This window comes from Rhinatrema bivittatum, chromosome 11, assembly GCF_901001135.1.
Source record: "Rhinatrema bivittatum chromosome 11, aRhiBiv1.1, whole genome shotgun sequence".
NCBI classification, from domain to species: domain Eukaryota; kingdom Metazoa; phylum Chordata; class Amphibia; order Gymnophiona; family Rhinatrematidae; genus Rhinatrema; species Rhinatrema bivittatum.
In genome coordinates, this window is record NC_042625.1 from 80987859 (window position 1) to 81039286 (window position 51428).

The 51428-nt window shown below is 44.3% G+C and overlaps 1 protein-coding gene across 2 annotated transcripts; it reads right to left on the reverse strand.

Annotated features, from left to right (window-relative positions):
* Positions 1-4472: 4472 nt before the first annotated feature.
* On the reverse strand, positions 4473-51104 carry STX12 (syntaxin 12). Of its 2 annotated transcripts, none has more exons than XM_029619381.1 (9): positions 50743-51104; positions 43489-43558; positions 37243-37342; positions 36003-36140; positions 28223-28266; positions 26237-26339; positions 22444-22516; positions 21793-21875; positions 4473-11746 (listed from the first exon to the last, which is right to left on the reverse strand). In XM_029619381.1, exons 1-9 carry the CDS (start codon positions 50840-50842, stop codon positions 11654-11656), a joined length of 804 nt encoding a protein of 267 aa, XP_029475241.1. In that variant the 5' UTR covers positions 50843-51104; the 3' UTR covers positions 4473-11653. The 2 variants fall into 2 exon arrangements, with proteins under 2 accessions (XP_029475241.1, XP_029475242.1); XM_029619382.1 differs by lacking the exon at positions 50743-51104 and adding an exon at positions 49400-49470.
* Between the last annotated feature and the right edge of the window lie 324 nt (positions 51105-51428).

The window sequence follows — 51428 nt, forward strand, 5'->3', positions numbered from 1 at the left end:
ATGTTAGACACGTGTTCAGCCACAGTTCTGGATTGTACACATACAGTATCAATCATTTTTACCCTTCAGTGCACAGCCCCAAAATTGTGTATTATTTTTATCTTTTTGTATATACAACACTGTTAATGGACCACTCGCTTAATGACTGCCAAAAAAAAAAGGCAGTACTTCCTTGAGTCCACAGGAAGAGACTCATATTATTCCATTGTGCTGACAGCTGGAAATCTCTGAGCTTGGTGACTGTGTGAGCAGCAAAGAGCACTCTTTTGTTTATTATTGTTCACTGAACCATCCGTCAGTATTAGGATTTACCCTCTTTTTGCTGGTAATTAAGCCTGTGAACACTTGTGGTGTTCCATATAATAGAAAGATAAAAAGACATTGTATGTTATCCGTTTTACATAATTATATTTGATGTTTATGTTTTATGATTGTTATCCACACTGAATGATTGTAATTATGAGTGGGATATAAGAATTTTAAAATAAATATTATAAAAGTATAATTACAAGATTTCATATATGATCATATTGTACTTGATTTGTTTCAAAATCTTCAGAAGAATAGCAGTATTAGTCTAGTGTAGCAAAAATGACAAGAGGCAGGTAGCACCTTATAGACTAATCAATTTAATGAGGCATGAGCTTTGGAGGACAGAGTCCACTTCATCAGATGCATCTTGTTACTTTCTTTGTTTTACTGTGGTTTTCTACTAGTATTAGTACTACTCATTACTTCTATAGTACTACTTGATGTACTTAGTTCTGTACAAAAACATACAAAAGACAATCCCTTCTCAGTAGAGCTTATAGTATAATCAGCACAAAAGTACAGGGCAAAGGAGACTTTCACGAGGGTCCTAGTAGTAAGACACTGATGCCCCTGAAGCAGAAAAGAGAGTACGGGGTGATTATACCTGATGATTTGAAAGCAGGAAAACAACATAACAAGGCAGTGGCCAGAGCAGAAGAGATGGGCAGTTGCATGAGAGGTCTGGCAGGGGAGTATAAATCCACTGGTCCTGAGTCCACCTGTCTACACGCTAGGAAAGACCCTTTCTGTGAAAAAAAATATTCTAAGTGCAGAATGGCCAACAGGTAGGTGTAAGTGGTGGTGACTAAAAGAGCAACAGTGCATGGGATAAACACAGAAATGGTTCTGGTTGCTTAAAATGGAGAGAGCAGAAAGCACAAACTAGATATGTATGTGCGTTCATCTCCAAAAAGAAAATACAATGCAGGACAAAACAAAATATAATGCTTATGCCCCAAATGTATTCCATTAAAACTTTTCACCATACACTTTTTCACTCATGACACCAAAATGTAGTAAGAACAAACCTTATTTTAGTCTCAATATAATTTTTAAACATTTTTCCTTTTGCAATATAAAACAAACCCTCAAAACCACTTAAAATAAATCATGGTACTTATCCCCAAACTATCATAGAGCTAGTCTCAACAAGGGTCTAACTTTCAGGTTCACTCTGCATCAGGGGGGGCACTTCACAGTTGGTGTCACTCTGAAAGCTTGTTACCTCCCCCGCATTCTCAATAGTCAATCCGAGAAGGGAGTGGCTCTATCCAACCCCATTTGTCAGATACCACAGTGCAGTTACTCATGGGTCAGTAACTCTCCTCTCAAGACACTATACCACTCAGCTTCAACTTTCATTCCCTCTGGATGGGCTAACTTTAAAGTGAGAATCTAATACTGTTCTTGATAGGTCAAAAATCACTAATAACCTCTTCCCCATACTGGTTGAATACTTTCAACAACAGTCCATCATAAATCCTGGAACCTATGGCTCAGCTCCATGCAATGTCGGAGCATAGAAGCCTGCATCTTCTGTGTAACTAAATAGCAGTGATGTTTGATTAGGTTGGTCTTGATGCCACTTCGTATAACCCACTTACACTTTGGGGTAAGGACAGATAATAATATATAGCACAAATGATGACAAACAGTCTATGCCCCCCCCCCCCCCCACCATGTCATACATGACCCCCAATATGGAATGTGTCCACATATTGTCTGTGATAGTTTGGCTACAGAATGAGCATGAACTACATGCTTGATGCCCACATGCTTATCTAGCAATCAGTGTACTGTTCAGGAGCAATGCAGTCTGCATCATCAGATTCTTAACATATGGCTTCTAGTGTACACGATACACAGTTGTTCAGCAAATACCTGTATATTGCAAGCACATATCAATGTGTGCACATGGCCACCACTAATAGCTATTTATTAAAGTAATGCATTACACAAGTCTAACTAGTGTCATTTGCAGGCTGTCTGTATGTTAAAAGCAACTTCTTATTTAAAAGCACCATTCTCCTCTAAGTGGTTTTAATGGCCACAATTGGATGCCCTTACATCAGAAACCTCCATGCTAGCTCCTGAGCTTGAACTTTAAAACCTTCAGCATCGAAAAAAAGGCATTGGATCCTCAAAAAATGACTAATAGGTAATCCCATGCATAACCTCCTCGCATGATGACTCTCAAAACATAGAAAGTTATGCCCAATAGATTTATGAAATACTAAAATATGTAAACCTTTTTTGCAATCATGTCAAGAAACAAGTTCATGACGATGATGAACCACAGAACCTCAAGCTGGAAGCCAACAAATGAAGCCAGATAAGAAAGTCTTAATTTTGACTGTGATGCTTTGCAAATTTAAAAAAAAAAAAATCATCAATGTTCCTGTTCACAAAAGAATATGCTGATACCATTCTGAACCATATAAATGCATATATATATATATATATATATGCACACACACACATGGCAGTACCATGTATCTGCAAATATTACTTATGATCAAAAGTGAAATGGTCTTTATTACATTTTAGAGTAATGAGGGGGGAAAAAAGAGGAGGAACATTTAATGGAATTTTGGAGATAAGCTGTGCTCATAGCATCATGCATGCCTGATTTAATAATTTGTGTTGGGGCTGCCAAATTGCATGGCAGAGAGGTCAATATGAAATATTAATAGCAGTATCACAGGCAACCATGTAGCTAGGTCGGTCTGGCAGGCTATGCCAGGAACCAATGGAGGCTGAATGTTTGGGCAATGGCTGCAGAAGGGTGCTGGTTATTTATTTTATTACAGAGTTTTGTGGTGAGGCATGGAGAAGCTGGGTCCTGGAGGGAGATACGTGGGGATCCTATATGCTCTTTTAACCAAGATGGAAGAGTAAAACAGAGAAAGGAAAAAAGAAGGACTGTACTGGACAAGGACAAACTTGAAAGTGGTCAGATGGCTGGGATGTATCCCTGGCAGTATGAGCAAAACTAACGTCAGTGTAGATGGGCCAGTTGGTCTCTCTTTTCCATCATTTACTGTGTTACTGTATAAATGCCAAGCTACATTGGGCTACATTGTGAATGAAATCTGAAACCTGCATTAGACTAATTTATGGATTATGGCACATCATCCATATCCTCATATTTTGTGTGTGCACTTTGTGTACCGGGCACTTCTTAAAGAAACAGGCCATGAATTGCTTCATTACTGTGGCAGAATGTGATTGATTATACCAATCACAACATTTAATTTAAGAATCAAGACTTAAGTCTGTTATAGCCACCATTGCTGATAAAGTGACAGAAAAGCAACCTCAGTCATCCATGCATTAAATCATGGCTTAGAAAGTAAGACACAAGGACAGTTTAGTACAATACTAGCAAGTTATTCACTAGCATTCATTTATTTACACAGTACATACACTGTCTGTGGGGACAGTAAGGCCAATGGCTCACAGCATTGCCCACTATCATTCCTTCACACCCTTCCCACCACCTCTGCCAGCGAGAAATTATTCATGTATTCGCTCCTTCCCATACTGGCAGTTTTCTGCTACTTAAAACTGAAATGTCTCAATTTAGTTACATCTTCCTTTCAGAAACACAGATCAAGCTGAACACCATCAATTAAATTGAGTAAAAAAAATTAGTGATTCTGGAGTGTAGTGCTCAAGCAATTGTGTTAGTCTTGGTGAAAGCTAGGTGACCTTCTTGCATGTTGTTGATCCTAAGGTTTTTATTTTAACAAAATTCTAAAGCTGGTTTAGTTAACAACTCTATGCATAGACAGACAACCTTGGATCACTCATGGCTTCTTTGTGTGCGAGACCAAAGAATTAAACAGCAGAGGGTTTCCAAAGTGTTACTAAGATCCACCCAGTAACAACCAGAAAGATACAGAGCAAACATTTGAGAAAAAAAAAAAAACAAGTGGAATGTTCTCCTTGATTCTAAGACAGACCCTGTGGGAAGAGACGCAGAGAGAGCACTCATGGTCCAGCAGGGTCATTCCCACATCCAGAGGCTAATCATGCAGATGCACTAGGTTAAATGAATGAAAGTTCAGGATTCATACATTTCAAAGAGCAAAAGCAAGATGGCTCCTGCTAACCTCAATTACAGCACTGTCCATTGTAAGCAGCTTAACCTATTCATCTGGGAAACATACTTGTTTGTGTAGCTCACACTCTTGGTCTACTTTCTATACTACTTTTTTTTTTTGCCCTTGTCCAAAGAGAGGATACTTCATTAATTTGTTATGGTTTCTTGGAACAGAGGAGGTGCATAGTTTATGAGCAACTGGCACCTTTCCTTGTACAGTGTCATACATCCTACATATCAGGTTGGTACTAGCACATACTCAACCAACTTTATCAAGAGCCAAGCAGTACCAAACCCCTCACTGTAGGAAGCCTCAGGATTGTTTCTTACAAGTATTGACTGAAGGGTAATTCCCATTTCTTTCTGGTTATACTGCTGCTTTCAAGGTTACAAGCAGCCAGGGGTCCCCTAGCATGCTTATCACCTTTAAACGACTGACAATACACACACGCAGCACCAGTACCTTATATAAGCATGCTCATTTACAACAGACCATTTTAACAACATTTCTTTCTAGGTTCTGAGGCGGCATCCTATTATGAAGTCTATGGAACTTCCCTGGGGAATTTATGACATCAGAATGTCCCCAGAAAATTGCAAATGAGACTAGTTAAAAGATGCAACTTCAAAAGCAGGGAGAGTAAACACTACAGCATAAACTAGAGTTCCATTTTGTCCTGCTTCACCAGTCCAGTCCACACAGGTGGGTTGTGTCCCCTTGCCAGCAGAGGAAGGCAGAGCACACCGCTTTCTCCAGTGACATCATGCCACTCTGTATAGGTTGTGCACCACCGGAAGAATCCAGTATTCATCCTACATCTGCTGGAGGTAGAGAATTGTTGATGCAGCACAACGTTTGTTAGACTGTTGCAGCCAGGTCACTGGTGCGATAGTCTACACAAGCCCTGTAACAGTGATTCTCAGTCCCAGAGAGGAGTTGGTTATACAAGGCAGGGGGGAAGTCTTTAAAAAAAAAAAAAAAAATTAGAAAGATTGAACAAGGAGAAAACATTCTTCTACCCTTTGCCAACCTATAAAAATCCTCCTCCTCCCCATTTTTACCCACCCCCTCCCTCTGCTTTGGATTGTGTGCACCGGTAAAAAAAAAAAAAAATCCAGAGGGATTGCTGTAGCATCGGACTCTCTCTTTAGGAAGTTTGAGAGGAGAGGACCATTATTTTGCTGGCCAGTTGTGGGTAAGCGGCTTAATTTTGGAGGGGGAACTCTTGTGTCCTTGGGACTGAGCCAGGCAGTCTTTTTTGGCATAGTACTTGGAGAGACAGAGCTTGAGCCAGCCTGCGGGAACTGCGCTGCAGGCAGTCCATGGCAGTTGCAAGGCCGCTATGCTTGGCCTGCGTTGTGGCCATAGAAGCTTCAGGGAATATTTGATGACCCCCTAGGCGAGGTTTTCAAGCTCTCCCCTCACCAGCTTTCCTCTGTGGAGTCTGGTTCAGAATTATCGCATTGTGAGGCTGTGAGTTTGGCGGAGCGTTGGCCATTTTGGGCCATGCTCCCGTGGCAATTTCTGACAGTTCCAGAGGGGGGGCCTCTGTAATGAAAGATGCTGCTTCTCTCGCTTTAGTTCCTGTGCATTATGCTTCCTCTTTTTGTCCACTCCCAGCCAGAATACTGAGTTTTTCAGATTTTTGTACCAGGCTTTTTTGTGCAATCCAAAGGCCTGATGAAAGACCTCTTAGTGCACTGGAATCCGTCACAGCCGATACTCTGGCCCCAGTCCCATGCAAGCATCCTCTAGGGTCTCCAGAGAGGCCCCTCCCCAGGTGCGTATTCCGATGACAGACCGGCCTACCCCGGAGATACCATGTGGTCTGCCGAGCGCGGCTCTGTCACAGCCACACTCGGCAGACCACGTGATTAGAGCTACTGGCCCACCGGGGGATGCCCGATCCCCCCCGATAGGCCAATCCGCCCCTGCCCCTCCCTAATCTAGATGTGGATCACATAGATCTTGAGGATGCGATTGATTCTTCGAAAGGTTTATCTGGAGGAGGGCAAAATGATTTCTAAGGATGATGATTCTGTCATTCACATTTTTTGTAAGGAAATTGCATCTCTGATTGATCAGGTTGTACCCTCTCTCTGGATAGCAGAAGTCTCGGTTCTGGAGGAGATTGTTGTAATCCTATTATTAAGAGAGTGCAGAAGTCCATGAAGGCCTTTCCTTTGCACTCTGAGGTGGAAGAAATGGTGTTGATGGAGGCTTCTGACTTGGGTCTCAAGGGTGATAAGGCCCACCTGAAGTTGTATCCTCTTCCTCCAGAGTCCATTAAGCCATTGTTTCAGGTTCCACATTTGGATGCCTTAGTCGCGGTTGGCACTAGCCGTACCACTATTCTAGTTGAGGGTAGTACTTCTCTGAAGGACCTGCAGGATAGGAGAACTGAGAATCCATTGAAAAATTTGTTTACTTCATCGGATCTGGCTGTTCAGAATTCAATTTGTGGTGGCTTTGTGGTCAGAGCGCTCTTGAGATGGATTCAGCAGCGTCCAGAAAGCGAAGATGTGGCTACAATGGAGTTGGCTGCTGTTTTTTTTGGCAGACGCCATGTATGATTTTCTCCAGGTTCTCTCAGCTGGTGCAGCTAAGCAGCTGCTTTGGTGGCAAAACTGGTCTGCAGATTCTTGGTCAAAGTTGTGCCTTGGGAAGCTCCCCTTTAAAGGGAGAATTTTGTTTGGAGAGGATCTGGAACAACTGGTTAAAAACCTAGGCAATCTTAAGTCTCAGTGCCTCCCTGAGGATACACCGCCTTCTCTTACTGGTAGACGTTGGGGTCAGTTCTGGGACTGCAGGTCTTATAAACCAGATAAGCAGTTGGGTTTTTCATTCCAAGGTTTCAGGCTTCAAGGGACAACGGTCAGCCCTTTCGTGGTTTCTGCAAGTCCAAGTCAGACTCCGGCACCTTCTCTGGGGGCAGTCAGGCTTCTCAATGAAGCTCAGCAGGTTTGTTCTCTGGTCCTGCCTGTGGATGATCACCTTCAGCTATTTTCCCAAGAGCGGACCCATATCACCAAAGATTAATGGGTATTAAACCTGAACAGTTTCAGTTATTCTCTGGAAATTTGTTGTGTTCCTGACACCTTTATGATCTCTTCTTGTGCTTTGCCCATCAAAAGAAAATGCATTGGAGTCTCAACCATGGCCTTTCAGCTTCTAGAAACTGAAGAGCTAGTTCTACCCCAGAAAAGGAATTGGAGTCAGTACTCTATTTCTTTGTCCCAAAGAAGATGGCTCATTCTGGATCTCAAAGGGGTTAATATACCAGCCTCTGGGTCTCTTGTTTTGAATGGAGACGCTTTGCTTAGTATTTCTGGCAGATCATCAGGGCAAGTTTCCATCCTCCCTGGATCTGTCAAAGGCTTACTTTCATATCCTCATGACTCAGGAAGACCAGAGAATTTTGTATATTTTAGTTCATGATGCTCACTTTTGGACTGGCCATGGGCCATATATAATCACCAATGGCATGGTGGTGGCAGCATGTCTGAGGTGAGAGGGTATCATGGTTCAACCCTACCTGGACAACTGGCTGATCAGGGACAAGTCTTATCAAGAAGATGTTCAGGCATCCCACAGAGTGGTCCAAATCACAGAAAGCTTGGAGTGTCTCAGTCAGAGTTTCTGGGAGCTCGCTTCAACACCAAAGTGGGCTAGATCTTTCTAATGCCGAAAAGGATAAACAAGCTGAGGCTTCAAACTCGCAAATTTCTGGCTCTTCCGGCACCCAGAGTTTGGGACTACCTTCAACTCATGGCAGCAGCCCTGGATCTGTTTCCTTGAGGCAGGGCCCATATGAGAACCCCTTTAACAATCTCTTCTGTCTCTTTGGTCACCTTAGTCTCAGGATCACGACTTGTCTTCTCCTTCTGGCTGTGGTAACTCAGGAACTCCGGAGCTGGACTGACCCTCAGAATCTGTCACAGGGAGTTGATCTATCAGTGCCTTCTTGGATTCTGGTCATGACAGACGCATGACTATGTTGGCTCGTTGTCTGGACCAAGTGAAACAGGAGGCGAACTGGTCAAGCAACAGATTGGAAACCAGAGCCATTTGGTTGGCCCTGTTGCATTTTCTGCCTTTGATTCAAAGGGAAAGCAGTCTGGGTCCCTTCCAATAACACAACATCAGTAGTATATGTGAACAGACAAGGTGGCACCTGAAATACTGAGGGTCCAAAGAAACAAATCTTTTTTCCCTGGGCAGAGAAAAATCTGCCCATGTCAGCGGTGCACATTGCTGGTCAAGACAATGTAGGTAGACTTTCTAAGCCAGAAGTGCCTTGATCATGGAGAGTGGGAGCTCAGCTGAAAGGTTTTTCAACTCATCGTATCCAAATAGGGAGCTCCTCACATGGATCTCATGGAAACTTGTAAAAATGCCAAGGTTCCTCTCGTCTTCAGTCATCACAGGGAGTTTGGTTCTTAAGACAGACACCTTAGCCCAATCTTGGCCACAGCAGGTGCTTCTGTATGTATTTCCTCTCTGGCCTTGAGTGGGCAGGATTCTGTGGCAGCTAGAGGTGGGGGATCAGGTGATTCTGATGGCTCCAGACTGGCCTACAGGTACGTGGATCTGATGAGGCTTCAGAACGACCCTCCTCTCCATCTCCCAGTGGCCAGGAGTTTTTTGGTTCAGGGTTCGATTGTCATGGATGACCCTTCTCCATTCATTCTTACTGCTTTGGCTTTTGAAAGGACATAATTGAGGAAGAAAGGGAATTCTTTATTTCCACTATTTTGAAGGCTCAGAAGACTTCTATTTCTTTGGCTTATAGCAAAGTCTGGTGCTTTTTGAAGAGTTCAGTACAGGCCAGTCCTTGTCTTCCTGGCACACTGATACACCTAGCATTTTAGCCTTTCTTCAGTAAGGACTAGATAAGGGTCTGGCCCTAAATTCTATTAAGGTTCAGATTGCAGACTTATCTTGTTACAGGGTAACGATTTGTGGAGGGTCCATTGTGACTCATCTAGACATAGTTTGTTTTTTTGTGAAGAGACAAGAAGCTACATCTTCCATTTCAGCCTTTGGTTCTTCAATGGGATCTCAATCTAGTCTTCAAGGCTTTCATTATACCCCCTTTGAATCAGTGAAACAGATTTCCTTGCAGGATTTTATTCTCAAGGCTGTTTACTTAGTGGCTATCTGCTAGGCTTGTGTCCGAAATACAAGCCCCGTCTTACAGGTTCCTTTTTCGGTTTTCGGATCAGATTTTGTGCCTTTTGGCTAGTGCCTAAGGTTTTATCACTATTTCATTTGAATCAATCGGTCACTCTCTCAGCTTTTTCGAGTGTTAGGGGGAAAACAGATCTTTGTGGTTTCTGGATGTGCATTAGGTCCTACTCCAGCATCAAGAGGTGACTAACTCTTTCCAGAAGACTGATAGATTGTTTGTGCTCTTTTGAGGGGTCATGTAAGGATGAAGCAGCCTTCAAGGACACAATTGCTTGATGGATTAGAAACACCATTACTTCGACTTATTTGCTTAAGTGGCATAGGGCTCCTGATTTAATTTGGGCTCATTCAAGGAGGGCATAGTCTTCATCCTGGACAGAGGCGATAGCGGTGGCACCAGAAGATATTTGCATGGCATTACTTGGTCATCTCTGCACTCTTTTTCTAAGCATTATCACTTAGACATTTTTGCAAAAGGGGATACTGCCTTTGAGGCAGATGTCCTTAAAGTGACCCTGTCTTCTAACTTTCTTGAGTAGTGGGGCTTTGGTACTTCCCATCTAGTTGGACTGGACAGGTATAGCAAGACAAAATGGAAGGAGAAATTATCATCATTAATGTTCTTTCCAAGAGTCCTGCTACATCAGTCCAGGACCATCCCAGGAAGTTGGCCTTTTTGGGTTCGTGCAGAGTGTACGGCTCAGGTTTCTGTATTCTGTATATAGTTCCTAGGCTACTCAATGCAGAGTTGTTATGTTGTAAAGTTCTCCTGTCCTGTTTCTTTCCTTCCATTGAATTTTTATGTTCCTGGACAGGTGGGCGAAATCATATGGATTTCTTGTTCTTTAAATTGAGAATTTATGTTGTTATCTCATGTATATCTGTTTGTTTTTATTGCGTTGATATAGGGATACTGTATTCTTCTGATGCTGTATCGCTATACATAATGCCATGTCTTCACTGGAGAAATCGCTGTGCTCTGCCTCCATCTGCTGGTAGGGGGATTCAACCCACCTGTTTGAAATGGACTGGTAAATAGCAGGACTCCTGGAAAGATAATTAACAGGTAAAAATTTTTGCTTTCTTTCTTAGAGTTCTAAATGTTAACATGTTTCAGGCAGCTACTATAAATCTGTGTGTTTGGAGATACAAGACAACATTCATATTTCTACAGGTATGCCTCCAAACATAGAACTCAGAAAAAAGTTTAAAACTACTTCCATTTTATATCTGACCCTGAAATTGTAAAAACTAACTCAGATTCAACATGTGTTGAAAAGGTTCAAGTTCTAATTTAGATTTATTTTAATATACCATCTATTGATAATATACTGTTGGTTCACATCCTTGACATAAGTCAATAATGGTACCAATACTAAAAATATTCCATTTATATAACATTATGATCAGAAGTTTCACTCCATCAAAAACTTCAACATCTATAATAGATACAGCTACAAAAGTACAGGAGGACACCTTGATCACATGGGCCCTATCAGGCAGGTAGCAATCATACAGTAACAGGATAACACCCTGGTTACACAGGTCCCATCAGGCAGGGAGCAGTCACACAATAGAACACCAATTATATGGGCACTGTTGACCAGCTAGCCGTCACACAGCACAGGGCAACACCCTGATTGCAGGGGCCCTGTTGGGACAGGCAGCAGTCATACAATACAGGGCGATATCCTGATCAGATAGGCCCTGTCAAATAGGTAACAGTCTCACAGTACAGGATTACACCCCAACGAGTGGCAGCCATAGCACATTGCAGGAAGCAGAAAAGCTCACCAAGTTAGTTATAAGTTATTAGTTCTTAATTACATAAAGCAATATAATTTGTACATAAACCGATAAATACAATTTCCATAGTCAACTAAATTCAAATACTACATTTTTCTTCAGATAAGTTTCTAGGTATATTACTATCAGAAGTTCAGAAGCGTGAGTTCAGACAGAGATTGGCTTGTTCCCGAGGAAGTAGATGGAACATCTGTCCTTGAAATACAGATGTGCAGAGCTTAGGCTCCTCGGAAGGCTCTTCACTTCGTTGACAACCAGATGATGAGTCCCAGGATGGCAGCAACTATAACCAAAATGAGGACCAGGATGCAGATCTTCTTCCGGGATTTTTTCTATGGATGGAGGGATAAAACCATTAACTGAGGAAGGAGTCTGGCTTCATTTGGCTTCCAACAGCCCAAAAGCTCAGCTATGATTACATATGTCCTGGCTGTGCATAGTGATGTGATTAGGAGCACATGCTTTGAAATAGATAGGAAGCTGACCCTAAAAAGAACTATAACCTCCAGTTTAACAAAAGCTAATTACCATAGCTCCCATCTTAGGTATCTGAGACTCAAGAGGACTTGTGTTATCAGAGCATTTTTTTTCTCCTTAGAATCTATATCTTGGGCAGCAAGCTTTCGAGGGGAACCACAGATATTAATAATGTCCCTTTGGGGGTTCTTTATTCACTTGTTTGAAAAGGGATGCCAATAGCTTGATAATTCTGCTTTAATACCATCACCATGACAAAATTAAAAAGAAAAAGTATAGTATTTTTTTAACCATAAATTAAAATGTTTGCATCATTCACTGTACACTGAAAGCAGAGTCCTTATCTGTTACAGGTGTTCTCCTAGGACAGCAGGATGTTAGTCCTCACACTTGGGTGACATCATCAGATAGAGCCCTGATGTGGAAAACTTCTGTCAAAATTTCTAGAACTTTGACTAGGCACATTCAGCATGCCCAGCATGCACTATACCATGCAGGGTCCCTCTTAAATCTCTTAACATAAAATTACGATCAAAATAAGAGAATAGGAGAAACCTAACTCTGCTAGGTGATGAGTGGGTTTCGAGAGGACTAACATCCTGCTGTTCTCTGAGAACACCTGTTACAGGTAAGCAACACTGCTTTCTCCAAGGAGAAGCAGGATGGTACTCCTCACACATGGGTGATTCCCTAGCTACAGGCTGCTCCCAAACACAAAAAGGGAACCAACAGACAACTAACAGGTGCCAATGGGTAACAGAGGGGGAGACAGCCTGAACCCAGACAATAGGCCCTAGGTTGGGAGAGCTGGGTTCTACATCTCAAACAGGTTCCGAAGGACAGACTGGCTGAACCTACTGTCTAGTCAGCCATCTCTATCCAGATAGTAATGAGATTGGGAATGTTTGGAGAGAAATCCACATCGCAGCATTGCAGATCTCCTCCATGGGAACTGCTTGCAAGTGGGCCACCAATGCTGCCATGGCTCTGACAGAATGAGCCTTGATATGGCCCCGAAGATGCAGTCCTGCCTGGGCATAACAGAGGAGATGCAATCTGCTAGCCAATTGGATAGAAATAAAAAGTTGTGTGGACTGTCTATGGCTTTTGTCCGCTCTAGATAGAAGGCTAAAGCTTTCTTGCAGTCCAAACAGTGCAGTGCACATTTGCTTTGGGGCATATGGGGCCTGGGAAAGAATATTGGCAGGTTGACTGACTGGTTAAGATGGAAATCTGTCACCACCTTAGGCAGAAACTTAGGGTGCGTATGCAAGACCACCCTGTCATGATAAAATTTAATATAAAGGTGAGAAGTCACTAAGGCCCGGAGGTCGCTGATCCTGCGCACTGAAGTGATCGTCACCAAAAATATGACTTTCCAGGTCAGGCACTTCAGGTCCCAGGTGTGCAGCAGCTCAAAAGGAGCTTTCATCAACTGAACTAACACTTGCTGAGGTCCCAAGACAAAGCAGAAGACCTTAGGGGAGGCTTCAATTGAAGCAGGCCCAGAATGAAGCATACAACCATAGGCTGTACAGAGATGGGTGTACCATCTACACCATGATGGTTTGTGTCAGCTGCATTCAGATGAGCTTCTCCAGCAGCTGTAGGATGATGGGCAGCACTGGTTCCGGTGCCACAGGCCCGATGCCATGCAGTGCCTGATCCACCGCCAGCTGGACTTGACGCTCCAGCTCCTCCTCAAAAGTTGCCAATGCCAACACCAACTGGGAGGAAGAAGGGGTGGCCAGATCTTTTTCAGACCCATGAGGCGGATAGGTGGAGACCATCATGGACCCCTGGCAGAGATAGAGAATGCTCTCCTCTCTGCGGGATCACTTTGGGGGCATTGTGGCAAAAGCTGGTGCATCCCCGCTTCCAACACCATGCATCAACGGGGACCGGTGCTGATGCTTAGGCTTCTCTTGATGCTTGGCCCAGTCTTTCCTCAGTGCTGAAGCCAAAGATGATTAACAACCTTGGCACGGAGGAGATAGCGGTCTATGCTGAACAAGTAGACTGGATAAATGCAGTTATTCACATTCATACCCCCAACGAAATTTACGGTCAGCAGGTAAGGGTCTTCTCACAATCCCCTCGGTTTCCACAGCCAGACTTACATCTGTTAGAGAAAGGGCGGTGTCATTAGCGGGACCAGGTCTTTGGAATTCACTACCTGTTGAACTAAGGCTTCAAGGTAACTTAAAAGAGTTCAAGAAAGCTCTGAAAACCTGGTTATTCGTAGAGATGTGAATCGGAACCGGTATCGGTTCGGATTCCGGTTCCGATTCACATCGTGAAAGTTTTATCTTGCAGTCCGATCGGGTTTTTTTTTTTTTTTTGTTTTATCGGCTGCGCCCGAGCCGATAACAAAAAAATACAGCAAACTCTTTAAAATGAGTTTGTTAGTATCCCCCCATCCTCCAGACCCCCCCAAAAATTTTTAAATACCTGGTGGTCCAGTGGGGGTCCCAGGAGCATTCTCCCGTGCTCGGGCCGTCAGCTGCCAGTAAACAAAATGGCGCCGATGGCCCTTTGCCCTTAGCATGTGACAGGGTATCCGTGCCATTGGCCGGTCCCTGTCACATGGTAGGAGCAATGGACGGCCGGTGCCATCTTTAAAACGATTCACATCCCTAGTTATTCGTACAAGCTTTCCAAGCAGCATCTAGTTAGAAGCATTATTTTATTTTAGTTTTTTTATATTCTAGTCCTAGATTTGAGCATTTCTTGATTTAATTTTACTTATGTATTAGTATTTTTATGATTGCTTTCCTTGTTTTTTATGAAATTTAATGTACTTTTTATTTCTTTTTATGTATTTTATGCTTTTATTATTTTAAGAAACATTGTTAACCTGTGTGAAGGTATGTACCAACACCGGTATAGAAAAACTAAATAAATAAAACAGTCTCCGGTGCCCCTATCTGCTGATGGCATAGACAGAACCGAAAGTCCCACCAATGTCAATGGTGCGGTGTCCATCAATGCCGATGACTCAGACCTCCTCGACCCAAAGAGCTGATCCATCTTGTCTAGTTGAAGTAGATGTCACTTCAGAGTCATCTGGGCACATAAGTGGCATCCCTGGACATCACGCGATTCCCCCAGGCAGAGGAATCATACCACATGATGATCAGTAACAGACAAGGTCCTCGAGGGCTGGGGGCATCGGTGAAAACTGGACATGGCCATGACAGGGTAAAACAAAAGGGCTGCAAAGTCGGAAGCAATGGTGGTGGGTGGTGATGGCCGGTGGGCACCGAGGCACCACTACCACGGGAGGAGTCAACTGTGAAAGGAAACTTACCTGAAATGCCGAAAACCCTGACTAGAGACACTACGGGGAGGCACAGAGAAGAACCTGGAAACGGAATTGAGAAGAAAAAAACCCCACAAAAAAACGCAGACACACACATTTTTTCACAAGGCTAAAAACAGCCAAAGTGAGCTCAATCACACAGCGAGGCTTTCTGCTCCATGGAAAAGAAGAGACTGAAGACAGACCAAGCGTGGATGTGTGGTATAGGGCATGCTGAGTGTACCTAAGTTTTCTGCATCGGGGCTCCATCTGATGATGTCACCCATGCATGAAGACTACCATCCTGCTTGACCTTAGAAAACAGTGTTTCCATGGGGGTTGCGGGAAGGGAGTCTGCCAAGATAGGGCATTAAGGGAGCTCTCTAATCAAGACCAAAGTTTTGTCTGATTTCTATTCATCTTAATTTTGATTCCATAATTTAAAAAAAAGCTTAAACCTGAAAATAAGCCCCAAACTTACTCAGCAACAAATACTGAAAAGTTCAAGACAAACCCAAGATCAACCATAACATACTGTAAGAAACACCTTCTCACGTAAAAAGTGATCGCTGCTGTATTTTTGGGCTCGGAGCTGGTCTGTATGTGACTCCCAGCTCAGATTTGCACAATGGAGACATTACTTACCTGATAATTTCGTTTTCCTTAGTGTAGACAGATGGACTCAGGACCAAAGGGTTATGCTCCCCTGCCAGCAGATGGAGACTGAGTCAGATTTCAAAGCTGACCTCATACTAGATACACCCCTGCAATGACCTCAGCCCTTCAGTATTCTCTTCAAAAGCCACTGTGGACATTCTAATGAAAAAACTTGATTAAAAATATAATTACATACACATAACTAATTGTACCCCCCCAATAAGAATATAGATGCCCTGATCTAGGGACTGGATAAGGGCTTACCCGTAATCTCTTGGAATTGATATAGACTCCACAGGTGAATCCTTGGCACCGTTCTTGGGGAGAGTGGGCGGGATGCTGAGTCTACACTAAGGAAAACAAAATTATCAGGTAAGTAATTTCTCCATTTCCTAGGGTGTAGCCAGATGGACTGATTGGGGCAGGCGGCTGCCTGTGGTCCGGTTAACACCGCCCTTGTAAAGATTGCGCCCTCTCGGGCCTGTACATTCAGCCGATAGAACCTGGAGAAGGTGTGCAAGGGCGACCACGTCGCCGCTTGGCAGATGTCGATGGGAGACAGCAGCCTAGCTTCTGCCCATGAGACCACCTGAGCCCTAGTGGAATGAGCTTTAACCTGAGAAAGTAATGGTTTTCTTGCCTCCACATAGGCTCCCGTGACCACCTCCTTAATCCAGCGAGCTATGGTAGCCCACAAAGTTGGTTCGCCCTGCTTCCTTCCACCGTGAAGGACAAATAGGCGGTCCATCTTTAAGACTGGTTCTGAAACTTCCAGATACGGCACCAAAAGCCTACTGACATTCAAATGGCAGAGGCGGCAGTATTCTTCCATGTCCTTGTGCTTATCTAGGGATGGTAACGAAATGGACTGATTCAAATGAAACTCCGAGACTACCTTGGGCAAGAAGGATGGAACAGTATGAAGCTGTAATGCTCTTGGAGTCATGCGGAGGAACAGTTCCTGACACGACAATGCCTGTAGTTCAGAGATGCAACATGCTGAACATATAGCCATCAGGAACACCATTTTCAGGATTAATAAACGCAAGGAAAGACTGCACAGTGTCCGAAAGGAGGTCCCTGCTAAAAACTCCAATACTAGACTAAAATTCCACAAGGGAACTGGCCACTGTGGGGGTGGCCGGAGGTGCTTCATCCCTTTCAGAAAATGGGCCACTTTCGGATGAGCCGACAGGCAGGTTCTGTTCACCTCGCCCCTGAAACAGGAGAGAGCTGCTACCTGGATCTTCAAAGAGTTAAGGCTCAAACCTTTATTCAAGCCGTCTTGCAAAAATTCCAGAATTAGTGGGATTTTGACCGCCCAAGGGGGGATACTGCGTTCCTTGCACCAGGCATCAAATACTCTCCAGACACGCACATATGGTAGGGTCATAGAGAACGTCTGAGTGCGGAGTAAGGTGGCAATTACTGCCGCAGCATATGCTCGTTTCATCAGATGAGCCCTCTCAAGAGCCAGACCGTAAGACAGCATTGAATCGGATCCTCGTGAAGGACTGGTCCCAGCTGACGCAGGGCTCTGTGCGGTGGGAGGCACGGGGAGGGGTTGTCTCCTCCAGTAGTCTCCGCATGTCCGCATACCATGAATGCCTGGGTCAATCTGGAGCTATTAGTAGGACTAATCCCCTGTGGTGCTCGATTCTGCACACGAGTCTGCCCAGTACCGGCCACGGAGGGAAGACGTATAGCAACTCTTCTTCCGGCCAGGTCTGAATGAGAGCGTCGATCCCCAGGGACCACGGATCTCTTCTGCGACTGAAGAATCGGAGAACCTTCACATTGCGAGATGAAGCCAGCAGGTCGACGGACAGGAGACCCTGGCTTTGGCTGACAACACCCACTCTCCTGGATCCAGACTCTCCCCCTGCTTAGAAAGTCTGCTCTGACGTTTTTTTCCTGCAATGTGGGAGGCTGAGATCATCTGTGAATGTATTTCCGCCCATTTCATAAAGAGATCTATCACCTGTGACACCTGCTGGCTCTTGGTTCCACTCTGGCAGTTGATGTAGGCTACAGTTTTATTTATTTATTTTTTATTTAAAAGCTCTTCTATACCGTCATTAAGTTAGATAACCGTCACAACGGTTTACAGCAAGGCACGATAATGAATAAAGTAAGTGGTATAGATTACAATTAATCATGTGCCAGTTATTCTGTTGTCTGACATAACTCGGACTGCTTGACCCTGGAGTCTGAGGCTGAATTGTAGATACGCCAATCTGACTGCCTGGGCTTCCAAGTGGTTGATGTTCCAGAGGGCCTCTTCCTCGATCCAATGTCCCTGAGCTAAGGGCGGATTGCCCTATTGGGGGATCGGGCATCCCCCGATGGGCCAGTCGCTCTAGTAGGGGCAAAAGTGTTGGGAACCCCTGGATCGACCCCTCATAGGCAAGGAGTGCTCTAACTGCTTTCTCTTATTTTCTGGTAGCTGGGGAACTAGAGATTCGCCCCATTTACTGGCTAGCTTTTCCAATTTGCTTCCGAAAAGGCATGATCCTTTAAAAGGCATCTCTGTAAGATTTGCCTTGGAAGTTGTGTCTACTGGGCAATCCCGCAGCCATAGTTGTCTTCTGGCTGCCACTCACTGAGGCCACTCCTCTGGCCGAAGTAGGGACTAGATCCGAGCTCATGTCAGCTAAAAAGGTGGTGGCGGGTTCCGGAAAGTAGCAAGAGGCTTTCCATAGGGAAATGAGAATGGAATTCTTCTTTGGTTCCTTCATAGAGTCTGCCCCAGGAACTCCCAGCATCTTCATGGTCTGGGAAATCAGGACTGGCAATTCGCCTCTATTGAAAAACCATAACATGGTCCGATACGGTTTTAAGCCAGGGGGAATTTCCCCATCTTCTAAGGGATCGTAACCTTCTCTTTGTCTGTGCCGTCCGGGTCCCTGCTAGGGATACCCTTGGTGAGGCGAGGCATGCCAATAAGACTGGGAGAGGGAGGGCTTACCAGTTGAGGTTCCATCCGGACAGGGGCAAGTGAAGAAGCAGACTACCCCTCTATGAAGGCTTGAAGGCCCTGGAAAAATTCCACACAAGAGAAGGCAACCGGGTCCATGTCTAATCCAGAAGGTACTGGGGTAGGCACCGAAGAATTTCCTTCTCCCATGGATGACCCAGTCACGGGGGTACTCAGATCCAGCATACTTCCAGTTAAGGCTGTGGCTAACCCATCCTCTGAATGGGAGGAGCCGGGCTTAGCAAAGTCCAGGGAGGCCAGCTCTCCCTGGGCTTCCTCACATTGCTGACAAAAGTTGAAATCCAGGTCAGACTGCGAAGGTTTAATGTGACAAGCAGCGCAGAGAGAAAGGCGCTTATGTTTCTTGGCTCCCGAAGCCATTGGCGGTGGTAACTGTGCGTTCTGTTGGTTTGCGCTTAAAATTTTATGCACACAGATTTCGGGTGCCTAGGCAGGACACGGCGAGGCGCATGCACAGCCTGTGCGCCTGGCATTACCTGTATTCTGCACTTAGTAGGTTGCGCACGTATGTATGCACTCGAAGTTATGCATACAGCTTGCGCAGAGTCAATGCACTGCGCACACTGACGGTTTATGGAGGACAATACGGTACGCACGACGCGTGCAAGATGGCGCCGTTATGGCCTACCTTGCGGTGTGCCGACCAAACCTAAAATGAGGCCTAGCCCACTGGGAGAGCTGCTCAACCCACTCGGAATCCCACTTCCCCTTACTACAACGGGATCGGTAATGTAGTCGGTACAGCGCATTGAGCAAGGAGATCGGAGGAAGTCTTACCGAAAAACCCTCCAAGCGTCTCTGAATTGGGAAATCGATGAGGCCGGCCACACGATGTGCCTAAAGCGGGGCCCAACCACTCAAAAGGCCCAATTTCCCTTACCCCCATGGGAGCGGGAAAGTCGTCGGTAAGGTGTGCCGAGCATGGAGACGGGAAAAAACCTACCAGAAATCCCTCCAATCGTCTCTGGATCGGTAAATCTCTCTTTTTTTTTTTTTTAGACTTACCTGGGCACAGCACTTACTGGCTGAGTATGGAGACGGTCTCTCCAGCTGCGGGGGGGAGGGCTTTGGCCATTACCGCTGCACTTGGCTTCCTGCACCCACTGCCTTTCAGCTGCTTAAGTAGCAAAGTCCACGCTGGGAGCCGGCTACCGGACCAAGACACACCTCTGAGGGGTCATGGAAAAGAATTCTTAACTGGGGGAGGGACCTTTAGGTATCACCACAGGAGAGCAGGGCTCAATTTTTTCTCCAACTTAAAATGTAGAAATTCTCCTTCCAAAACGTACAGCGATCCCCATAGCGAAAGGAACGTCCACCATCTGCTGAAGATGGAGAAATACTGAAGGGCTGAGGTCACTGCAGGGGTGTATGTAGGGTGACGTCAGCTTTGAAATCTGACTCAGTCTCCATCTGCTGGCAGGGGAGCATAAACCCTGGCTACATGCTAGGAAATTACTCATTTATAAAAAAAAAACCAAGCCCTCCCTGTGCAGCTAGCACTCATTGAAACAAAAGATATAACTTGAGTCATCAAACAAACTAATCGTGATTCAGAACTTCCAGAATAGTATCAGGAAAGTGCCCGTCAGCTCAGGACAGGACACATCCTAAGTTTCAGATTCTGTTTTCCACTTTGCAGGAAATGAACAAGAAAAGTGATGCTACCATAAGAGTGGTGTCCCAACCTTTATATATAGAAATGTAATATGATGATAATTGCAAATTTATCAATCATTAATAATGTAAATAAAGCTGCAGCTCTCCAGAGACCTGCCAGGTCAGTGCAGCAGGGTGGGGTGATGGGGAAAGGCCATGGGGACCTAGTAAGCTGGATGTTTGTGCAAGAGCCACAATACCATTGGCTAGACATGGGAAGGGAGGGATGCTGAATTTGAACCAAGTGGGGACCCTGTATGCTCTTCTGCCCAAGATAGTGGCATACAAAGGCATAAGACGACAAAATGTCTTGATCAAGGAATGATATCTTACAAGTGGTCAAGCTCTGTGGCTGGTAGCTGGAATATATCTTTAGCAGTGTGGACAGGAATAATTGCTCAGGCTGGATGGATTAATTCATCTTTTTTTGCTGCTATGTTACTATCAGGCAGATTCAGTAAAAGTCGTGGGAGAGCAGGCAAGCGATTCAGGGGGGAAGAAGATGCAAATGGGGGCCCGCGGTAAAAAGAGGCGCTAGGGACACTAGCGTGTTCCTAGAGCCACTTTTTTGACAGAAGTGGCGGCTGTCAGTGGGTTTGACAGCAGACGCTCAATTTTTCCGGCGTCGGTTCTCGAGCCTGCTGACAGCCACGGGTTCAGAAAATGGACGCCAGCATAATTGAGCGTCCTTCTTCCGACCCGCGGGCAGATTTTTAATTTATTTTTTTTTTACTTTTGGGGCCTCCGACTTAATATTGCTATGATATTAAGTCAGAGGGTGTACAGAAAAGCAGTTTTTACTGCTTTTCTGTACACTTTCCCGGTGCCAGCCGAAATTAACGCCAGCCTTTGGCAGGCGTTAATTTCTGAAAGTAAAATGTGCAGCTTGGCTGCACATTTTACTTTCTGTATTGTGCGGGAATAACTAATAGGGCCAGCAACATGCATTTGCATGTTGCTGGCACTATTAGTTTCGGGGGGGTTGGCCGCGCGTTTTCAAAGCTAGCGTGTCGAAAACGCGCGTGCAAACCCGGGCTAACACTGTACTGTATTGGCCTGTTTGTTATCAAGAAACTGAACAGATCTAGAAGTCACACTTAGGGAAGGCCAAGACATAGCACTGGCCTGTAGCTAAAGATATTTATCCTCAAAGGAGTGTTCATGCAGCCCTGTACAATACCAGAGACATTTTAATCATCATCTAACTGTGTTATGTTCGTGGGAAGGCAGCCACATCTGGCTGACTGTGGCATTATCCCAGGAGGTGCAGAACATTCGGCTTATACCTGGTAATAAGCTGCTCGCTGGAGCTGCTCATTGGCGTGTTCTACGTGGACCTCCGTACTCTCTACGTTTGCTTCAATGCTGTCTGTAAAGTAGAAAACATGAAACATGTCACAAAGAGACTTTTCCTTGCCTAAGCACATAACCCAGACTCCTGACAGCAGCAGCTCATTCAGCAATACACATGAAATTGCTTGCACTTATGGAACAGGAAGCAGCTCTCACCGTTCACTCCTATGCCTTTCTCCTCTACTACCAATTCCCAAATCCATGCTTTCCACCTGGCTGCACCATGTGCTTGGAAGAGACTTCTTGAGTTGCTGTGTCATGCTCCCTCTCCACCTTGTTTAAATGCCATTTAAAGTCCCAACTTTTTGAGGTTGCTTTGAATCATTAGCCCTATTGTCTGTCTTCAGTCGCTAACTAATTTTTACCATTGTCTTAATATTTTTATGAAACCCCCAAGTCTACTGACCTTTATGTTGTCTTGTTTAGACTGTAAACTGTTTAGCAGGGAGTGTGTCTTACGTGTTGTTTGCATAGCGCTGTGTATGTCAAGTAACGGTATAGAAATGTTAAGTAGTAGTAGACATTTTCAGGGAGCAGCTGTGCTGCTCTGTTCCTAAGATGTCAGAAGCCTCATGCACTCTTACCAATCATCTCTCCTTGGTCATGAATCATGACGGCTAAATCTTTAAATATTTGATTGACATCCAGAATGTCTGCCTATAGAGAGAGAGAGAGGGAGAATATACATGTTTACAATTTTGTGGAAGTACCCATCAAAATTGATGGAGAAAAATAGCTTGTACACATGTAGCCTCGTTACTCTGACAGTGGACACAAACTAGGTGCATACTTTTACCCGCTTTCTCAGCAAAATACAAAATGCATGGGTACACAATACGTCTACCCTTATCCTATTTTTCTGTCACAGCACACGTACATTTAACTCAAGTGGACCTAAGACAAATGCACAAAATGGTACAATCAATTTTAATTGGATTTCTCACTTAAAATTGTCCCTTAGGAATATGAATTAGGCATATGAACCGTTTTTTTATGACGGGTCAGGGTACGGGTCTGGCAACCCGTGGAAAACTTTGTTTTCTAACAAGTCTGGGTTTTTTTCTTGGCAATTTTCGCAGAAAAAAACCCCCCAACCCATCCCAACCCTTCAAATTTAGTTAATTACAAACCCCCCCCCCCCCCAAACTTGCCTAAAATCCCTGGTGGTCCAGCGGGGGTCCCGGGAGCGATCTCCCGCTCTCGGGCCATCGGCTGCCAGTAAACAAAATGGCGCCGGTGGCACTTTGCCCTTACCATATGACAGGGGCTACCGGTGCCATTGGTCGGCCCCTGTCACATGGTAGGAGCAATGGACGGATGACGCCATCTTAGAAAATGGTGCAGGCCATCCACTGCTCCTTCCATGTGACAAGGGCCGACCAATGGCACCGGTAGCCCCTGTCACATGGTAAGGGCAAAGTGCCACCGGCGCCATTTTGTTTACTGGCAGCCGACGGCCCGAGAGCGGGAGATCGCTCCCGGGATCCCCGCTGGACCACCAGGGACTTTAGGCAAGTTTGGGGGGGGGGGGGGGGTTGGGAGGGTGTTGGGGTTGTAGTTAACTAAATTGAAAGGTTGGGGTGGGGTTTTTGTTTTTTTTTTTAAACAAATGTGCCCCTCCCCCCCGCGCTAAACCCGAACAAATTTTCCCTAAAGTTTGGGGAAAATCCGTCTCGGGATTCGGGTCCTCCAACGCATGCTGAATTGGACTATTTCTTTGAAATTTTCCAATTTGGCAAAAACGATTGCACATCCCTAATATGAATTGAGTGGGATACCTAGAAAAAGTCAAAACAACCAAAACTCACTCTACATGTCCCAAATAGTGATGCCAAATATGCTTTTTTCAGTGATACACAATGGGACAACACATGCATCTAGCAAATTATATATGAGCTTACTTCAGAGGTAACTGCTTCTACCCATATGCTGTGCAATATTTTACCTGTGCACATGGTAAGATGTTGCACTCACCCTGCACGGATTAAAATATTTCACATACAAATTATTCCTGAAGCTACTGAAGATTCCACCAGTAGCTAGGCCAGTGTTTTCGTCCCTCTCCTGGATGCACACCTAACCAGTCTGGTTTTCAAAATATCCGTAATGGACATGGATGAAATAGATTTGCATATACTGGGTCTCCAATTTATGCAAATCTATCTCATGCATATTCATTGTAGCAGTATTGAAAATATGATTGGCTAGGTATGCCTCCAGGAGGGGAGTGGGACACACTGATCTAGGGGATATTTGCCTCAATTTAAGAAGAAAGAAGTTGAGGGACAACAATTAGACCCTTTACAAGATATGGATACTCTGGATTTGACTGGTTTTCTATAAAGATCATACTCTGAGCAGGGGTACCCTGCTAATTTGTTTGGCATTGGTCTCATAAAGAGACTGGCTGTTGCAGCTTTTTTTTTTCACATATTTATTTATGCTTTTTATATACTGTCGTTCCAACAGAAGATCACAACGGCCCACATAAATTGCATTCAATTACATTGTATAATATTGTATTAACAGGTTCTTCAAGTAATTATATCTATTTTAATACTACTGAATAAACAAAACATTCACAGTTAACAAATATATTCAAATATAATGTTTTTTGAAATCGCCCAGACATTTCTAACTATTCAAAAACGGAGACGGTATCTTTTATTGCTGCAACCTTCTGTGTTATGAATTTATTTTTGTTTACAATGTCCTTGAAAATGCATAATTAAAATATCAGTCTGTTAGGTACATCTTTTATGAATCATCTCGATTTATGGTCTTTTTGAACACGAAAGAAGAGTCAGGAAATTTCCTATTGATTATGTGCTTTGGATCTCCTCAGGAGTGTGGCGGACTTGGGTGGGCAGAGTTACCTAAAGCTTCCCCCTTTCATTTCTTAAATTTTGGTGTATGGCTTTCCTTCCTTTCTTTTTTCCCCCTTGCTCTGCTCAATTTCTTTCTTCAAGTCGTATTCACTTGAATTGTCTATGATGAAATGATAAATAATAATAAAACTATGGCCTTCTTAATCCTTCAACTAGTGAGACTTAGTAAGCCACCATAGCCACGAGACAGGCCCCCAAGCACAACACATTCAGATGTGCTCCTCGGGTCAAACAGCCATTGTCAGACAGTCTGGAAAAGAAGATTGACCTAGTGCTTTGGTCTTCCAGCTCAGTCAGAACTGACCTTTACTGGGCTGCAGCAGGGATTGCCTCCCCCTCCCCTTTTGTTTAAACCCTCACCCCATTTAACTATTGCCAGCAATAGTCCTTGGGCAGAGGCCACAGACAGCAGCCCCCTCTGGAACTCAGTACATGTGCACACCGAGTCTGGCCAGTAAGCTTCAGCACTGTGCTCAGAGTATCCCTAGCCCTGGCAGGCCAAACGGAAGAAACTCTGCTTAGAAACTGAACCCGCATCCCCTTAGGTTAGAGCTGCCTTCCAGCTTAGGGTATATAATTTACTTTTGATACACAAACTCGAGTTAACATTGCAGTGGCTGGTAGCATCCTTCCCAGACGTAGTGCTGATAACGGAACACATTTTTCTAGTGCATCCTTCCCCTTCTCTTTACTTAGTCTGCATTCTCCATACCAAGGAAAATAGCAGCTCTTCTAACTCTTCCTGGCTGATTGAGAGCGCTAGGTTTCTCATTTCATTTTTCTGACCTAGTAGTTTCCGCCTGCTCCTTTGCACTTCCAGCTCAGCTGGAACCAAGGCTGGAATCTGGAGCCATAAGCCTTCAATCACAACTACTATGGGATATTTCCTCTCCGTTGTTGCACGGACAGTCCTCAGCTGGGTGCCATGTTCCAGGTCTGCTTCTGGAACCTTGTAATTATAGTGCTAAATCCAGCCACTAGGTGTCACCATTGCACACGGCCTATGACCCTCTAACCCCAGGGACTGAGAGCACTGCCTCTGCGAAATCCCCAGACAATCTGGGGAGCAGAAGACATAAGCTGGGAATCACAGTCAGCTCCCTCTACATGGCAGCATGCAGTACTGCCACTTAGCCAGCACCAAGTTTATTATTTCTAATGTGTGACAAGCAGTGAGGCTGCCCTCCCTACTGGGGCACTACTAAAGTGCCTGCACTTGGTGATCTGTTCTCCAATAGAACTCAGCAAGGCTCAAAGATCAGACAGGAGCAGAGAAACCACAACAGAGATCCCCAGCAGTTAAGTGTGCTGGCCCCACTTTGCTATGTTACCTACACATGGCTCATGGAAAATCTCTTCTGCCCCAGTCTTTGTACCTCAAGATGTAAACAGTGCAATAAGGATCTCACACTACTCCCACAGATGAATGTTTTCTCTCCAACCACAACTGGGAAACTGTAGATTTTTGAAAAGCTGCATTAGACCTCACCTCCAGCTGTTGGATTGCAGTTTCCCTCTCTTTAATGAGTTCCAGGTCCTGCTCCGTTATTACGTCTTCCTCCTGTGACTGCATCTGATTCCAGTCTTCATTGCTACAAGAATTAACAAAAAAAAAACCCAAACCCCATTTTATTCTATGCAGTACAAAAAAAAAAGACAAATGGATTTTCTTACATCTTGGATTATTATGCCATGGGCAATAACCTTATAATCACTCAGGAAAGGGGAAGGCAATTCTTTATTGCTGCGACCTTCTGTGTTACAAATGTAATCTTTTTTTTTCCTTAAAATTTCCTTGTAAAGGCATAATTAACTATCAGTCTATCAGGTATATCTTTTATGAACTATCTCGGCTTACGATCTTTGAGTATTAAAGATTTCCTTTCTTGGCTGCAATATTTCATTTTTGAGGCGTTCACATTTAAGAGTTGTTTTATTACAAAAACAGTATGAAAAAATAAGTCAAAATATGTAAAGGTCATAAGAACCTGGAGAAAGCTGATCCCAAGAGTAACGGATGGAAGCATTTCTTCTCAGAGAGAATACTGGGTGCACGGAAGAGCCTCCCAAGATGTGTTAGTACAATGAAACTCACGTTAGCCTATGCCAGCATTAAGGACAGATTGTGGCTGTATGGAAGGCAAGGAGGAGAAGGCTCACCTTAACCCCTTTTTGGATTGAAGGTCTGGGCAGTGGTTATTTTTCAGTTTGGTAAGGTTTGCATCCCTGCTTGCGGTACATTTTAAATTTTGCCACAAGGGGGAGACGCTGCTGCTTAAGATAGGACAGCAATGCATTATCAAACTGTCCCCGATTCAGGCTGGAAGGCACAAGGAGCACCTCAGTACTGTGGGATTGATATAGTAAGGGAGAGCACCAGTTTACTCCCATATTTGTATGCACAACTTCACTCGCAATTTAATAAGGATTTCCAAGCACAAAAACTGTGTGCACACATTAGCACATCTCCATATAAATCCCATGCTATTATTCCCCAATACAGAGAGACATTTAAAAAAACAAACAAACAACAACAAAAAACAAAACATGACAAAACCTTCAGGGATTTAACACTGGAAATGTAACTTCTGGATCAGAGGTGGAGTAAATTGAACCTACATTTCAGGGGCCAGAATGGTCCTGGTTAGAACACCACCCTTGGTAACCCAAGATTCAGGACCACCCTGGCAGAGCACCAGAAATGCGAGTTAACTTTTATTCCATTTCTGACCCAAGAGTTCAAGTCTAAAAAAACAAAACATGATCAAAGCTCTGGAGTACCTGAGTCAGAGGCCCAAGCCAGGAAATTCTGCCCTGGTAACTCCTACTTCCCTACCCTCACCATCCACCTAAATATTCCCTCCCCCTTCTCCCTCCAGCTGAGATCATTTATGCCTTTTTAAATGTTCCTTTTCAATTTTGTCCACACAATGCTCAATACTCACATTAATGGAGCATTGTGAACATTTTTGGATTGGTGTGTTATTTTTTTAAACTCCAGATGAATGTGTTTAACTATTAGCTTACTGCATCAGAGTTAACTTGTTTTTCAGCATGTGAATAAAGAAAATGTGCTACATTTAGTGTGCATTCTTAACACCCATTTGATTACATCCCTTCTATTTCTTGTAGAGCATGTTTTCCATACTACAATATCTACAGAATTGTTTTGTAGAGATGGTCATAATAAACACAAAACGGTTACTTCTCATTCTGCCTAGGTCAACTCTGTAATCTGACATTTTAAATCTAATAACTCATTTTATTAATAGGAAAGAGGCCATGTCTGTTTACAGTCTGCAGTCCTCCAGCACAAAAATACTTGTACCAAACCGGAAGGACAACACAAAAGGTCAGACTCTTGCTTTGGAGCTGAGGGAAGACAGATGTGCTTGTATCTGGTGATTGATAGTAAGCATGCTAGAACACATCTGACTTGATTACATGCTGGTTTATGCAATCCACGACTCTTTACCTGTCAAAGGAGACCAGCTGCTCATCCTTATGCCTTTCCTCACCCTGGAAGACAGAAAAGATTGGTCATTAATTGCTACCATTTTGTTCTGTATAACCTGCAGTGTGCAACAGGAAGTGACTCAATGCTTTCTCCATAAGAAAGCAGAGTTGCTTACCTCAAACAGGTGTTCTCCGAGGAGGCTAGTCCTCACACATGGGTGACATCATATGGTGCACTGATGCGGAAAACTTATGTCAAAGTTTCTAGAACGGAGCAAGCCCTATACCATGCGTCCACGCGGGGTCACTCTTCAGTCTTGTAACATAGAATTGCGATTAAAATAAATAAAACAGGAGAACCCCAACTCCACGGGGTGGTGGGTGGGTTTCATGAGGACTAACATCCTGTTGTCCTTGGAGAACACCTGTTACAGATAAGCAACTCTGCTTTAAAGCAGGATAGTAGTCCTCCTACATGATTGAATCCCTAGCTACAGGCTGCTCCCCAACACAAAAAGGGGTCCAAACAGACAACTAATCAGGTACCAATGGGCACAACAACACTGGTGCTGTTGGTAACAGAGGGGAAGACAGCCTCGCCAAACAGGCGGCCCTAGATTGAGAGTTGGGTTCTACACAAACAGATTCTCACCCTATTGTTGTATCAACCATCCCTATTCAGACAGTAATGCGATGTGAATATTGGAGAGAACTCCAATTCACAGCCTTGCAGATCTCCTCTACGGGACCTGCCCTCGCAAGTGGGCCACTGACGCTGCCATTGTTCTGAGAGAATAAGCCTTGACATGACCCCCAAGATGCTGTTCCGCCTGGGCATAAAAGAAGGAGATGCAATCTGCTAGCCAATTGGATAGTGTGTTTGGCAATGGCAATGTCCAACCTATTCCTATCAAAAGACATAAAAAGTTGGGTGGACTGTCTATGGGCTTCTGCCGCCTCAGATAGAAGGCTAAGGCTTGCTTGCAGAACAAACTGTGCAGTGCTCGTTGGCTTTGGTGCGTATGGAGCTGGGAAAGAATATTGGTAGGATAACTGGTTAAGATGGAAATCCATGACCACCTTAGGCAGGAACTTAAAGAGTGCATACGCAAGACCACCCTGTCGTGATAAAATTTAGTATAAGGTAGATAAGTCACTAAAGGCCTGGAGCTTGCTGACCCTGCACGCTGAAGTGACCGCCACCAAAAATATGACCTTCCAGGCCAGCTCATATGAACATATGATATGCCATACTGGGTCAGACCAAGGGTCTATCAAGTCCAGTATCCTGTTTCCAACAGTGGCCAATCCAAGTCACAAGAACCTGGCAAACAGATATATCACAAGCTACATGCTTTTTTCCTGCACACAAAACCCTTATTTCATCCCCAAATAGGACTTTACAGGAGAAAATGCACATACAAACACATGTACATGCGCAAGCAAACCAACGGCAGCTTCAGTGCACCTTATTACATTGGCCCTTGTATGAGGTCGCAGTTCAGATTAGAATTTTGACAACAGATTTTCTTCCTTTGAAGACAGTTCCAGGAATGAGCAGATTTGCTACTTCCACTTGGAAAAACTCTCCACTACAGAAAATACTGAAGGAAACATATAGTAACAGGGCTGCTAAGTGTGCCGTCTAAGGGTTAACCTGTGTGGCACCATCTGCAACCATTACAGGTAGGAAGACAGGTGAATGAACTCTGCCTCTCCACACTCTAACACACAACTCCTGCAGAATGATTTATTGGGTCTCTATATTAAACCCCAAAATTGATTCATTGAAGCTCCTCCTGTGAGGGGACATCCGAGCAAATGGTTCATCCCACTCAATATACTTTGCCATCTTCAATATGTCGTCTGTTGGGAGAATCACAATACTTTCAATAAGCAACATCACCATTAGATTTAGAACTGCAAGCTATGAAAACTTAACCCAGTTTGTGTTTATTTTTATTTACTTCGCTAGGTAGCACATTATATAAAGAAACAAAAATATAACAAACTTGCAGGTTTATTAACAGTTTGACTAGGAGCAGGTGATAATCTTAAAACAGGATCTGTATCTAGTAAACATTTTTCAACAAATTCTCCTTCAGTTTGCCTTTTCTGTCTCTGGGCAAAAGTGAAAAAAAAAAATCTTTTTTAGAGGTTGTGGAAAGAATCTTACAGATCTGATGTTAACTTTAGCAGACAAGATGTACCAAGCTACACTGTTATTCATGCAGAAGTCACAATTTTCCATGTGTAACTTTTCTATCTGGACCAGTATGCAAATGAACTTGTATAAAGGATACGCACACTATATTTTTACTTAAAAAAAAAAAAGAAAGAGAACAGCATCTCATTGAGGTATATGTGGTAACTCGAGCATAGTGGGTGAGAACAGTCAGAAGAAAAAAGGATACAGACTGGCTGTTCCTTCAGTGCACGTTATTTACAGTGGAAAAACACACACAGAAAGCAAAAAAGGGCAGCACAACTTAACTCCAAGTCTCAAACATATAGTGCAGTTCACATTAACTTCAGGTCAAAACATGTACTGCAGCTCACCTTGAGACATAACAGATTCTGGTGCATGAGATGTCTCTCTCTCTGCTTCCTGGGGCCTTTCTAACTCTTCTATGTCCTGAGATCCGATGTCCATAGGTGCACAGCCCATCAAAAGGAGCTTATATCAGCTGAGCTAAGAGGTCCCAAAGACACAGAGGCCTTAGGGAAGGCTTCAATTGAAGCAGGCCCCGCATAAAATGTACAACTATAGGCTGTACAGGGATGGGCATACCAACTGCACTAAGATGAACTCTAATGGAGTTAGTTTTTAATCCAGCTTCCAAGAAGTTTTTGTGTGGGGCAGGAGAATGGATCTAGGGCCATCTGCTCACACTACAAGGAAAACCTCTTCCGTCCATAGGACTTTCTAGTAGAAGGCTTTTTAGAAGCCACCAGGATCCAAGACACATTCTCTGATAGATCAAGCGGCTGCAGAATTAACCTCTCAACATCCACGCTGTGAGTGACAGGGCCTGGAGGTTGGGATAGCACAGCATGCCTTGGTCTTGTGCGATGGGGCAATCCTTGGTACTGGAAGTGCTGTTTTCCCACCACAAATCGGAGATACTTCCTCTGACTGGGGAAGATCCTGATGTGAGAGTGTATGCATCCTTCAGGTTGAGGGAGCAAGGCCAGTCCCCTTTTTGCAAAAGGGGGATCAAGGTGTCCATGGAAACCATCTTGAATTTTTCTCTTTTTAGAAACTTGTTCAAGGCCCTTAGGTCTAGGATGGGATGCAGTCCTCCTGTTCTCTTTGGAATCAGGAAGTACCTGGAGTAGAATCCCCAACCTCTATGCTCTAGTGGTTCGGGCTTGACCGCTTTGGCCGTTAAGAGGCAGAACTTTGCTTGTAGTACCTCCTGATGTGCTACTGTCCCAATATAGGCATGAAGGGCAATCTGGCAGGACATCCAATAGATTCAATTGGTACCATTGATGGATGATGGACAAAACCCACTGGTCTGAGGTTACACTGGGCCACTGGTGCGTGAAGAACCGCAGCCTGCCCCCGACCGGAGGGTCCATCGTCTCAGGTAAACTGGTTTATTCTCCCTACGGCCTACTCAAAACCCCATCCGTGGAGTTGAAAGCTTTCTGGTGCCTTGAATGGGCCACGGGAGCTCTGATGGTACTGACGGGATTGAGGAGGCAGAGGATAGTGCTTCCTTTGATGAAAGAAAGACTTCCTGGGCCCTGGTTTTGACAACCTTCTGGATGAGGAGGATGGATTTGGAGCACTAGCAGAGAGTTGTTGGAGGGTTTCATGGTGGTCCTGAAGCTGGGCCACAGCATCCCTCACCCTATCTCTGAAGAGATTATCTCCAGTGCATGGCACGTCAGTGAGCCTTTTCTGTACCTCCAGTCGGAGATCCGAGGCCCACAGCCATGCCACTCTGTGGGTGCCAATTCCCACTGCAGAGACTCTCAATGCTGTCTCAAAAACATCAAGGAATGTACTGACCTTGTGTTTTCTGCACTCCAGACCCTTGTACACCAGCGACATGAGGGTGTCTTGCTGCTGTTGAGGCAGCTGCTCAGCCACCTCCTGCACCTGCTTCCATATGTCCCATGAATACTGGCTCATGTAGAGCTGGTAGGTGCGATGCGAGCAATAAGCATGGTGCCTTGGAACACCTTCCTCCCAAGAGCGTCCATCTCTCTGTGGTCCAGCCCCAAAGGCGCCAAGGAATTGGTCCGAGAGCGCTTGGCCTTCATGAGAGATTTGACCATCACTGGCTGGTGAGGTAGCTGACGCTTATCGAATCTGGCAGCCTTCTGAACAAGGTAGTCCCCCATCTGCCTTCTTGTTAACGGGAGGCACTGTGAAAGGATCTCGTGTACCGAGGCCACCAATATTTCCTTAGGAAGATTCACAAGCTGGAGGATCTCAAGCATTTTATGCCTAGCATCCTTCTCGGTCAAAAGCTGAAAAGGGATGGCCTTCACCATCACCCTCACAAACTGTGCAAAGGTCATGTCCTCAGGTGGGGACTTCCTTCGCTCATCTGGAGAAGGGTCTGACGGGAGACCATCAGAGTCCTCAGAGGAGGACTCCAGTGGATCATCTCCCCAGGGATCATAGGGACCCTCATTCTTATTGTATGCTACAGAGAATGGGGCCTTAAGTGCTTGGCCTACATCCAGAGGTGCACGCTTCACTGACTATGGTGAAGCTTCCTCCTCAGAGAAACCAGGAAAGACCACTGTATCAGTAGGGGGAGGTTTCGGTGACTTGCTGGGCACCGATTCTGCCCGGGAAACAGATGGCAGCTGGGTCGGTACAGATGAGTACATTGAGCTTCTCCAGAGATGGTACGAGGACGGGCAGCACTGGCTCCGGTGCCATAGGACTGAAGGCCTGCAGAATCACTGGCTCTAGCTCTTCCTGGAATGTTGCCAATGCCAACACCAACTGGGAGGAAGGAGGGGTGGCCAGATCTTCCTCAGATCCATGAAGGGGACAAGTGGAGACTGTCGCAGACCCCGGGCAATAAGCTTCAGGGACATTGCAACAAAAGCCGGTGCATCCTCATGCCCGGCACCATGTATCGACAGGGACTGGTGCTGATGCTTCTTAAGCTTCTCTTGATGCTCGAGCTGATCTTTCCCTGGTGCAGAGGTCGAAGACGATGAACCCAGCGTCCTCAGCTCTAAGGAGATAGACAACAGTCGGACTTTGGCGCCCCTATCCACCGGCGACATCGACGGAACCAATGGTACCGCTCATGTCGATGGCGTGGTGTCCACTGGTGCAGTTCCGAGGTCCTTTGATGCAGATGCTGCCGATGCCGATGGCTTGGACTTCCTCAACCTGAAGAGTTACTCCATTTTATTGAGTCAAAGAAAACTTCCCTTCGGGGTCATCTGGGTGCACAAGCAGCAACCCCGGACATCATGTGATGCCCCCAGGCAGAGGATGCACACCTCATGAGGATCAGTGATAAGACATGATTCTTGGGAACTGGCGGCATCGGCAAAAATCGGACGTGGCCATGATGGGGCAAAATAAGGGGGCCATAAGTCGAAAACGATGGCAGCAGACGTTGATGGCCAGAGGGCACTGAGGCACCGCCACTGCCACCACTGGGATAATTGACCGCGAAAGGAAACTTACCCAAAAACGAAGAAAACCCTGACTAGGGACAGTATGGAAAGGCACAGAGAGGGACCCAGCGATGGATTGAAGGAAAAACCGTGAAAACCTGCGAAGAGCAAAAGTTTTCCACAAGGCAAAAAACAACCATCAGCTCTATCACACTGTGAGGCTTATAACTCCGCGGAAAAAATGAGACTAAAGAGGGACCCCCACGTGGACGCGTGATATAGGGCCTGCTCAATGCGCCTACTCAAAGTTCTAGAAATTATGACATAAGTTTACCACATCAGGACTCCATCTGATGATGTCACTCATGTGACATCATCAGATGGAGTCAGGACTACCATCCTGCTTGACCTCGAGGAAGATTTTTTTCTAAAAACAGATACATCAAAAGCGGCTGAAATCAACAGTCCCATCCTTTTTAAAGAGGTCTCTAGGAACATAATGTCCTGATTAGACAACTATAAACAACATTACATGCACAAAGATGCAGGATAGGCTCAAGAATGTTAATGAAAAAAGTTTTGCCTTTTTTTTTTTTTTTTAGGGAAGGGGAAAGAGGTGGGAGTCAAGAAGAAGAAAGGACAATTATAAGGTAAAGGCAACTATGTGTCACAGATGTGCTCCTGCAGTGTTAACTGAGCTTCCAAGAGGTAAAGCTACCAGCGTTTGCAGCAATCTGAAGAACACTCAACATAAATCTTCAAAATATCAGCTAGCTCTCCTGGGTTTGTTTGTTTTTTTTGCTTTTATTCTTGACTGATTCTGTTATACATATTTATATTTAGAGAAATGTATATACTACATATCCACAACTCTGTGCGGTTTACAATAAAACATTCATAATAATTCACATAAAATAAATATAATAAAACCCAAACATACAAAATAAAATCATATAAAACATAAAACCAATTAAAACAGAACGTCTTTCCAGTCATCCTCTCTACCTATCCAATTCCACGAGTCTTCGCTACTAAACCCTACTCATCAGCATTACTTTTTAAATTATTAACTACCTCTTCCCCCTAAATTTAATCTTTAGCTATTCATGCTAGCTCTGCTTTTGATATATCAGTGTGATGCTCCACAGTGCCTGGATTAAGCACAGCAGTACCTCCAATTAACTTAATGTCAGAAGTGACAGCGTGAGGAATTGTGAAAAACTGTAAATACTAATATCTGGGGGCCTAGGCAGAAACGCAGCCTTGGCTGCCTCCATCAGGTCTGGGGAGAGATGGGCCTGGTGAGAGACAATGTTAGGACCACTGCCATCAGGTCCGGACAGAGACGTAGCTGCTGCTGGGTTCTAGGCAAAGATGAGGCAACTCCCTCACTGTCTGAGTCCAGATTAATATACCGACTATTTTTCCTTCCTGAACAACTAAGGTCTTTCTTAGAATCCAGAAGTGTTGCCAATATATCATCTGATGGCCCTCGGTAGGAGGCACTTATATAGATCCATTAATTTTTTTAAAATGGCTCCTAAACAATTTTGGCTGGCTCTTAAGTAAACTTGGAAGTTGGTCAGTTAATTTTTTTTTTTTACTTTATATTTATTGAATTTTAGTTATATGCAAATCAAATGCATTGCATAAGAAAAAATGATACATAGAATATGTACTACATTGACTCTATAAAAAAACATTTTCAAAAGGCAGAAAACAAAAGAAGAAAAGTGTATCATATTCAAACTTCTCCATAAAGAAAAACAGTTGGAGAAGGAACTGAAAATTCCTGGGAGAAATAATCAAAGCAATAGACTTAAGATGTTACGCAGCACTCAAACATAATGGATCTATATAAATGCCTCCTACCGAGGGCCATCAGATGATATTGGCACACTTCTGGATTCTAAGAAAGACCTTAATTGTTCAGGAAAGAAAAATGGTTGGTTTGTTAATGCAATCAATAAAATTATCTAAATATTTTTTTACCTCTTCTAATACCAACTCAGAATGAAAATACACTCTTGGTTTTGTAAAATACCTTCCATGCAGCCAACAAGAAAATATATCAAAAGCATTCCAAGTTTTTACAGAGCAGCTGTACTTTGCCCCACAGTCTCTTTCCAGATTGTGCCCTCTTCCTGTTGCTCCCACTGAACTCATTTCCATGCTTCTCTATCAGCAGAACTTACGGAAAGGCGAGAGCCGGCCCTCGCTCGGGCCACCATCTCCTTTTCTTTCTCCGATACTCTCCTCTGAATTGTCTGGAAGTTGTTTAAAGCACTTGAAAAATCATTCATTAAGCGTTCCTTCTGTAGCTTCTGCTGCCGCTGAGAGATTGAAAAAAAAAAAAAAAAAAAAAGTGTTACATATCAATTTCACATTAATAACTGCTGGATACCTAATGGAAAGCAGGTGATTAGAGTAAGTGCTGCAAATTCTGCAGCACTTTGTAAGTGGAAAACTCATTTTATAGTCTCACAGTGAAGGAAATCAGAGTAAATAAAAACTTGAAAGGTGGTCTCTACTACAACTGGAGGCAACAGAACTACATGGCTTCGTATGCACACATACAATGCACCACAGAAATACACTACACCCCAGGAGATCGGGCCTGTATCACCACTCACCCGTCACATCCCAGGATCAAACATGGGGCAGGAGATGTCTGTGTGCACACTCACGTAACACCCCAGGACAGTTTGGGCAATACAATGCACCACTTACCCCAAGATCGGCCAGGAGGCAGGCTCCATTTCCATACACCACTGCATTCTGCTCTTCAGAGAATGGCAGGAGGGAACTACATTCAGAGGTTTCGCGGTATTTGTACTTAAACAAAAGCTTTTTTATTTTATTTATTGTGTAAACTCGTGCCTTTTCAATAGTAGCTCTCCCCTGTACATATATCCCCTGAGTTAAACGCTACTTATTCTTGATCTAATTACCTAGTTCCTATAGCCTCACCCCCCTTGTTTGCCTCTCCTTTCTCCCTAACCTCTTCTCTTTACCAGATTAGTTTTAACAGTTATTTTATTATGATGTAACCTGATTATTTCAAACAGTTATCTTGTTATGATGTAACTTTCCTTCTTCCTTTTCCTCCTCACTATCCGTTATATGTAAACCGATGTGATGTTAAATAAATAAATAGCTCAAGGTGTGTTATATTCAGGTACAGTAAGTATTTCACATTCGAGGCTTCTCCTTGCATGCATGTGCTCACCATGCACTCATTACAGGGCAGGCTGCACCCCCACTTTTGGGTGGCGCACACTCAGTTATGTTTATACACACTCAAATGAAGGTGGCACCCCAAAGCATTGCCTGTACACAAATGAAGAAAATGTTTTCCACTATCTTCACTATGAATGCCACATTGCGACCGTAACTCATTTGCTCCGAGCAGAGACGTCCTGATCAAGCACTAACCTGCTCGGAGAGAGACAGCGGCAGAGGCAGGGTTCCCAGTTCCTTCAGACATTGGTTTGTATCCTTGGCGATTTGATTTGTGGAATGCTGTATCTGTTGCCTTGTTAAAAAAAAAAAAAAAAGACGACTAGTAATAGCCTTGGATTGTACACTGTAAGTGCATCATGATTTTTACTCAGTTTGATCAGTAATAAGATTACTTACTACACCTCAAAGCCATTCCATTCAGCATGAGGACGCTTGTCAAAGCATTACACCGGCGTTTGTTGGCTGCTGAAAGTCCACATGTTCCTCTACAGTGTAAATACATTTAGCTGCACTAGAGAGGAGGCATTTCTGGGGCGTGCATAGGTTGGGGGAGGAAATGTACGTGCATAGCTCATACTTTCAAATTTGTGCACCAGTAAAATTCTACTCGCAGAAAAGCGATTGCAACTCGTCGCATGTACTTTGTACCCTCAGAATTTTTCAAACTGGAACTGGTGCAAAGCCTGCAGGTAAAATGTCAGCAGAGTCTTTATCCCAATGCCAAGAGTTTGAAAATTGCACCCCTGCCCCCTAATAGGTTCATGTAACTAATGAATGTTTACTGTGTTTCTCATGGAACAAATGAAACATTCCCAAGTCTAAAACAAAAAGAACCACAGATACACTAACATTTGATTATATAAAGGTAGTTGTGTCTATACAGACCCTCCCCTCTCCTGGGTCCTGCATACTCCCTCCCCCCTCCAACCTTCCACCTCTAGCATTTTCCTCCTCTGGCCCCTAGAACTCCTTCACCACCTCAACCCTTCCTTCTCCAGGACCTTCCTTCCCTCAAATCTTGGTTATTCATCTTGATTGGAACATTTAGTTTTACCTTGAAAGATATTAATTTTAATTTGTTATGTTTTGCTTTTATGTTTTGATTTGATGTAATTGTGTTTGTTGAGTTTGAAATCCACAATGAGCAATTTTTTTTGGGGAGTAGCAGAATATAAGCGCATTACATAAAACAAATAAATATATAAAATCCTCTCCCAGTTATGGGAATAAATAAAAAAGCTAAATCTAAGAGAAACATGGGGGGTAACCTGCACGGAGCAGCAGTTACTACCCTTAAGAGAAACATGGAGGTAACCTGCATGGAGCGGCAGTTACTACTTTGGGAAGCTTGCTGGGCAGACTAGATGGACCATTTTGATCTTTTTCTGCCATCGTTACTATGCATGTTACTATGTATGTTATTCCTTTCCCAGGTTCTGTGACTTTCCTCTCCCTACCCTCTTCACTGGCCCTTAGCAGGACTGCTATCACACCCAATCCTGTGCCCTCAACATCTGGCTAGTCCTTTTATTGAATCCCAGGGCTTCTATTCCTGCCCTTCTTTTCTTCCTCTGGTTTTGCTTCCATGACCTGCTTTCCTGGTATGATTCCTATCCACCCCACTTCCCTCCCTTTATGGACTCGTGCTCGCTTCACCATTTGAACAAGTGTTGAGGCTGTCGCAATAAGATCAGCACTGAGCACGGGCGCTCAATATGAGCAACCGTTTTCCTAAAGCATACACAACCACTTCCCTGGGCACCCGATGCAGTATTTATTTATTTATTTAACAGCTTTTCTATACCGACATTAGAATGCACATCATATCTGTTTACATCTCAACAGTAGGTGGAAAATACAGGGGTGGGAGAGGGACAACAGTAGAAGCTCGAGGGCAGGAGGCTCTAGGGGGAGCCTGAAAATTGAACTAGAGAAGTAACAATAACTCGAGAGGTAACATTTACATGATGCAAATTACTTGGAGCGAGTCAAAGATAACAGAGAAGCAGGAGAAGAGGGTGAGAGAAGTATGTGGAGTTAGTCTGGAAATGGCTGGTGGAAGAGCCAAGTTTTTAGCTTTTTCCTGAATTTAGTATGGCAAGGCTCCAGGCGGAGGTTTGTGGGTAGGGCATTCCAGTGAGTTGGGCCAGCAATTGAGAGAACACGGTCCCTTGTTGCTGTGAGTCGGGCCTTCTTGAGGGGTGGGACTTGTAGGGTGCCTTTGAGATTTGCTCTAGTGGGGCGGATGGATTGTGTGGATCGGAGCGGTTCGCTGAGCCAAGAGGAATTATTTATGTGGATGGATTTGTGTATGATAGTGAGAGTTTTGAATAGGATGCGTGATGGGATGGGGAGCCAGTGGAGGTCTTTGAGGATGGGGGTTATGTGGTCTGATTTGCTTGCATTCATGATTATCCTTGCAGTGGCATTCTGTAGTATTTGGAGGGGTTTGATGGTGGAGTAGGGAAGGCCAAGGTACAAGGAATTGCAGTAATCCAGCTTGGATGATAGGGTGGATTGGATGACGGTTCTGAGATCGTGTGTATGGAGGAGTGGCTTGAGCTTTTTTATAACATTGAGCTTGTAAAAGCCTTCTTTTAGGACGGAGTTAATGTGTTTTTTTAGGTTTAGATGTGGATCAATTAGAACGCCAAGGTTTCGTACAGGAGGCTGTGAAGTGAGGGAGGTGGCTGTAGGGTCGTTGGGAGGAGAGAGCTTAAGGGTTTGGTGGTTGTGGATGAGGAGAAGCTCAGTTTTTGAGGAATTGAGGACAAGTTGTAGGGAGGTGAGTAGTGAGTTTATGGATACAAGGCATTTCTCCCAGAAAATTAGTGTTGTAGATAATGATTCACGGATAGGGATGATGATTTGTACATCATCTGCATAGATGTAGAAATTGAGGCCAAGGTCAGATAGATGATGGCAGAGGGGCAGGAGGTAGATGTTGAAAAGAGTGGATGATAGGGAGGAGCCTTGAGGCACTCCTTGGGTGAGGGCGAAGTGTGTGGATTCTGAGTTGCCAAGTTCAACAGAGAAATGTCTGTTAGCCAGGTAGGATTTGAACCAGAGTAGGGCTATGCCAGAGATACCGATGTCAGCCAAGCGGGAAATGAGGAGGTTGTGGCTGCAGAGATGTCAAGGAAGGCAATGAGAAAGCTATGACCGTGGTCAAGGCCAGTGAGGAGGGCATCGGTGAGGGATAGTAGAAGGGTTTCTGTGCTCAGGTTCTTACAGAAGCCAAATTGTGAGGAGTGAAGAATGTTGTTGTCTTCAAGATAGTCCATAAGCTGGGTGTTCACCACCTTTTCCATGATTTTGGCGATGAGGGGGAGATTTGAGATGGGACGGTAGTTGGCCAGGTCTTTGGTGTCAAGAGATGTTTTTTTGTTCAGGGGTTTGACGACTGTGTGTTTTAGGGAATTGGGAACTGAGCCAGCGGATAGCGAGCTGTTAATGTCGTCTGCTAGGGGTTTGGCAATGATGTTGGGGATGGATAGGAGGGTTTTGGTCGGGATGGTATCGGATGGGTGGGATGCGGGCTTGATTTTTTTGAGAATGGACTCAATTTCCTTGGAGGAGAGGTCGATGGTGTGGAGTGATGGGGTAGGTGTGGTGGTTGCTGGGCATGAGAGTGGTTGAGGGAGAGGGAGAGAACCTGAGGAGTATGTTTGTTATTTTGTTATGGAAGAATTGAGCGAGTTCTTCACATTTTGTGCTGGCTTCTTTGTCGGCGATGAGAGGGGCAGGGGCTTTGGTGAGGGCGGTGACATATGAGAAGAGGGCTTTGGGGTTATAAATATATTGATGTATTTTGGCAGCATAGTAGTCACGTTTGTTTTTTTTGAATGGCAAGACGGTATGTGTGTAAGAATGATTTGTAGGTGGTGGAGTGTTGTTGGGTTGGGTCTTTACACCAGGCTCTCTCTTTAAGTCTAAGGTTGTTTTTCATATGGTGCAGTTCTGTGGTGTACCATGGCTTGTTGTGTGGGGGTGTAGTGTGTTGCTCGCGGGTGATGAGAGGGCATAAGTTGTTGGCTATGTCGAGGGGGAGGTTATCCCAGGAGCTGAGTGCAGCTTCGGGTGAGGAGCAGTCTAGTTTGTTTAGGGATTCGGAGAGTGCAATGATAATTTCTTCAGACAAACAGGGTTTACGGAAGGAGGAGGAGTTGTTTTGGGGAGGATTACAATTGGTGGTGGCACTTATGGTAAGGTGAGTCTCAATAAGTGAGTGGTCAGACCAAGGGACAGGGGTGCAGGAGGCGGGAGATGGTGCGTGGATGCAAGAGTTGATGAAAATGAGGTCTAGAGTGTGCTCCGCTTTATGTGTGGGGGTGGATATGATTGGGGTGGAGCCTACGGCCTGTAGGGCGACAAGGAATGTTTCACATGATGGTGAAAGGGGTATGGAATCTACGTGAATATTGAAGTCTCCGAGTAGTATGGCAGGTTTATCGTAGTTGATGTTGTTGGATATGAATTCAATGAAGGGGGAGGGAGTGTGTTAAAAAATGCCTGGGGGGGGGGGGGGAGTAGACTAGGCAGATTTGGAGATCTATGGATCTAAATAGGCCAATTTCGAGTTTGGGTGGGGGGCTGATGTTCAAGGGCCTGAGTTTGAGGTTTTTTTTGGCGGCTAGGAGGATGCCTCCTCCTCTTTTTTTTGATCTGGGAATGGAGAAGATGTCATAGGAATGTGTGGGGAGTTGGTTTAAGATAACAGTGTCAGAATCCTTGAGCCAGGTTTCAGTGACTGCGCAAATTTCTGGTTTGCAGTCTAGAATGAGGTCGTCAAGGATGTGGGTTTTTTTTTTTTAGAGAGGGAGTGAGCATTAAAGAGAATGAGGGATAATGTGGTGAGGCCAAGGAATTGAGTCAATGGGGAGATAAGGATGGGGAGTAGGGATTTGGGCTGGGCTTGCGGGTTCGCAAGCTGTGTAAAAGGGGATGCACTAGGAGAGAATTGTGCGGCCCTAGCGCTCAAGTGCATCAAGTGCCCACAAGTGAAACAGGCACTTAATAGGAGCTTCTTCTGGCCATTTTACTGAGGTTAGTGAATATGCCCAGAGCTAAGCACCCTTTTGCTATGGGTGTCTAAATTGTGCACCTTCTTCCTTTCTATTACAGTAGCTTGCCTCCACACCCCATTCTCATTGACTGCGTGGAACACAATCTGCTGCTTTTGTGGTTCCCTATGCCAGCGTTTTCCTCTTCACACCCAAGGCACATCTACATTAAAGAAAGTGCGCGGCACGCCAACCTCCACAGAGCAGGCAGTGCAGACAAGGAGAGGACCCGTATGGCCAAAAGAGCTAGGGAAGCACTGAAAGCCCCACCAGTCTCTCTTCCAAAACAGGAAAGAGAGGGCAAAGACACGCATGCATCAGTTCTCAAGGTAAAAGAGAGAAATCAGTGTAGTGTGAGCAGCCGGCCTGAGCTCCGGCGGCGGCCCCCTCCTTCAGCCCCGCCAGCCTGGGCTCTATCGGTTGCTTGCAGCTTCTTTCTTCTGCCCTGCTGGTAGGGAAGAGAAAGGGGTACAAGGGAGAAGATCTTCTGCGGGCTGATGTTGGGCACAGAGGTACCTCAGGCATGGGGCCACTGTGACCAACACCAGCCCATGTGATTGGCTAGATCGACCAACCGGGGCATGCCTGAAGTCCCAATAGGACAATCTGCCCCTGCTCTTATCCTCCCGCAACTGAGTAGGGACAGCTCAAGTATAAGAGCAGTCAAAAGAACCACGTAAAAATGACAAAATTTCATCTTCGTGTAATGTCTTAACACCAATTATGTATTTTAAATTGGAGGCATACTTTCTATCCTGGCTACAGTTTGTGAAATCAGAGTGGTATCTTGCTCCAGGGACTTACACATACTTTACTTCAGTCAATATTTCATGTAGAGTTGAAGGAGCCATATTGGGTCAAAGATGATGATGTACATGAGCTTCTGGGATGAAAAAAAAAATCCCCCTTTTTTTTTTTTAAACATTACATGAGGTTGTATCTTAGGAAATCACTTGTACGATCCATGCAGCTCAGAATACAGAAATCTCTTTGGAAAATTCTTTTCATCAATCCAAGAAAAGGTGTTGCAGCAGCCTGGGAAGAATCCTGTTTTCATTACAACTATAAATCACTGAATCAAAGATTCAGTGCAGCAGCTCTCTTCAATCCTTTTCATTTATATTCCATTTTTCAGCACGTCAGAGTGGATTACATTCAGAAACTGTAGGTATTTACCTATTTCCAGAGGACTTATTGAGGCAACAGAAAGTGAAAGGACTTTGCCCAAGGACACAAGGAGCAGCAATGAGATTTGAACCTGGACTCTCTGGTTTACAGCCCGCTGCTCTACCCTTTAGGCTGCTACTCCACTCCTGAAACGAAAAAAGTCTGTCTGCAGGCACACAAAAAAAGTGAAGGCTATTTAAACACTTACAGATTTTCCTGAAGCTTGCTGCTGTCCTGCTTGGTTCCCAGTTGACTCAACAGGCTCTTTATCTGAGCAGCTATAAAACAAAAAAAGAAGAAATGGATATATAAGGTTTGGTGCTCACTAACAGGAAGAAAACATTTCTTTTTGTTTGAGTTGTGGCAGTACCTTTATCATCCTCCTGTCACTACGACAGCAGCAGAAAACCACCGCACAAACTTGCATCGGCAGTAGTTCAGGCGAGGCAGCAGATCAGTATAACACACTTCCTCCCAGTAATCCTACCTCCACAAAGCACTTCTTGTTATGCCAGCTCTTCATGGTTATAGATGTTGTCACCTCAATACCTTGCCTGAACCCAGCGGAGGTTCCCAAGCTGAGCATGGCCCATCTCATAAATATCAGCAGGGTGCCCTGGCATACCAATTTTAATCCCTTGACACAGGACACACAAGCTGCCACTCAGGAAGGATCTCACTTAAGGCAACGATTACCCCACCCTACAAGTGTGATAAAACGCAACTACATCAGGACAAGAAATTCAGAAAAATAGCTGCGGACAGTCAGAGTTCCTGGACAAGAGTACATGAGGGCTTCATGCTCTATTACTGTGTTTCCCATTTTGTAAACCATTACATGATACTGAATGAAATGGTGGTCAAATTAAATAATTCTTATATTAAAGGCCAAATAAAAGATAATAATCCATTAAACATGAAGTAAATAAATGTTTTAAACCCATGAATATCTATCAAGCATTTAGATAAAGTAGTTTGCTTGATGTTAGATCACTTGAACTCTGACCTGAGGCAGAGAGTATTAGTTCTTGAAAGCTAGTCAAGAAACGTATTAAAATTAGTCCAATAAAAATGCATCACCTTATATATTTTTGTTTTTATTTCTATCAAAAAACTTTTGAGTAAAAGATGGTTTCCTATGTGAAGGTTATATTATACAAGAAAACATCACACCTAGGGATCAAAGGCAAACATGCCAGGACATGGCCGATTAGATCTCACTACAAATGACATTCTTTTGCATTGAGTGCAGAAAGAGAACGCATTATAGGGAGCTTGTGTCCATCCATCTGTCCGCGTGTTTTAACTCGCAAACAAGCTGGCTGTTCAAGATAAACTTTTTCCCCCCCCCATTCCTGCAGCCCGGCAACAGCCGCGACTCCCAAACCTGACACCAGCAGCCGCCAGGGCTCTAGCCAGCCCCAGCCCCTCCTCCGCTAAGCCCAGCAGGCAATGCTACTCAGGCTGCCAATTTGCTTCCTGGACCTGGCTCCGCCTTTGTCTGCCACTGCTCCTCTTTCCAGTTCTATCGGTCCTGCTGCTCCTTTTTCTGGACGACTTCCTTCTTCGCTTGGCAGCAGGCACCAAATTTCAGGTGTCCAGGTAAACTGGTGCCCGGGATTTTTCTTGCCTTATTCGCATGCCTATTAGCTGTGGATATCCTGAAAACCCAACTGGTTGTGGGGGTCACAGGAAGGTTTGGGAAGCCTATGTAATGTGAATATTTAGTATTTTACACAGTATGAAGCAGCAAAGGGAGAAGCAATCCCCCACAATATTGGACTATGTTGATTCTGATCTTCGTCTGCCATCATATTCTCTCTCCTCATACATACATCTGCTATGTTTGTGTGTTGGTGACTGTCAGTCTCCCTCCAAAAAACGTACTTATGCTGCTTTTTTGGGATATTTAATAACTGATTTTGTTTCTTTAGGAACTACTCTTCAATTTCCTGCCAAAAAATGACCCTTAACTTGAAATAAACATGAAATATAATTGAAATCTGCTCCTCATGGAGCAGAGGGAAAAGGCAATCATCTATACAAGTTTCCCACCAGTGAGCACGTTTTTGCATGTAAATCATGCTTAACTATTTGGTCTCTGTGCAAGTAAAAAGTACACACCCAGTGCAACAGGGCATTTATTTTATTTTTTTACCTGCTGCAAGAAAAGGGACATTCCTGGAGGCAGTGGGGCACTGGGAGTGACTATGCACAGAAATGCCTCCCCATTTCTGACAGCCCTTACACTATAGAATATTCTATATTTTAGAATTTACACTAACAGTGGAGTATGCATCTTTACAAATAAAAAATCTCAAATATAAAGGACTTTTTCCTTGCCAGTTTAAATTGATTTCATTTAAAACAATCCACCCTGCTCACACTTGTCTCATTTCTTTCTTCCAAAATACACATACATTTTTGCTAAGGACAGATTCCCTGTTTATTTGTAATCCTCAAATAGATATATGTCCAATCTACCAGCCTCACAACATTTTGCATACTTGTGCAGGAGATCCAGGTTCAGTTCTAGATTAGGCTTCTGCACTTTAGGCTGGCCAGGGCTGGGGACACTATTGAGACAGTTTGCACAGCCCCTGGGAAGGAGTCCTGGCTGTCAGTCTGTGGCAATGCATATCAGCCAGCACAAAGCACACTTGTACCAAGCTGGGAAAGGAACCGTGCTTCTCAGCTGAGGCCCATCAATTCAACAGCGTGTAAATAATGGCTACCAATCCTAGCAGCTATGAATGAACACTAGCAATTCCTGAAAAGGCTGCTGGAAACCCCAAGCTCAGCAAGAACAATTATTGGACAATAAATACAAAACCAAAACAAGTCCCAAAACAAGACAGCTCACAATGGTCCGATTTCCAAAGTTTCAGTGCGACTTCTTCCAAAACCTCCTGCCCTATGCAGTTTTCAGCAGCAGGGTGTGCAGGAGTTTCTGTAGCTCTGAGCTCTGCAAAATTGGCACCCACTCCACAGATTGTCTGCATCTTGCTTTTGGCTTTCTTTCAATGTACCACTAGGAATTGTCCAGACATCCAGATCTTACTTGCCAGCACACAGAGCCCAAGATAACTACCCAACAGAAACTCTGAGCCTTCTCCCTGTGGCTTATACTGTAAACCAATTGAAAATATTACAATTGTGACATAGTAGTTGCTGGATTCCAGCATTGACTGGAGGATAGATATGGGCTTTTATGCTCCACTGCTAGTAGTGGAGTCAAGCTGCAGGAAGCTCTCAGCAACTTTAATCACCTTCCCAACATTCAGACAGATTTCAAGGTACAGTGATAGTATGTGAAATTTTTAGCTTTAAATAAAAACAAATAGTAATTTTTTGCTGCAGTGAGAGGGTTCAGCTCTACTAGATGTTCTCCAACTTAGGGGAGATGAGTATGATGTGTTTGCAGGTTAGACTGCAGGAGGAAAGCTAAGTACTTGTGTTCAGCCTCCAATGGATGTACAACATGATACAGTTATACACAAGCAGAGACAACTCTTTGTGAGCATAAGCTCCTTGGAGTTTTAAACTCATCATATTTCAAACTGGGAAGAAATCTACTTTTATAGAATGTTCTGACAAAGTGAAAGATTTTCATTCCAAAGCAGCACAATTTGGTATGAGAAGAGCATGTAATATAAACGAAAGTTTTTTTCTCTCTTTTGGGCCCAGCAGATTCCTCGTTTGGCCTTCCAGCTCAGTCAGAACCAACGGAACCCAAAGTCATGAGTTTTCATTGAAACTGTCTATCCTTCCGCACCTCAATTTACTTCATCCAGTCATTGCAACGACAGTGCTCAGCCAGGGGCAAGGCACCAGGCTTCTTCTAGCACAGGCCCAAAAATCAGACTACAATGAGTCACCACTGCATGAGGACTACGATCCTCCCCACCCCCCCCCCCCCCCCCCCAAAAAAAAGGCTGTAAATGCAGTATCCCCAGTCAGCGGAAGTCCTGAACTGAGAATCTCATCATCAAGCTGCACTGCCACTGAACTGCCAGGCTGCCCCCCCCCCAAAGCTTTTATTTTTAAGAATCATACCATTACTTACAACTCAACTTTCAAAACATTTTCTAAATGATTATTTTTAAAGACAGAGCTGTACAATCCTGACGCCTTGATCGGGAAATGGAGGTAAATGACAACAGTACCCCGAAATGTTCTTACCCCTGTGATTAAGTTCACGCCCATAAACACCAGATTCTACTTGTACCCACCAAAGAAATCCTGAAAGAAATAAAGACATTATTTCTAGTCCAGTTATCCCTAGCACCATTCATGAGATCACATGTACTCAGTCCAGCACCAACAGCAGTTTGGCAAAACTCCTCTCAAACTTTCCCAAGAGCTCTGCCCAGCAAAAGAACATTTGTCTTTAAAATATTTTTACATTCCTATGACTGAGCACATGACAAAGAAACAGTGATGACCACTGAACTCCTGTTTCCACTCAGAGCACATCCAGCATAGATATTCCCCTGGTAGAACACATCAGCTAAACACGCAATCACAGCCAAGCTCAAGCATTAATTAGTCTTTGGAGACTCATGTGACATATACATAGCAGGTAGCTTTCCTACAAGTATTCTAGTAAAGATCAGAGGCTTTTGCCAGTGTACAATGCCAATGGCTTAACATGTACTTTAACTCCAGTTAGTCATAGACTGAAAAGCCTCCCTGTAGTATAGCACAAAACAGGAGCATTTACCATAATTTTAAGGGCATCTTCTTGGTGTTGTGTTCTTGTTGACCTCTGACTCTCTGCATGGAGAAGATCTCTAGAACATAGTAATATAGTAAATTACGGCAGATAAAAACCAAAATGGTCCATAAGAACATAAGAAAATGCCATACTGGGTCAGACCAAGGGTCCATCAAGCCCAGCATCCTGTTTCCAACAGTGGCCAATCCAGGCCATAAGAACCTGGCAAGTACCCAAAAACTAAGTCTATTCCATGTAACCATTGCTAATGGCAGTGGCTATTCTCTAAGTGAACTTAATAGCAGGTAATGGACTTCTCCTCCAAGAACTTATCCAATCCTTTTTTAAACACAGCTATACTAACTGCACTAACCACATCCTCTGGCAACAAATTCCAGAGTTTAATTGTGCGTTGAGTAAAAAAGAACTTTCTCCGATTAGTTTTAAATGTGCCCCATGCTAACTTCATGGAGTGTCCCCTAGTCTTTCTACTATCCGAAAGAGTAAATAACCGATTCACATCTACCCGTTCTAGACCTCTCATGATTTTAAACACCTCTATCATATCCCCCCTCAGTCGTCTCTTCTCCAAGCTGAAAAGTCCTAACCTCTTTAGTCTTTCCTCATAGGGGAGTTGTTCCATTCCCCTTATCATTTTGGTAGCCCTTCTCTGTACCTTCTCCATCGCAATTATATCTTTTTTGAGATGTGGCGACCAGAATTGTACACAGTATTCAAGGTGCAGTCTCACCATGGTAGTCCATCTAGTCTACTTAGCAAGTTCTTTTAGAGTAATAACTGCCGCTCCATGCAGGTTACCCCCCCAAACCTTCTATTAAGAAAGCAACTGCCGCGGCATGATGGCTACTTCCAAGTAGAAATGTAATCTTTCGGTTACCCCATTTCTTTGTTTCTATTTTCTAGCCAACAGGGATCTCCTGAGTTTTTCCCATGCCCTTTCGAATTCCATTGCTGTTCTTGTCTTCACCACCCTTTCCGGGAGGGCATTCCATGCGTCTACCACCCTTTCCGTGAAGAAATATTTCCTGACATTGTTCCTAAGTCTTTCCCCTTGGAGATTCATATCATGACCCCCTAGTTTTACAACTTCCTTTTCATCGGAAAAGATTTGATTTTTGGTCATTATTAATTCCTTTCAGGTACTTCAAAGTATGTATCATATCTTTCCCATCTCTCTTCTCCTCCAGGGTATACATATTTATGATCTTCACTCTTATCTCATACAGCTTTCCATGCAGACCCCATACTAGGCTGATTGCCTCTCTGGACTGCTTCCATTCTGTCCTTATCTTTATTTGAGATATAGTCTCCAGCACTGAACACAGTACTCCAGATGAGGCCTCACCAATAACTTGTACAGGGATATTATCACTGGTTATACCTCTCTTGATGCAGCACAGCATCCCTCCGGCCTCGCCACCGCCTTGTCACAGATCATTAGACAGTATCACCCCGAGGTCTCTCTCCCAGTCTTTGCATATCAGTCTTTTCCCCCCATCAAGTATAGCTCCATTGGCCTGCCATACCCTAAATGCATGAACGGCCTCTCGTGAATTCAGAGGACACTCAGGAAATTAGACATAATTACTTTAGATCACAATTTAACACTTAAAGTTACAGTAAGCTGTAAAAGTGGCAGTAAACATAAAATCTTAAACTGGTTTGGGTGGTGACATGAGATGGGACAGAATGTGATAAGGATGGTTAGTATCAGGATGAGGACAGAAAAAAATAAGAAGTGGAATGGAAGTAAGGAGTTAAGTATTCTATATATCATCACTGACTAGGATGGAATGCAGCATAAGATAGCAGTGTAGAGTTAGGATTGCAGTGTGGGCCAGTTAAATGTTAGGAAACAGGCCAGGATTGTGGGGTTTGTGTGTTAGGATACAGAAAGATGAGTCTGGAAGTGAAGGGATAGGATGGGGAGGTGGAAAACAGATCAGAGAAGAGGTATGTGGCAGTTGGGAGATGGGTTAGCGAGAGCTAATTTGGCATAGCCTAGTGATTACAGCAGTGAGCTGAAAAGGCAAATATAAATCAAATAAATATACATAATTTAAGACAATAAGACTGTATGGAGGGCATGTTGCAGTATTATTAGGATAAGGGAATAGAATGTGGATGATGGGGTCTGGGGATGGGTTAGGAAGGGGATAAGGTAGAGAACATGTGTTCTTAAGCAAATATTAGAATGAAGATTTGGAAAGAATAAAGGATAAGGGCGCGGAGATATGCTGGAGAATGGGACAGGATAATGATTTAGGCACAAACTACCTAAATTACAGTTTAGGGTTTCAGATGATATGGGACTACTACAAAAGAAGTTACCTTTCAAGCTTTACATTTTTTGGTACTGCTATAGGCCTCAGCACTATTTAAGCCAGCCTCGGACAGGTTATCGATAAGACAGGATAATAGAGATGGAGAGCAGGTAAGCAACAGGGTGTGGAGCTACAGTTAGAAAGAACGGGGTAGAGGTATATGATAGAATTGAGGTTGTAGGCAGGATAGATGGACGAGCAGTGTTTGTGCAGAAGGGCTGAGGAATAGTAAAATAAATATATATATATATATATATATATATTAGGGGTGTGGGAAGGGTCAGGACCAGTTGTGGGTCAACATTAGGTGTTGTGGCGTAGAATGTAATGTGGGGATAGACTGGAGAAGGGTGGAGGGTATGGGGTAGGCCAAACTCCCCCCCCCCCCCCCGGAACTCACTGTTGTGGGTGATTTTTTGCACATTGCCGCTGCAGGTCTGGACGATGCTGTTAAAATCCCGCGGTGTCGGGGAGCGGAAATCCTCCAGCGGCCCATACATGCTGGCAGCTTGGGAGAGGAGTGCCCGCTCTCTCGGTAGCCGAGAACAGTAGGGGAGAAGGCCCGAAGTACGACCACGATCGATGCCCGCTCGTTAATTCCCGTCTCTCAGCAGCCAGGAACCACTGCCCGGCTCGTTCCGCGCATGCGCCGCACTCTTCATGCCGCCCAAGGTGAGGAAACCGAGACTATCGATTCGTGACGTCACAGAGTGACGCGCTAGAGCGATCCTCCCAGGCAGGAACTTCCGGTCCAATGCTATGTTGCAGAAGGCAGAAGTGCGTGGCCGGGACCCGGAATAGGTCAGAAGCAGAGTAGGATGTAATAGAAAAAGGCGATAGGTGCGTGGGAAAAGTATGTTACTTTATTTGGCGGTTGGGTCCCTGGTGATCCCGTTCCTACAAGGTGGCTTACCACCAGTCATGGCTTTCTGAAACCCCGTCCTCATGCTGCATTCCGGTATTTTCAATGTTGAGTACAAGTGGAAAACAAAGGTCTGCAATTACCTCAGTACATTTAATGAAATAGGGATTGATGTCGTCAGAATATCAAGAGATTTCCTAGAGACACATATTATAGTACTCCTT

What these genes read in the sequence shown, in the direction of transcription:
- STX12 (XM_029619381.1), bottom strand. Translation starts at nt 50,842, where the DNA reads ATGTATGGGCCGCTGGAGGATTTCCGCTCCCCGACACCGCGGGATTTT. An exon ending in AGCAAGCTTCAGGAAAATCT is followed by an intron (nt 37,343 to 43,488) that starts GTAAGTGTTTAA and finishes TTTTTTAACAAG; the next exon opens with GCAACAGATACAGCATTCCA. An exon ending in CGCTGTCTCTCTCCGAGCAG is followed by an intron (nt 36,141 to 37,242) that starts GTTAGTGCTTGA and finishes TCAATCTCTCAG; the next exon opens with CGGCAGCAGAAGCTACAGAA.